Genomic DNA, 72,089 nt, shown 5'->3' with positions numbered 1-72,089 from the left:
GCAGGAGAGGATTGCCCTGTGGAACAAGCTCATCCACAGGTTAAATGATGTTGGCCTGCACAGCCAAAATTATGAGCAGGTGTGGCATCGTTGCACTGACCTAATCTGCCATGCCCATCAGCGTGCTGCTGCTGTTAGGAGGGACAAGCTAGCCACAGGTGGGGTTCATGCCATCCAGCCCCCACTGACACATGCTGATGAGCTTCTTGCCAGCCTTAGGGCACCCGCCCACCAAACAAGCCAGCAGGCTGAAGACAGCATTGTGGAGGTGGGTGCCACCCAACAATGGACAAGGAGCATGCAGGTAAGGCCACAGGACACATTACTAGACCACTGTTGCTTATCCATTTTTAACTGTAAAGTATCTACATGCATATGTCAGATAAGATAGTCTGTTGCTGGAGTGTAGTAATGAACATATGTGCATAATCCTTAGTATTGTGGGTTTGTACTGTCGATGTGCTGAAATGCTGCTTTCACTCTTTACCAATGCCACAGGTGTGGCTGTTGACATTACTTCTCTCACACACCCATTTAGGTCCCTTCAGTATAAAACTGGGGAAGTAGCTTGTAGCTGGTGAGTATGAAGTTTTTTTGAACAGGTTTGGCAATACACCGGCCATGTTATGACCCTGCTAGTTGCCGTGCACAAATTTAACACACATACTCATAATGCATGCTGTACATGTTCATTTTTGTTGGTATTAACTGTACTGCATTACAGTGGTCACCAGGGTGGCATATCTGAAAGGTATATAAGATTCCTGCAGTATACCTAACAGCATGTCAGTGCAAGATGTGTGGACAGAGATGAACATAATGGTGGGACAAATGGCCTACAGTAGGGACATGTTTGAAACATTACCCTTATACAGTGGATGCAACAGTGTATACACCACTATGGCAATGGCAACTGTTCCTGATATGAACAACGGCAGACCACAATAGCACATTCCACACCTTTTACAACCTGTAATTTGATCCTAACATGAGCAATGAATGTGTAATATGGAATACTATGTTAGGGCAACAAATATGGGGAATACAAACCTTACCAAACACTGGAAGCATATGTATGCACACACTCCAAATAACATATTGTGGAAGCAGCTTGTGATGTACTGACAGCATTCACTCTTCTTGAGTACACACCTGCCATCAAGTACAGGACCTCAATGTCACACCAAGAAATGGTCTGCTTTCCAAGAAGTATGTTCATGAGATTTGCCCACTTATCTGCAACAGAGGCAGCCATGGCTTGCACACATTTTACAAACCATAAAATGGATCCCATATCTGAAAGGTAGCACTCAGAACTGGGAAAAGTAGCCTTACCTCACCATTGCATATACCATGGCAAACAGTGCAGACAGTCATCTATGTGTGTATGAACTATGAGACAACATTGATTTAGAAAATAAACAGATGCCCATCCAAAACAGATGACAAAACATGTTGCATACTGGTCATGGAGGCTTCCCAGAAATATGCAGCAACACTGAGGGACCTGCAGGAATGTCTAGCAAGTACTGCCTGTGCAGTACCTGTGTCGACAATCGCCTGGATTCTGCATAAGTGTAGCCTATGGGTTAGGGTAATAAGATGGAAGAATTGTCCCACATTTAACATTGTCCAGGACTCTGTACAGGTAGCATAAGCTTAACATCGAGTCTCCCAAAGGCATGTGTTGCAATGTGTAATGGTGTCATGAGACCAAGGCTAAAACCTACAGACAGTATTCATAAAGATACATGGGGTGCACAAGCAACACCTCACTCCACCTCAGGATCACCATCCCCAATTTTTAGCTTGCTGGTGCCAGTGTACACCTTTAGAGTTGCTGTTCATTAGCTGTAACTAGGCCAACAGACATGATGTTTGGAATTTGGAACACTGCAAAATAACAATCATGTGTGACCCATAGCTGTCAGATATCTGTAATAAGGCTGAGGATGGGGAAGGGTGTCAGCTTGAAACACAACAGTGAGCTGAAGCATACATCCAAAGCTTGCTAAGAATGGCTGTATATGAACCCAGTCAAGGTTATGAATTGTACCAGACATAACCTAGACTCTACAGCAATAGTGAAGCCACTGTGGGATCTCCAAGGGCTGTGCACATGAGCTGACCTTGCAATCTGGCAGAGTTGCGAGACCTTTGTAGGGCAGATTGACCAAATAATGGCAAGTGAAGATGGGTCATGCTAGTATACCCCTTCCAGGAATAGTGACTGCTATAGTTCACTTAACAGGTGCTTCAACAAACCATCATGTTACACTTATGCAACCAACACATTGTATGCATCTCATTCAGCATCTCCGCAACTAACACATTTGTTTGATAATACATTGGATTGCACAGGTCATATGTCACATAGCAGGTGTGTGTAATGTTAACAGGTGCAGTATTGTGGCCCCATTGCATATCATAGAAGAGGCTGGCATGTCAACAATGGTGTGTGCACTCCTCATATCCATGTTAAGCTTTGAAGGTTGTCAGTGTAACCTGATTTTATTGCACACACATGCACTGCTGATGATGAGATCTGCAAATCAAAGGTCAGGCATTAATTATTGACGTCAGCCCTCATATCATCCCAGGTATGTGTCAGACAAACACATAGGGGATGTGAGCAACAGAGCAAACATAACTGCCACACACATATACACATTCAGCAATAGTCTGTGCACTTGTAAGGTATGGTGCACAGTACATGTCAGTGTGCTGTACAGGTGCACAGCAATACTGTGCACATGGGTGCAGTGTGTTCCAGGGGAAGGGAAATTGCCTACTAACATGAATCATGCATCACACAGATGTATAATGTTGGTAACAAGGCTTGAGTATGCCTGCAGTGCATGCTAAGTGCCATATGTCATGCATGTTGACTGTTGGGTAATGAGAGGTCTGTGTAATATCTTTGTGCCACATCACCTGTAAGTGTGCGTGTGTGTGTGTGTGTGTGTGTGTGTGTGTGTGTGTGTGTGTGTGTGTGTGTGTGTGTGTGTGTGTAGAAGTAAACCATAATGTACAGGTCTTAATTTACATTTCTTGCCCACCCCTCATAAGTGGCGAGGTGGGGCACGGTCCCTCCTGCAGCAAACTGATGTTACTGTCCATACAGACTCTGACAAGGATGATAGGCATAGTGAGGCACAGACAGGGTTGTCAGGGGCTGAATCTTTGCCATTGGTTATCATCCCACTTTTTATCCACCCCATCCCTGCACACAGTCACAATGCCCATACATAGCCCGTCACCAGTGGCCATAGAAGAGGGACAGTTGGCGGGTGGTGGCATGGGACAGGAAAGTGTGGTGACCATGGCAAGTGCATCTGTACACAGCAGCCATAGCCAGATGACCGGCAAGGTCCCACACAGGCAGATATACAGGGGTGCTCATAGGAGGGCTGCTGGCCATCATGCCTCTGGCAGAAGTGCCAAAACAGGTGTCACCAGATGCATGTTTTGAGCCATCATGGAGGCACAGGCACCTTTGGAACATTACACCAGAGATAGTCTGAGGCTGCAGAGGGCTACTCTTCCTGCTGTATGTGACTACATCCATGATTTTGCAGATGCCCACCATTATTTTGCAGAGGTCATGGATAGACAGTTGGGTGAGATGGTGGGAACCCTCAACTGTGTGATGCTTGTGGTAGAGTATGTGGTGGGAGTAGGGCATCGGACATGTGGATGTAGGTCAGCGACACCAACAGGTGGAGGTCTACATGGACATACAACATCTCACGGCCACTCCCGTAGTGGCAGTACCAGCACCAGCACTGCAGGAGGGGGTTGCTATCCACACCATAATGCAGCAGGCCATGTTCATGTGGTCCTGGCCAGTCCCAACAGGGAAGCAGATCCAGGGGACAATTGTCATTGTCAGGGAAGAGTATCATATCTTAGCTTCTGCCTGGTGGTGCCCATGCAACCCCTGGATGGTGCAGTTTCCGTATTTGTGGCCGGACATGGTGAACTGTACACCCTGCCATGTATGGTCTGCAGCTGTCCAACATACACCTGTATAGGGCAGCCACATGGCAGAACTGTGTGCATACATACATACACACATCACCAACACAGCTAGAGCACCTCCATACCTACACAGAGCATGTCTGCACAGGCCATTTAATAAAGAACCCCCAACCCACACACATGATGTCAACCAAACAGCTCAACCTAGTCCTTTAGCAAACCCACATCACACCCTGTGCATATGATGATACCTGAGCCACATCCCTGTCATCCATACCATCACTGCAGGGACATGCTAATATGGTTCTGATGCACAGGGTGAACGTACTAAAGCTTAGCAATGTAATGCTGTTCAACGTGTTGTCAGCTGGAATGTTTAATGCTTACATGTCAGGGTGTGTAGCTGTCCAGCCATGATGCATTACAGCTGTTATTAACACTGACTGATTGTGGTCTCCATAATGTATTCTGTTTGTGTTCTAGGTGTCTATATGTCAGGAGGATGTTGGTCTGCTGTCCTTTCCTACAAAGGCTGTGGCACTGTGGTGACACATTGACTGTGTCATATCCTGGGTACAGCTGAACACAAGTAACAGGTCTGTATAACAGTTACTGCATGTGCCACATGGCTGATAGATCTGAGGGGTGTATACAGGTGAGTGCATGGTGGCTGATGCAAGCAGTTCTTTTACAGTGGACAATGGTAAGTGTATTGGGTGGCGCACACCAAATGTTTGTGAATAACACACACACACATACACACACAGGTTTTTGTGTTGATGCAATACACAGAGAATACTGTTCACATGGATGTACTTCATTTTGCAGATAACTCATTTTGTCCTATGTAATTCCACGAAGACCAAATTGCCAAAACATCACATCAGTAAATAATCAGTCCGCCAATTTAATGTCATTGAAAATGGTACTGGCAGGGTATATGTCCTTTTCCCCAATGTAGTGCAATCTTGGAGTTGGTAAACATAGGTGTGCTGGTGTGGGGGGCACAGCCCCAATTTTGAGGGTTTGGGGTGGTGTAGAACCACACATAGTCTGATTAACAACTGCTTAACCTCTTAACATAAACTGTACAGTATAACAGCACATTAAGTGGGGGGATACACACAACAATGACCTCAATGTGGGTGGCGGTGCCCACAACAACCACACCCAACTATATATACCAACTCCAGTATCACTGTACAGCTGTACCGTGGGGAAGAGGGAATTTACACATCCACTACTAGTTTTGATGGAATGAATTTCCACAAGATGATTGCTTTGAAATGTTACCTTTTGCCAGTTAGTTTTCGGACAAATGATCTCCTGGGAAATATATTTTCTGCAAATTGAAGTAGATCCCTTCATATACACACACACACTTACTTGGCAACGCTGAGAGTAGAACCCCTACCAAGGTACTTATTGCTACTAATGTGTTTGGCCTTAATTGTACACACCACAGAGCTTGTAGGGTGAGGTGTGTCCCAAGCTTCCTGTAAAGTGAACAACATCACCAGGCCTTGTACAGTATGGTAATGCGGGATGTACTGGGTGTTGATGGACAATGCATAGTATAACATACTTTCATATACACATTGACAAACACATACAGTCATAGACACATGAGACAGACCTGGATTTAGCAGTGCTGACTATGTTGTCAGTGATTCCATACTGTTATAGAGTTTTTGTACACAGCACATGCATCTTTGGGCTGGATAGTGTCATCCATTACCTGTATGGTTGATGGTGACAGCGGTCCTCATACAGTGGACCTTGGGACATATACTGGGGGTACCATGGTGTGATGATGGTATACCCAGCACCCCCATCCCACATTTGATATTGTACACACTGAAACCCATGATAATGCTCTGACATACACACAATCACACATTGACCAGGACTGCAATACAAACCCTTGTCTATCTAATTATTGCTACTACAGGGATATGCATTTATTGCACATGGCACAGGGATAGTAGGGTGAGGGCTTTGTCATGGCTCTCTTAATGTCAGCAACATCACCATCCCTTATAATGTAACGCAAGGTTTAGTGTATTTGGAGAATGTGGCCTCAGAATGCTGTCTCCTACAAATATGAACACTCACACACAATTGCATACACACATACACACACACATACTTACATTTGCCAGGACTCAGAGGGTAACACACGCCTATCTACCAATTTGTAGAACAGTGTTATGCTGGTACTGCAAGCTGCAGATAGCCCATAGGGTGAAGAGTGTCATGAGGTACATTTAATATGAATTACAGCAGCAGCCGCCCTTTCTAAGTATAGCAATGGGGGGTGTAGTGGGTGAGAAGGCCCTCAGAGTATTTTCAATTACAAATTTACAAACACACAGACACTGTTATACTCAGTAATGCACACATGCACATTTGTCAGTACTGAGGTCCATAGGTGCAGGTGTTCATAGGTGTGTAACAGGCTAATGTCCATGGAGAGATGAGAAGAGTCGGGCATGTGAGTGCACTGATATCATGCTACCTGACATCTGTCAGCAGGCCATCTATCAACTGATGTCACTTGAGTGATCCCCATGGTGACAGTTAAATTCAACATCCACTCAACTGGTTTTCTCTTGAATAGGGCCAGTGAAGTGTTCCAATTGACATGTATGCAACATATATTGCATAACATGGCCAGTGTCTGTGTTAAGGACCTGTACCCAAACATTTTCTGTTGACTGTGGTACTCTGGTTGAGGTATCCATGGCATGTGGTGCATACAGAGTGGGGTTTCCTAGCTGTGGCATTCATAACTCAGCTGGGCAGATATGTCAGTGTCAGTCAATCAGAGATTTTCTGTAAGCAGCCAAGATGAATACCTGACATCTACACATCTGTACAGAGGACACACAGAAAGTAGCTAGCCAATGAGTTATACATTAGGATTAATGTTTTGACAGACAGATGTTTGAAACTGATAGGTATGCCATTACTATGACAGCAGTCCTCAATGACATGTCCTAAAACATAGTAGTCTACAGATAATATCAACATATCAGATCAATATCCATTAGGAGATATATAAAAACATACAGCTGAAACACCAAGAACATGATAGTCAGTTCTCAGAGTCCAGCTTTGCATCCATGATTGTATGATTCGAGTACTACAATCTGCAATCTACTCTTACTTGGAAAAGCACTGCTAAAAGTAGTAATGTAATGATATAATACATGCAAGTGTGACTGCATATAACCTGAGTTACTACCCAAGTATGAAACATATACAAAAAGAAAAGATTGTGGTACTACCCATGTATACTCGTGTCCCATACAGTATACTCAAACACTTGCTACTGTAATGACAGCACATAGAAGCATGTTATGTACATGGAATAAAATGCACTTATTAAAGATGTCACTACCCTGCTATTTTATCAGACTGAAATGTGATCAGTGGTTACCAGGGCTGAGCTATGTTTAGCAGGTGTAAGCATTGCTTAAATGTAAATGCTAAGCAGATTTGTGCACTGGTAAGCAAAGCCTACATGGTGTAATCAAGTAGTCATTTAACCATACGTTAGCACCACTTACAATCATGCAAACATGTTTAAAGCTGCTTAAAACTGCCTTAGCCACTTTGTATCCAACAGTCCTTGTTCTGCCTAGCAACAAAATAAACAGCCCTTGCAAGTCTTGAGCCCAAGCCCTTCTAGACTATAGTCACAGCACTTAACCACTAAACCATCTGAGCTGTAAATATGTCTGTTGCTTTTTCAAATAAATCATTCAGTATATGTACTGAATAGTAGTGAACAACTGCTTTGACTACTATAATTGTTTACTACTTGTTAGTGAAAATGGTGTTGAATCAGTCATGTTTTTATATTTAAATATACACATATCAGATAAATATGGTGGGATACATCTGAGAAGGTATATACAACACTGATGGTTACACATAAGGATATGGATATGTATATATATACATATGTAGATATATATATATATATATATATATATATATATATATATATGTGTGTGTATATATATATATATATATATATATATATATATATATATATATATATATAGACCCCCCCCACACACACACACACATATATATATATAGATAGATATAGATATAGATATATATATAGATATAGATATAGATATATATGTATGTGTATATATATATATATATATATATATATATATATATATATATATATATATATATATATATATATATATATATATCTATATCTATATATATATATATATATTTATGAAACATATGCCCATAACATGTAGTGGAGTCATACCTCAGCACCATAACTCTCAAATTCTTAGTGCAAAGGAACGTAATCGAAGTATTGCAGTTATAAATGTAGAATATTGCTACAGTGACAGGGTTTGTGTCAACATACATGTTGTGAAGGAAGGCTTTTCTGAAAATGAAATGTATGCCATCAGTTACTGACAGACGTCATAAAATCATCATAGTGAAGTACCACACAAATCACAGTAATGATCCTGTGGAATACAGCAGAAATATGAGCAATAAACGTACACAGTCTGAAACAATCTGGTCAGTCAAGAGGTATACACAGAACTTCTTAGTGCAAGAAATGTGGACCAAGCCTGACAAAGGAGATGTGTAAAGCCATGAAAATGGGTATATATCACAAGTACTGGAGTAAATAAGCTCACACAGTTGATGCATTCACAACCTCCTAACACATATTAACTGAAGGAGCAGAGGTCCCAAGCCCACACACTTCCCACTAGTTAGTGACATACATCTTCACAGCATCCCACTGCTTTGTCAGAAATACACAACAGTATGGTGGCCAGGCAACAGTACAGCTGACAAATATCTGGACATAACATCACACTAGGGTAACTACAATGAGCTGCTAGGCATGTCACCAAGCACTGTCTTAACTATAGGCAGACTGCCAGAACACTAACCCAATTTTCCTATGGGGAATACACATGTAATTGCAAATATAGCAGGCACTACAGGCATGTAGCAGGATGAAGTAAGAGACACCAATGTGAATGTGCATACCGACAACCAATCTCAACACAGCTACAGTAACATTATGGTAAGCCTAATTAATAGTACAGTATATGGACTGTGTGAACAAAACCCATTATCGTATTTGCCACACACACACTAACCCTACATATACTGGACCAATTCACAGTGTAGTCTGATGCCTGACTGTGGTAGGGAAATGTCTCAGTCTGGCCCTACAAACATATAAGCTGAAAGGGTACCAGAAACTGGAGCAGCATGCAACGTCAGATAGAACAGGACCAGGAACACTGAAATCTACCCCAGTCTGTACACAGGCCAAATAAAATATACACAATACACTGCTACACAATACTGACACTCTGTCAACAATCACCATAAGTACAAAGACCTCACTACTGTGCAGACTACAACAGAATGTCCAGGTTTTGTCCTCAAATATAAGGCCTCCTGTACATAACATGTCTGGCAGTCTGATATATCACTGGCTTGATATCAGGAATGATGTCAGTAAATAATGATATACTGTACATATCCACCTCTTACTGCATGACATATGGACAAAGGGTGACAGACTTTGGGGACAGAGGCACAAACACAGGGCTAATATTGACATATTGCTGTTGTAAACTGAGAAAATTGCTGGTATAACAAGGTTTGTTGTGACATATCGCTTTTGAGGGATATGACACCAGTAACACACATGGATGTTACTATTTACTGACTGCAATCATCAGAGTATGCTACCACATTTATAAAGACAGAAAATGTGTGAGTAACACACCACATCTAAGACTCCAAACTCTGGCCAGTCTGCAGATAGCCCTACAGGTGAGAGTCTTCTCAACCACGTAACACTGTCATGCCAGATTTTAAATCATGCAGAACAGCCATATCCACACAAACCCTGTTAAACCAACATTACTTCAAATGTAGAACAGCAATACTTACATTCTGTCCCCATGCCTGGAACATCCCCATCCTGCTTGTTGGCCTGTCGCCACAGTGTTTGTTGTAAGAGGTATTTCCAACTACCCTCTGTGATGCTGTTTGCCAGATATCCACATGAAGTCCTTCTTGCAATGAAGGAAAAGGGCCAACACCCACAAGAAGTGCTTAGTTATATGAGTGTGTTTCCATGCAACTGGCTATAGGAATGATACCACAGCTGTTCCACATCCAATTAGCAGGTGGGTGACTCCAATTCTTGCATAGGCCATCAGCTGATCATGAGCATTACCTACAAGAGTCAAGCTGCTGCCTATGCAAAACAGATGTATTTTTCAACATCTACCAGAGAGGGAGAGAGAGAGAGAGAAAGACAGAGAGAAAGAAAGAAAGAAAGAAAGAAAGAAAGAAAGGAAGATAGAAAGAGCCAAGCATGTTTGTGTATGACCAAGGCTCTTGCCACCCCCATAGTGCCTTTTTTAGGCAAGGCTCAAAAGACAAACCCACTGCCGTAAATAGCGCAAGTAACAAAAAACTGAGGGTAATGCTACTCAGTGCCAGAAGTCTAAACCTCAAAATGCATGCACTCGAGGCACTCCTCAGTATGAAGAAAATCGATATATGTGCAGTAACAGAAACCTGGTTTAAGACTCCAGAGAGCACCCCAGCACTACCAGGCTACAACTCATACCATACATTTCGGCTGCAAAACCTGGACCGAAATACAAAAGGCGGGGGAGTATCCATATTCATCAAGGATACCCACACATCCAGGTTAGTGGCACAGCACGATGCTTCAGAGATCATCCACGTGCAACTAACAATGGTCAAAACTGCTATTCAAATTATACCTTGCTACAAATCACCCACCATGTCCCGGGACCCCAACTCCGCATTCCAGGAAACACTGGGAAACATAAACGTCCTACCAAACACCCTGATATTGGGTGATTTCAATTACCCAAACATTAACTGGGAGACCTACTCAAGTACAAACTCACTTGCCCAACATTTCCTAGAATTTATAAACTCAAACGCCCTGGATCAACTGGTCAACATCCCCACCAGAGGTGACATCATATTGGACCTGGTTATCACCAACATGGGTGACCGGTGTTCCACACCAGAGGTCAACCCCTCACTGATTAGATCTGACCATAAACTAATCACTCTGGATATCCACATTCCGCATCCACCCCCGGTCAAGGAAATCACTGTGAAAAACTTTTCAAAAGCAAAGTTCACATTACTTAAGACCGAGGTGGGAAGTTTCAAAGCCCCCATGCTAAAGGATAATGCTGTCCAAGCTGCAAAATTCTTTACTAATGCACTCTAAGGGCACCTACAAGAATGCATGGATCATGCTATCCCGAACAAAACCAAGACTCACTCCTGCAAGGAAAGGAAACCAGTCTGGTGGACCCCTGCCATAAACAAGCTATACAATAGAAAGAGGAAACTAGTACAGAAAATAGTAAAATCCCAAGAAGGGAAGACATCCCTGATCAGTATCAGCAATAATCTATGTTCTCTCATAAAATCATCCAAGGCTAGCTTCGAAAGAAAAAATTGCCATGGGCACCAAAGATAACCACAAGGCATTCTTTAGCTATGTCAAGAATCTAAGTGGCAAGTCTCAGATCTGCTCAGAGTTAGTGCAGAATGGCACAAAATACACTGAACCGACTGATATAGCCAACATCCTGGCAGACAGGTTCAGTGCAAACTTCACCCCCTCTCACCCCCAAAAGAGCCCATAACTATACCAGAAGAATATAGTGCCCCTGAAATCACAGACATTCAGGTTAAAACAGCCCTCTCCAAAGCCAAAATCACAGCATCAATGGGACCGGATAGTGTCCCAGGCTGTGTCTTACATGCGCTCAAAGATGAACTAACCCATCACCTAAACACACTGTTTAAACTCAGCCTCTCCACAGGCTACGTACCCACAGAGTGGCACACAGCAATGGTTATTCCACTCCACAAAGGTGGAGCCCAATGTACCCTGGGAACTATTGCCCTATAAGAATGACTAGCTTGGTCTGCAAAGCTATGGAGGGCATCATCATGGATCTCATTAACAGTGACATTGGAAACCTCCAAACACTGGACCCTACTCAGTTCAGCTTTGTTAAGGGCAGATCATGCCTCCTAAACCTGGTAGACTTCTTTGAGACAGTTACCAAGGCTATAGATGAAGGAAAGGTGGTCCACACAGCTTACCTAGACCTCACAAAGGCCATGGACACCATTCCCTACTCAGATATTATAGACAAGCTCACCAGCTTAAACATAAACCCCCACGTCATGAGATGGGTTGCCAACTGGCTCATGGACAGAACCCACATGGTAAGAGTTGCGGGAGCTAGGTCTGACTCTAAACCGGTTAAAAGTGGCATTCTTCAGGGCTCAGTCCTAGGACCCCTCCTGTTCGGCATATATTTCTCAGAGGTACAGGCAAGCACAGGAGGACTATGGCTGACCAGGATCACAGACGACTGTAAACTAGGGGCTATAATTGACTCTTCAGCTGACGCAGACATCCTCCAAAAGGGTCTTACTGAGACAGATACCTGGTGTCAAAACCAGGGCCTCAAGCTAAATGCCAAAAAGTGCATAGTCATCCTCTTTGGAAAAAACAAAGTACCCACAAATTATGACATAGGTGGTAGCCTCCTAAATATGGAAGACGTAATAAGGGATCTGGGGACCCAAGTAGATAGTAATGTCTCCTTTGATAATCACATTGCCAAAGCAGTTAGAAAATCCATCTATGTGGCCCACCTAATCACAAAAGGGTTTGCATCCAGATCAAAAGAGGTCATTGGGCCCCTCTATGCATCACTCATCAGACCCATCATAGAGTACAATGCGCCATTTGGGATGTGCCTTATAAGACACCTGCCACAACTGGAAAGACCACAGAAGTACCTCACCAAAAGGATCACTGGCCTCAAGCAGATGCCCTATGCAGCTCGACTGAAGAAACTCCAGCTGTACTCAGTTGCATACCATCTACTCAGAGGTGATCTCTGCCTGACATACAAAGCCATGTCCAACCCAGAATTGATGGACATGCTCAACCTAAAGAAAACCATATCCCCTCGAGCCACACATTCCAGGGATCTAAACCTCACCACAACAATAAATAGGACGTGCTGGAGGCATAGATTCCTGTCCCAGGGAATTCCCATGCTCTGGAACAAGAGCCCAATCTACATTAGGCAGAGCTCCTCGCTAACCCTCTTCAAGAGAAACCTTGACGAGTGGATGGGAAACAGAAAGATTACCCCAGGGATCACTTCAATGGCTCTGCTGGACAGAGGTACAGAGAACTAATCTAAGGGGGCGGTGAAAGCCAACACATTCTGGCTAGGCTTATAAATGCCTTCAGGCAGATAGCCTAGTACCTACCTATGAACCTATGAACCTATGATCCGTGGGTGGAGAGTGGTCTCTGGGTATTATAATGGTTGCCTATATTATTCACTAATCCATACTGTCATTGCACATTGCAGTAGACATTTATGGCTGTGGATTGTCTACAACAACCTCTACAGTGTTTGACAACTGTTGGCCTTGTAATGTGGACACTGGGACATATAGGTCCTCAATATAATAATGTAGCAAAACCTGCACCGCAATGAAGCCTGTTATTACACAACCACCACAACAGGATACTGATGACACACATGCAAACACACTCACACACCCTTGCCAACACTGAGTTTTGAACCCCTACCTAGTTATCTATTGCTATTAAAGGGTTACACATTTATCATACACATCACAGAGCTTACATGTTGAAGAGCTGTCCAAAGGTATCTTTGAAGGTGAGTGACATCAGCAGGAGTGCTAAAGGAGGGGTAAGGGAAGTGTAGTAAGTGTGAATGTCCACAAAAGTAGGTGTTAACAAAGACACACACACTCTCTCTCACACAAACACACACATTATCACTGTTGCCAGGATCAGGATTAGAACTCCTACTATTACACAGTTATCATAAGCACCATGGAGCTTACATGTTGGAGAGTTGTCCAAACGTAACTTTGATGGTGAGTGAATGCTAAAAGAGGGGTAAGAGAAGTGTAGTAAGTGTAAGTGTCCACAAAATCAGGGGTCAACAAAGACACAGACACTCTCTAACACAAACACATTATCAAAGTTGCCAGAGCCAGGATTAGAACTCCTACCTAACTAGTTTACTACAGTATGATATTAGACAGCTATCACAAGTGCCATGGAGCTTATATGTTGGAGAGCTGTCCAAAGGTATCTTTGAAGGTGAGTGATATCAGCAGCAGTGCTAAAGGAGGGGTAAGGGAAGTGTAGTAAGTGTGAATGTCCACAAAATAAAGTGTCAACAAAGAAACACACACTCTCTCACACAAATACACACATTATCACAGTTGTCAGGATCAGGATTAGAACTTCTACCTAACTAGTTTGCTACACTACAGTATTATACAGTTATCACAAGTACCAGAGAGCTTATATATTGGAGAGCTGTCCAAATGTATCTTTGAAGGTGAATGACATCAGCAGCAGTGCTAAAAAAGGGGTAAGGGAAGTGTAGTAAGTGTAAATGCCCACAAAATCAGGCGTCAACAAAGACACACACATGCTCTCACACAAATGCACGCATTATTACAGTTACCAGGACCAGGATTAGAATTTCTACGTAACTAGTTTTCTACACTACAGTATTACACAGTTATCGCAAGCCTCACATAGCTGAGACTTTGACAAAGGTGACTGACATCAGCAGAGGTGCTAAAGTAGGGCAATGGGACACACACACACACACACACACACACACACACACACACACACACACACACACACACACACACACACAGTTCAACAGTTGCCAAGTCAGGGATTGAAACTCCTACCTAACTAGTTTGCTACACTACAGTATTACACAGTTATCGCGACCACCATGGGACATATAGCGCTGAGATTTGGCCGATGGTTTATTTCAGGGTGACTGACATCAGCAGAAGTGCTAACATGGGCAATGCAAAGGGCAGTGTGTGTGAATGGGCCATAAATCATTCCTCTGGAAAAACACACACACACACACACACACACACACACACACACACACACACACACACACACACACACACACACACTCAGTCACACGCAAGTTTACATTTGACAGGACTGACTATACAAATGCTACATGAATACTGATTTGTACTATTGTGTTACACAGTTATCACAAGCACCACAGACACTATAGGGCTGAGGGCTATCAAAAGGAATGTCTACAGTGATTGACATCAGCACATCATGTGATATCGGCCAATTGGATGTGTAGTGGGTGGGTCATGCCTCATAATGGAAATTTCTCTTTCACTGCCTGTCTCTCTCTTCCTCACATCTCCGTGTGTGTATGTTTGACACACTATAGTGTGTTGGTCTTGGATATGTATGAGTATTCCTAATCAATGTGTGTGTGAAGCATAAATGGTGTACAATTTCATGTGTGTGCACAGACATTTGAGAATGACAGTTATGTATAGTCCACTGTGTTGTCAGCCATGGGCTTCATTTCTCCAAGTGTAGGAGTATGCCCAGTATGACCTTCTGCACTGAGTGTGTCAATCCATTCCAGGGAGGGTTGTACTCCAGTCCAAGGTTTGGTGCTTTACACCTACAGCTAGCAACCTGTTTCTGCAGGATATCTGTAGCTAGGTTGACAATAAGGAGTCACAATGGGTGACAGATAGGGGGATACTGCAACTATTGCTTTATGTGCTGCTTGTGTTACATGGCTGGTGTTAGCAGAGATATTCAGACATATGTACTGTTTTACACTGTGATGTATTATGTCATCAACTACTGACAGATATAATTATTTGCTCATAGTTATTTACTGGGAAATACAAGATGAATGAAGCTGAGTGCAGTGTTGTGGTTCACAGCCTACTCATTCCTGCACATGCCTGCCATTCTGGAGGGTTAACTACAGACACTTGCTGAGGGGTCTGTGTAAATGGTCCAGCAAATTGATACTATGGTGGATGAGGATCCCCTTCTTGTACATATATTGACTTAATGAATGGCCATATCCTGCTGTGGCCATACCTCTCAGCTGTACAAATTCACCCAGGATACCCAGAGGCAGGGCTCATATATCTGGTCAGTTCCCCTTCACACTGTGATTTGTGAGTAGGTTTGTAGCCCCCCATTACTGGGTTTGCAGGCAGGGGTAGTATGGGCACACATCAGAGTTTCAGACTTCACACACTCCATGACGTCCATGCTTCTACACCCCTCCACTCTGTTATTCTATCCTCTTCCTAACATTATGCGAGCAATATCTGAGATGTATCCCTATAGTTGGCCCTTCATCCCAGTGGTATTTATGGATTGGTCCACAGTTCATGCAGTAGGACATGGGGGCATGCTACTGGGAATTGTCAACATGACCTTGCATTTGTGCTCTGTTGACTGTGTTATTTGTTAGTTGAAACCCCATTAAATACCATACATTGGCACTACAGGTGAGGCACAGGCCTTTGACAGAGGACTGTAGGCCATTTGGTAGTGATACAGGCCATCTGTAGCAGGCCAGTGCATTCTGTTACTCCTACATTCCCAGGCTAGTGGATTCCCTTGTTGGGGTGACTGCGTAAGTGTGCGAGGTATTAATGGCAATAGTTCCTGTCCATATTGATCCATTGGTTTGGATGCAGGCAGGGTGCTGCTTAAAGCTAGGGACACACCTGCATTCTTCAGCATGCTGCATTCTGTGGGTATTCCCATACAGAAGTGGGGTCATACTGTACTCATTCCCACAGCAAGGATATGGCCTGTGATAAACCTGTGACTGATGGTGGGGTGAGCTGAGTGCATGTGTGATATGGAAGCTACTTGCAGCTGACTCACAGATATATCTGGGACATTCCCCTTATGTTGCCTTGTGCGGGGACATAGGCAGTCTCTCATTACTTCATACCTGTGCCTTTTGTGGTCTGCCAGTGATTGGCCAGACTACATCAGTATTCCATGCTACATGGACAACTGATGTGCTGCTAACCTGTATGTACAGTTGTGTGCAGTTGACAGTTGCATTTTATGCACTCTGTCTAGGGTACTTCCACCTGTGTACTGTGTCTCTGTAGGGCCCACGTTCATGGCATGTCCATCTTTCATTCAGTGACAGATACTGACATCTGGACAGTGAGTATGGATGACTGCTGACATGGGTATTGCTGACAAGCATTGTGGCTGGCACTGCAGTTGTCAGAACATGGCCCTATCAACTACAGTACTGCCCAAAGGCCACCACGATGCAACTCTCCATGCCTACATGCTGACCACTTTCAGACAATATTGAACACATAATAACCTAACACACAGACCCCTGCATATTGTACACATGCAACAATCTATCCTGTAGACTGGGCCAGCTCAGATAATCTGTGCTCCATTGATATTACTCCTCAAACTTACATGTTACTGTATTTCTACAGGATTGTAGGGGGGCAAACTTGACAACTTTAAACATATGACTGTACTGGTATTTCAGGTACTGTGTTTGCTTCTGTTTCATATTGTATTCTGACCTATCATGCAGACTGGAGATATATCAGTAGAGCACAGATCTTAGGTTTTATTGACCTACATTTCAGTTTCGGACTACTTACCTTTCAGAACTAACATTCAAATGCCAGACCTATTGCAGTCTGTCTGTCTAGGTCTGGAGGGGGGGCTGTTCACCATTGCCATCAATTGGAGGAGTTAGCCCAGCCTTTCTTTATTGTTATCTACACCTGTCCTGCTGGCTGAGGCTGGAGGTGGGTATTTGAGCCTCACTGACATGCATGTGTGTGTCCTGTGGACACACCACCACATGTACTGGAGTGGGATTTGTCACCTTGTCTAGTACTGCCTAGTATGTTGACACCAGTATTTGTTATAGATTTCATGCTGCCCTTAAAGGTGTCCACTATTTGCTGTCATCCCATTCAGCCACCCGATTCCCTTGCATGCTCGTATCCATACCATAGATACATATATCAGAACATACTACTCCATTCAGTAATTGATAGGAAGAGTGACTTACCTTGTGGCTGGGCCAGTATTGAGGATGGTGCTGGAGGGCTGACTTTGTCAGATGCACATAGTACACTCCCTATACATGGTAAAGCACAGGTAGTGTCATGTTTGGCATCCCTTTTACCGTATGTGAGGGTCAGAGAGGGGTGTCATTCCCTGGGTCCCTACCATGTCAGTGTATGTGCTATGCATTACCTCTTTGCTAAGGCCTGGGCATACTAGGCATGCCTCCTTCTGCCTACATGGGCAGGCTCAGGTAGTTCCTCCTCTGAGTCACTCTGTGCCTGTGATGGCCTTGGCAATGGTGTGGAGTTATGTGGCCTTGCTCCGTGCTGTTACTGCTGCAGCCTTTTCCGCAGGATCATATTGTATAGCATGGCACATACTATGAACACTTGTGTACATGTAGCTGGAGAGTACTGCAAGGCTCCACTGGATATGTCCAGGTAGCGGAACCATGACTTGAGCATCCCAAACACATGCTCTATTATGATTCTGGTTTGTGCGTGTGCCTCATTATGGAGTTCTTGTTCATGTGCGTGTGCATTTCTGAGGGGTGTCATCAGCCATGGCTCCAATGTGTAGCCAGCATCCCCACTAGGTGGCCATATGTGATGTCCCCACTGGCAAATGACTGGTACAGCTGTGTCTATAGCACTCACTACCTCAGTGTATTCTGCTATTTGGTGGAAGAGACACATATTGCTGGTCAATGCCTCACGGGTGTTGAGGAAATATATGTGCTCACCGGCATGTGCTGACATGGCATCCAGGAACTGGTGAAGTAACCTGGATGCTAATGCCTGTGAGATCCCCATGATATCCCCAGTTGCATTTTGGAAGGTACCTGTGGTTAGTATTCTTAAACCTACACATACCTTGGTATCCAGTAGGATGGGTTCCCCTATGCTGGCTCTGTGTGTGAGGTGGGACCGGCAAATCTCAACAATTTGCTGTAGAATTTCCCTGTCCACACTATTTCCAGCTTGTGTAGCCCCTGGTAGGTTACCCTGGGTCTGTACAGTCTTCTCCACCTCCTCACTATTGGATGGTCGTCAGCATTCACATCCTCACCACCCTCAGCCTCTTGAACATATCGATGTATGAGAGTGAAAGCAGCCCCTGACATTTTGTTAGTTTAGTCAGGTAAAATTTCCCCATCTGTGTACACCGATGGTGTAGAGATTTTGTGAAAAAACAGACTGACGGGTGTTTGCATAGTTTATAGTAGTGTGCTGGGCTGCTGCTTGTGTAATTGGCTGATTCTGATACATTTCACCTACCATCTATGCTAGTTTTCCTTGATTGCCTTCCTACTGCTGTTTTTCCTTCCCATTGCCTTCCTATTTAAGCGCCGAGGCGTGCCATGCATACCCAGTGCTCAGATGTGAACAGCTCTGCTATTTGCTGTTTTTTTTCCCCGTTTAAGCAGGGAAAACAATGCTCAAAAATGTAAGACACATTCTCTTCCTTAGCTTTGCTTAGCTAAGGGCAATCATGGGCCACAGAGCTCCAATAAGTTGACAGCATTCATGACACACCCCTTATGAGGTCACCCGTCTCTTATACTTATATAATGGTGTTGCTGCACCTACATGGTTGGGTGCATGCTAACACTGAAAGAAAATCTGTGATTCAGTATCAATCCCCTTATTTACATAAACCAGAATGCTAATTCATAGTTACCACACTCACACTGAGCTTTGCCCCATAGCAACCACTACTCCCTGGTATTGTTGTCTTATGCATGCCATTGACTATTATGGCAGTATGCTGATTTGGTATAAAAGCTTATTTCCCCCCTTTTTTTCTTATTTTTGTGTTGATCCCATTTTCGCACCACTGCCCTATGCTTAAACGGCCAACATCACTCAAAAAAAAAATTGTTTTTTATAAAATTGCAACTATTTTTCATGCGAATGACCGTATGTTTGGCCATTGGCATGCCTACTACATTGAATACATTCTGATACATTTTAAATAAATAAATAAAAATAAATACATGCTTTCTTTTGAGCTGTCATGCCTCCGTTTTGTAATTTGCAGAAATGTATTCGGTTAGTAATCAAATACATTTCTGCAGGTTACACTATTCCTGCACAAATGCCTGCCTGCTTCCTGGATCTCTAATTCACCACATTTGCAGGGTTTTCACCAGCAAATGAGGTAATTAGCATATAGCAGTTGTGTCCGTGTAGGAATAGTGTAGGAGTGCTCTTGCATGTCCTGGGAGCTCGTTCCTGGATTGCTCGTCGGCCATATTGCATGCAGCAGCTCATGCACTATTACTGCACTCCATGCAGAGCTTGCTAAATCCAGGGGTTTCTTTTAATAGGTTTAACTTGTGTGATGTTTGCTCATTATTTGGACTCATTCAAAGAATTAGAGATGCTGTTTTTTTTTTTTTTTTTTTTGTTATGGTAACGTTCTTTTTTAGTCCATTTTCTCACCTAGTGTTAGTTAAATTGCTTTAGAATGTTTTTCCACACACCTCAAGCTGTTTTCCTACTTATAATGGTCTAGATTCTATGTTCAAGCTGCCTGTGCCGAAGGAAATCCATTTTGAACTTTAACCCTCATTTACAGGAAATAAACTTTTAGAATGTTAAAACGAGCAGCAGAAACACAAAAGTAGAACATTTAAAATTAATGTAGTTAATTTTAACACATATCCATGTAATTTGTAAGCTCATTATCTTTTAAAAATGGAATAATACAAAGAAGAAAAGGAAGAAGAATGCAGTGGGAAGAAGAAAAAGAAGACATCTGCAGACTTAAAGACACCTGGTACTAATCTCTGTTTAGTGACATGTTGTGGTCATCGTGATTATAGTTCAGTGAAAGCTGTATCCTTTATATAAATACAGTGTAAATATAATATGCTCATGCACCAAATCATGACAGTACAGTGGAATATGTCATTTATACTGATGAAAACGCTTGTTTAAAACAATATTATTGGTTTATTGTGTCATGAAAGAAGCTGAGAAAACTAATATAACTTTAATAATAATGAATTAGACAGTTTCTGCTGTGCAGAATACTACTGATAAACAAAGAAGTACCTATTACAGTAATTGAATTTCCTCCACAGTTTCTATGGTTCTGTAACATGCCACCTGTTATATTGCACACACAAATATTTATCCTATGTCAGACTGGATTTTTTTATTATTCAGTATAAGCATTTCAAGGCTTGGCATTGTGAGTCCTGACATTTTAAAAGGTTGCTTTCCTTAGCTGATCCCTTATTGTCACTGACCTAATATGTTTCATATCCCCATTTCATTTATCAATGCACAAACTTTTAACTTCTTTACTAACTATGTCTTATATTTCTGACATTTTCTAATTTTTGCAGTGTTCATGGGCTATCTGGTATTTTCTTCCTGGACTCCCCTGGAATACAGATTCTTCACAAGAACTTGATAGTTTTATTAAATGCAATCTACTAAGTGAAATACCTGATCTGCTTCTTCCAACAGAGAGTAGCACACCTAAAGGTTTAATCTCATAAAAAATGTAACAAACACATAGACCATGGGTGATCCACAGATAATGGATGACATGAGATATGATGCAAACAGGTAGTTAAGCAGCAAGACTGTTGGTGGAATACATAATACTTACAAATGGATAGCATGAATGAAACTGATAAGACAGTAAACAGAGAATGGCATATGCCATACATAACATCTGGCAGTATAGTAAAATATTGTTATAGAGATATATTAATCATCTGAAAATTGGTAAGATACAAACTAAGCAGCCATACTTAAGTAAATGATGCTACATTACAATTCTATATACAGAAGGACATCCACATGCAAAAACACTTTAAAACTGAAATACATATTTACATGGGTCAAAATTAAGTGATTTACTTGATAAATTTTAATGATTTAGAGTTTCATGTTTGATTTTGTTGTGGAGATCTGTAAATAATGTTTTTATTTATCTTTAAATAATTGTGTATAATCTTTGTTTTTAAATTAATAAAAAGTTGTTTAAATAAATAAATAAATAAGGATGAAAGCTCACAAGAGCAAATGTCAAAAGACTGAAACAGTAACACTGAAAACACAAAAGGTGAAAAAAAAACAATATCTGCGTTTTTACAGGGGAGTGCCACTGCTAATTATATATACATACTCCAAGACTGCATTACTGTGGGGAAAGGAGCAAAACCCCAATCCTCACCATACCACGATCCTGCACAATCAAGGACTTTGTTGTTTGAACTTCCATGTTTTTGATGTTTCTTGTTCAGTCTTTGGATTTTCACTCTTGTGGGTTTGCAACCTTGTGATAGGAACAATACACATATTTTATATATTCTCTCTTTATTTATTCTTCACCCGAAGTCCTGAAACTTACCCAGTAAGCTTTAGCTCCACCGAAATATGGATGGCTAACAACCACCTTGCTTTAAATCCTAAGAAAACCAAATTAATACTATTTACCCCTAAGACGTCCACTACCATTAACAAAGACTCTTTTACTGTTCTCTCCCAAGAAAACAATGCCATCAAAGTAGTCAAACATATTAAACTCCTAGGGGTCACTATAGATGAACACTTAACCTTCGACTTGCACATTCATGGCAATATTAAAAAAACACACCAGAAACTAGGTATGCTATACCACCACAAAACTTTCCTAAATTACTCCTCAAAACTATCCATTGCCTCTTCCTTCTTGCTCTCATCACTTTTCTATGAGTCTCCTGTCTTCACCAACATATAGGCCAGTCTTAAATCCAAACTCGTCTCATGCTACAATAAAATTGCCAAGTTCATCACAAATAGACAGCACTCCTCTCACCACTGCTCCTCTCTGTGACTACTAAACTGGCCGGAACTACCTCATCATCTTACATAGATACAATTAACAACTGCCCACAAACTAATATTCAAGCTATCTACCTGTTTTTCCCTTTCTTCCCTATTTACCTTGTACCACCCTAACAGACCACTCCACTCTGAAAATCAAATGCTTTTACAAGTAAAAAACCTAACCTTTCAGCTAGTCAAATGCTCCACTCCATTTCAACTGCTATGGAACTGTCTCCCTCCCTAGCTCAGATCCACTAGTAACACCTCCCTCTTCAAAAAATCTTTGAGATATCATCTCTCCTCCAAATGGATTTGCTCTTGGGCTAGCTCCTCTCAACCCATAACCTGAACTCATCTCTCTCCTGCCACTCCATCCCTCAGTAGAAAGGTGCTAAAACAAAATACTGTGATACTTGTTGTTATAGTACCATACTCTGTTACTGTTTACTATTTAAATGTGTGCATTATTATTTATTTTTTAATTATTGTTCTTAATGTTTTTCTATTGTATGCATGTATTATTCATTGTGGAGCTTTTCTCCCCAGGTCTCCACTGAAAAAGGGTACCTTTGAGCCAGTGGACCTTCCCGGTAAACAAATGTAAATACATAAATAATAAAAAAATATATATATACTTCTAAAAACAGGAAAAAAAAAAAACAGAAAAAAACTCCCACAAACAAAGGTGGCTAGCTTCATTGCACCCATGCAAATGGAGATCAGTTGCATGACCGCCGAATCATACACCAATGCACTGTACGAACACGTACACAAATGCATGGATCTCGCCATACCCAATAGAACCAAGACACTCTCCTCCAAAAAAGGAAGCCAATCTGGTGGTCCCCTGCCATAAACAAACTCTACAACAGAAGGAGGAAACTGATGCGGAATAAGGTGAAGTCCCAAGACTGGAAAAACTCCCTTATCAACCTCAACAAAAAGTTGAGATCCTTCATCAAATCCTCTAAAGCTAGCTATGAAAACAGAATTGCAGCAGATAGTAAAGACAACGACGAGGTCTTCTATAGTTAGTTATATAAAGAATCTCCACGGCAATACCCAGATTTGCTCTGAGCTACTGCACAATGGTACCTCCTATACCGAGCCAACAGATATTGCCAATATACTGGCCGACAGATTCAGTGCCAACTTTACCCCTCTCTCCCCCCCTAAGGGACCAGTCACAATACCAGTAGATTGCCAGGCACCCAATATTACTGCTGCACAGGTTATAACAGCACTGTCCAAGGCAAAGAATACAGCTTCAATGGGACCTGACAATATCCCTGACTGTGTTCTACATGAACTACAGAGTGAACTGGTACCTCACCTGTGTGCTTTGTTCAATCACACTGTCACCTCAGGCTTTGTCTCTACTGAATGGCACACTGCTACAGTCATCCCTCTAAACAAAGGAGGAGCAACTACAGACAGTGGGAACTATCGCCCTATTAGCCTGATGAGTCTGATATGCAAAGCTATGGAACGCATCATCATGGACCTAATAAACAAGGATATAGGGTATCTCCAAACTCTGGATCCCCCACAGTTTGGTTTTGTGAAGGGTAGATCATACCTGCTGAACTTGGTGAACTTCTCTGAGTCAGTTACCAGAGTTGTGGATGAAGGCAAGGTGGTTCATACAGCCTACCTTGATCTGGCCAAGGTCTTTGATACCATTCCCCAATCAGGAATCATAGAAAAATGCAGTAAGCTAGGCATCAAACCCTATATCAATAGGTGGGTTGCAAACTGGCTCACAGGTAGAACCCACAGTGCGAAAGTAGCTGACTCCAAGTCAGACTGCCTGCCAGTCACGAGTGGAGTCCCACAGCGTTTGGTCCTGGGTCCTCTCCTGTTTGGTATCTACTTCTCTGAAGTCCAGGCCAACAGAAAGGGACTCTGGCTGACAAATTTCACAGACGATTGCAAGTTGGGAGCTATTATTAACTCCCCAAGTGATGTTGACCTCCTACAGAAAGGCCTCACTGAGACCAACGACTGATATCAGAACGATGACCTTAAGCTCAATGCCAAAAAATGTGTCATCATCCCCTTTGGGAAAAACCCAGTTCCCATGAATTATCACACTGATGGTAGTCCACTGAACACAGAAGGCATTATAAGAGATCTGGGAACACAGGTTGACAGCAACCTCTCTTTTGACCACCACATTGCCACTGTGGTCAGAAAGTCCTTCTATGTTGCACATCTCATTACTAAGGGTTTTGCATCCAGAAAGAAAGACCTCATTGTCTCCCACTACTCTTCTCTCATTAGGCCAATCATTGAGTACAATGCCCCATTTGGCATGTACCTCACTAAACACCTGCAACAACTGGAGAGGCAGCAAAAATACCTCACAAAGAGGATCCTGGGCCTTAAACATTTGTCCTATATGGACAGACTAAAAAACTCCAACTATTCTCTGTCTCATATCACCTACTTTGAGGCGATCTCTGTTTTACTTACAAAGCCATGTCTGACCCAGCTCTGTTAAAAATGCTACATCTGTAGAAATCCCAATCCCTCTGCACCACAAGCTCCAGAGACCTCAGCCTCATTACCACAATCAATAGAACATGCTGGAGGGACAGGTTCATAACCCAGAGACTGCCCATGCTATGGAATAGACTTTTCATACATGTCAATCAGAGCACCTCACTGGCCCTCTTCAAGACAAATCTTAATGAGTGGATGGGAAATAGAAAATTCACCCCAGGGATCACTCCAATGGCTTTACTCAACAAATGCACTTTGAACTAAGGTCGGTAGGCACAATGCCAGTGTAATCCTATGGGCTAGGCTTGTAATGGCTCCAGGGCCATTAGCCTAGTACATACCTATGAACCTATGGACCTATATATCTATATATATATCTATATATATCTATATATATATCTATATATATATATATATATATATATATATATATATATATATATATATATATATACGTGTGTGTGTATCTAGATATAGATGTAGATAGATATATAGATATAGATATAGCTATAGATATAGATATAGATACAGATGCAGATATAGATATATCTGTGTGTGCAAATATATTTTTTTATCATACTATCATAGGAGGTTACTAGGTTATTGGCCCTAAGGCCTCTATAAGCCTAGTCTTATGGACCAAGATATATAGTCTTTATAGTCTATATAGTTTATGTTTGAATGTGAATCTAAGATCAGCACTGGCTGACTCTGTCTAAGAGGGATATAGGTGAAACCCCAGTGTAAATGTATGGCCTCCCATCCAATTGTCTAGGTTATGATTAAATAGGATCATTGAGGAGCTCTGTTTTACATGAATTGGGAATTTGTTCCAAAGGAGTCGCAACCTCTGGGAGACATATCTGTCTCTCCAGCATGTCCTGTTAATATTGTAGGCTAAGTTATGATCCTTAGAGTGAATTAATATTGTCCCATTGGATTTGCAGATGTGTAGCAGCTTCATCAAGGCAGGGTCTGAGACTGCTCTGTAGGCCAGGCAAAAGTCGCCTCTAAGCAGTTTATATGATATTGAATAAAGTGATAGGGCTTTTGGTCTGTTTGAGTAGGTCATGTGTTGTAGGCCCTGAATTTCATGGTGAGAAACCTGTGAGGTCTCTCCAGTTGTTGCAGATGTCTGATGATGTACATAAAAAAGGGAGCATTGTACTCTATTATTGGTCTGATGAGAGGTAAGTACAAGGGAGTTATAATCTCCATAGCTTTGGATGCTATACCCTTGCTTATGAGGTGTGCAATGTAGAAGGCCTTCCTTACTACAGTGGATACCTGATGATCAAAATTAAGGCTGCTATCAACCTGCATTCCTAAGTCTTTCACCACTGGTTTTGAACTTAGGGTGATATTATTAATGTAATTATCAAGGGTTTCTTCTATGCCAAAGGGGATGATAACTCATTTTTTTGTGTTTAGTTTTAAGTCCTTGGCTTTGACACCAATCATTTGTCTGTGTAAGGCCATTTTGTAATATATAGTTTTACACAGTATATGTATACCAGTATCTAGGGAATGCGTACTACTGTAATTCCCATGGCATAATGGACTCCAGCAGATTGCTGACACATTTGCTGCTTATACTTATTCTACCATGTAGATACATATGTAACAGAGAGTCACTTATTTAACTTTCAGAGTTTTAAGGCATTGAATTTATGATATCATTTAACTGATTAACATATCTGTATTGTACTTGTTTGACAAAAATATATACAAGCTTACTCTAACTAGCCTGCTATTGTACCTTAGTAAAGACATATGACATTAATTTAGTTTGTCATATCATAGTCATCAGATGGGGGAAAAGTCACATACCCTAATTAAGGATTGAGCCACCACTTGCTTATTTTAAACAGGACTAAATAATATATGCATTCTCAATGAGTCAGGTAAATATATGTAAAATAACTATACATTTAAAATATCTGCACATATTTGCAAATACATATTTTTCATGATAATGTTATATTACCCTACAGATATTTATTTAAATACTTAACTGCACATGCAGAAAGAATATATATTTGCTAAGCTAATACTCTCACCATGTAATGGATTGCTGGGGAATGCTGACTCATCTGCAGCCTAAATGCAATTAGCCAGTCACACACAAAGAGACACACACACACACACACACACACACACACACACACACACACACACACACACACACACACACACACACAAAATACATTTCTGTGCATGTTATATACTGTAGCTGCACATACAGGAGTAATGAAAGTCAGCCCCGTGTTAGCCTTACCTAGTCTACACAGTTGTCATCCACAGACTCCTATTCTCATACATTTTGGGTATGCTGCAGTAATATTGTACAGTTCTCATCCAAAAGTAATATATGTACATTACTATGCCTACTATTACATCTCAGTAATAATAAAGCAGCATCAAAAAATCTGTCAATCAATTTTCAGTAAAAGGTAAACCAACATACTTTCCAGCTTTTGAGCCCACTACAATAATGTTTAATAGACCCCAGGACCATAACCCTACCTGTTGATCCAAACCAGCCCAAAACAGACACAATTCAGAACATAGTCAAGAATATGGTGAAATGCCATTGTATTTACTGCCTACATTTGAATTATTCAAGTATATAAAACATGTTATCGTACTTCTGTGTGGACAGGTGCTACATTCAAATTTTTAGGGATAATGACAGTCATTAATATGATATGTCAGGTTCTGACACTTAAAGTTATGCAGGGTTCACATATGTATAGTGATATTTGACCAGGCCCACTGATCCACCTTAGTCCTGTACACACAATCTGGTAATACAATTGTTATTGTACAAATACAGTGATGTGAGTGTTATTTTGGTTTTAAATGTGGAATCCATTTATTTCAGTACAAAACTGAGAATACAGTCATAAAATACCTCAAATACTAAGCTTATACATATTTTGAGAAGGTGTTAAGGTGTGGAAAATCATTCTTACTATAGGCTTCTGGAACTATATAACAAACTTCAGCAATCCAGTCTTGAAACTGCTGCAACATCCTCCGGTACAAGTCATCATACTGATGGCAGGCCCAGATGTCTGTCTTATGGATCACCATTCATTCATGGAGCTCCCTGGTGATAATGTTCTACACATCAATCGTCACAAAAGTCTGATGGTGGGCTAATAATATTCTCCCTAACTGGACAATGTATACATGAAACAGAAAGAGGGTCTCCTAATCAGTCCAGGCAGTGCTCAGATGCACCTATATAATTTTTTCAACATTTTCCATGGAATGCAGTAGATAACATATTATAGTCAAAAAAATCTTTCTGTGGTGCTATTGAATTAACAGGTAAAGGTAAAATGCACTAGAACATTCATAGAATCCCTTTTTAAATTTGGCACAGTGGAGGTGAGTTAAGTGTTCGACAGCTAAACAGAGATCAATAGTTATCCCTCATACATGCAGAACCATAGGCACTTACACTGAGATCACCTTGTTTCCACCAGTGTATGCCAGTGCAACTCAGAAACATTCTTTGCAAATGTAACTTATTAATTATGTTGGGTGTAAGTTGTACTTAAAGAAACTGTTGACAGTATCCCTTCTTAGGGTATCATTTAAAATTGTGAACATTCCAGATGTTTGGTCTAAATGATTGCACTGTACATGCAGATGTGATGCACATATTCATAATGTTCATAAATAATGTGGATTGCTTTGGGTTCTGTCTGTATCTACAGTTTTGTTAGAATTTACAGAGGTATAGTGCATTTACGATCTTCCTCCTTATAATATAAATCATGATATATTGCAACTGATAGTGAAGAATTAATGCCTTTTGAGTAGTATATATAAATATATGATAAGGGCTCCTACTCTGGTGTACTGCTGTTTTACATAGTTTCCATATACTGAAATTAATGATATATACACATTGTTATGATAATGCATTTTGGTAGCAAAGTAGTAAGAATGTGTAGTATACTGTACTAAACTGCTGGTCTTGGTCTGCTGCTATTCTGGTGACCTGATATGGTTCAGTCAAACCTGTGGACATTTTCATTTTACCCACATATGTACAATGGCATTCTGTGAAATTCTAAAATATTCACTATATTTGCAGATAGTATGTGGGTATCATGATTTTATATTTACAGATGGTGTGCATAACTAGTGTGTGTACATAATATTTTGTTATTCATTAATCATACCTTTAATGTGTACTGTTTGCAATATCTTTAATTGTTGTATAACATAAGGACAATTGTCTAACTTGAATCAGTCATCTTTGACACAGACAGAGGTTCCTAATAAAACTTTTGCAGCATTACAGGGGTGCTGATGCAGTATGTATTATTTCACTGTGTGGAACTTGACACCCACGTCTGTGACTTCTATGTTCATAGAATCATAGGTAGGTACTAGGCTATCTGCCCAAGGGCCTAAGTAAGCCTAGCCAACAAGGTTCCCTGGCCTATGCCACCCAAGAAAGTTAATTTCCTGTGCCCCTGTTGAGCAGAGCCACAAATGTGATCCCCGGGGTGTATTTCCTATTTCCCACCCACTCATCAAGATTTTTATTGAAGAATGCTAATGAGGAACTTTGCTTGACATAGATGGGTAGCTTGTTTCAAAGTATAATAAGTCTCTGGGACAGGAATCTATACCTCCAGCATGTCCTGTTTATTGTGGTGACAAGGTTTGGGTCCCTAGAGCATGTAGCTCAGAGGGATTGGAATTTCTTTAGGTGTAGCATGTCCAACAGCTCTGGGTTTAACATAGCATTATATATTAAGTAGAGATCTCCTCAGAGTAGGCGATATGCTACAGAGTAAAGCTGGAGCTTTTTGGAATGGTCAGTATAGGGCATCTGTTTGAAGCCAGTAATCCTCTTTGTGGGGTATCTCTGTGGCTTTTCCAGCTGCTGCAGATGTCTTGTGAGGTACATTCCAAAAGGGGCATTGTACTCTATAATGGGTCTAACGAGTATAGGGGAACAATGACCTCTTTTTTCCCTCGATGAGAACTCTTTTCTGATGAGGTGTGCCACATAGAAGGATTTCCTAACTACTATGGCGACGTGATTATCAAAGGAGAGAATACTATCCACCTGGGTCCCAAGGTCTCTTATCACACATTTGGCATTAAGTAGACTGTCGTTTATGTGGTAGTTCATGGGTACAGAGTTTTTACCAAAGGGGATGACAATGCACTTTTTGGCATTGAGCTTGAGGCCATGCCTCTGACACCAGGCATCTGTCTCAGTCTTCTGTAGGATTTCCACATCATTTGGGGACTTGACTATGGCTCCTAGTTTGCAGCCATCTGCAAACTTCATTACCCAGAGGTCTTCTGTGTTAGCCTGTACTTCAGAGAGTAGATAGCAAACAGGAAAGGTCCCAGATCTGAACCTGTGGCACTCCACTTGTCACTGATTTGAAGTCAGATTTGGAGTCAGCAACCTTTACAGTGTGGGTTCTGTGAGTGAGCCAGTTGGCAACCCATCTTGTGATGTAGGGATTTATACCTAGTTTAGTGAGTTTAGCTATAATTCCAGAATGAGGGATGGTGTGGAAAGCCTCAGTGAGGTCAAGGTAGGCTGTGTGAACCGCCTTACCCTTGTCTATGGCTTTGGTGACTGACTCAAAGAAGGTGATCAGGTTTAGAAGGCATGATCTACCTTTCACAAACCCAAACTGGGTGGGGTCCAGAGTTTGGAGCTTACCAATGTCTTTGTTTATGAGTTCCATGATGATCCATGGCCTTGCAGACCAGGCTCGTCAGGCTAATAGGGCGATAGTTCCCAAGATCAGTAGTGGCTCCCCCTTTGTGGAGGAAGATAACTGTTGCTGTGCATCATTTAGTGGCCACAAAGCCTGATGTGACACTATGATTGAACATGGTGCTTAGGTGGGGAGCCAGTTCGTTCTAAAGTTCGTGTAAAATGCAGCCTGGGATGTTGTCCAGTCCCAGGGATGCTGTGTTTTTGGTTTTAGAGAGTGCAGATTTTACCTGCATAGATGTGATTACAGGGATTCTGCATTCTTCCTGTATAGATATGGGCCCTTTAGGGGTTGAGAGGGGGGTAAAGTTAGCACTGAACCTATCTGCTAGGATGTTGGAAATATCAATTAGTTCTGTAATTTTCATTCCATTGTGCAGTAACTCAAAGCAGATCTGGGTGTTGCCATTAAGATTCTTGACATAGCTATAGAATGCTTTGTGGCTGCCCTTAGAATCAGTGGTGATTTTGTTTTTGCAGCTTGCTTTGGAGGATCTTATAAGGGATATCAGCTTCTTACTGAGGCTGACCAGGGAGCTCCGCCACTCATGGGATTTTACTCTCTTTTACAACAGTTTTTTTCCTTCTGTTGTAGAGTTTGTTTATGGCAGGGGACCACCAGATTGGCTTCTTTTTTTGGAGGATAGCATCTTGGTTCTGTTTGGGATAGCACGATCTATGCACCCATGTAAGTGCTTACAGAGTGCATTTGTGTAGGATTCAGCAGTCATAACTGTATTGTCCATCTGCATGGGTGTCATGAAGTTCGCCACTTCTGTCTTAAGAAGCATGAAGTTGGCTTTGGAGAAATTGTTTACCATGGTTTCCTTAATGGTGGGTGGGGGCGGGATGTGGATATCTAGGGTGATTAGCTTATGGTCAGATTTGACCAATGAGGAGTTGACTTCCGGTATGAAACACCGGTCACTCATGTTGGTAATGACTCGGTCTAGGATATTGTTGCCCCTGGTAGGGGTGTGGATAAGTTGATCCAGGGCATTGGAATTTATGAATTCTAGAAAGTGTTGAGCAAAGGAGTTGGTACATGAGTAGTTTTCCAAGTTAATGGTGGGGTAGTTGAAATTGTCTATTATTAGGGTGTTTGGTTGAACCCTAATATTTTCCAGTATATCAAGAAAAGAGGAATGGGAATCCTGGGGCATGGTAGGGGATCTGTAGCAAGCTACAATTTGGATTGGAGTTTTGCCCAGAGTTAGTTGCACTTGGATAACCTTTGATGCATTATGCTGTGCACCCAGCCTGGAGGTGTGGATATCCTTAATGAATATGGGCACGCCTCCACCTTTGTTGTTCTGGTTCAGGTTAGATTGCTGAAAAGTGTGGTATGAGTTATAGCCTGGTAATGCAGGGGTGCTCTCTAGATCCTTGAACCAGGTCTCAGTCACTGCACAGATATCGAGGTTCTCCATTTTAAGGAGTGCCTCGAGTGAATGCATTTTGAGATTTAGACTTCTAGCATTGAGTAGCATTACCCTCAGTTTTTGCTTGCCTGTTCCTGTTATGGTGGTGAATTTGTCATTTGAATCTTGCCTAAAAAAGGCACTTTAGGGATGGCAAGACCCTTAGCCAGTATCTGGAATCCCAGGGTCACCAGGTGCAGGTCATCTCTGATAAAGCATCATGGTCTGTTGACCATGTCATCCCAGGCAGACAGATACTGTATCCCCTTAGAATGGCACCAGAAGCTTAGCCAATTGTTGAAGTCAATCATTTCATCCTTGTACTGCAGTATCATTCTAGGCGATGTCAGGATGCAACTCAGGGGTAGGGTCATACCTGCCTGGGCTACAAGATCAGAGAGCTCTTCATGTCTCTTTTCATGTAGTCTAAGGAGGTACATCTCAGGTCATTCACACCAACATGGACAATGACAGAGTCATATTTGTACTTGTTGTGGAGTAACCTGAGTGCGTGGGTTATGTGGCTGTTCCTGGCACCTGACAGGCAGCTGACAGTAACCTTCTCCTTGGTTAGCCTGGTGAGTGGGACATCAGTGTTCCTGACTATAGAGTCATCTATGACTACTGAGTTGGGTACGTTGTTTTGCCTTATGGGCTGTGGTTTATTGGCACACTGAGTCTGTGGGTTATGTGTCATTTGGGTTGTGTTGGGGGGTGGAGGTTTCTTGCGTTTCTGCTTTGGAGATCTCTGTTGCTTGATCAGATTATTAATGAGAGCCTCTGCAAATGTTTTTGTGTTTCTATGCGTGGATTTTGGTGGTGTAGGTTTAGTGGGACTATGTGATGAGTGTCGTGTGGTGCAAGTGTTTACGTTCTCCTCTTGACTTTTAAGTTCAATCTAGGTTGGAGAGAGAGTTTGGTTAGATAAGTGCATCTCTCACAGGTTGTGGTGTTGGGTGGTAGCTATATTGCCCCAAGATGCCCAATTTCATCAGACAGAAGGAGAGAACACTGGAAGCTGATCCTTGGACATGCCTGAATAAAAAACTACTTTCCTCTAGACAAGTGACGAAAGTGAGTATAAGAGATGTTTTTCTCTAAGCAAGTGAGGAATGTAAGTACAAAAACTGTTTTTCTCTAGGTAAAGAGAAAGGTTGAGTGCTGAAGTAATTTGTAGCTTATTTAGTGCTAATAACAAGTTCTGAACAAGTACTGAGCATGAATAAGCAAATTCAAGTGCTAAAACTACGACTCTGTACCTGGATCTTGTGGTAAATAGGCTATCTAGTGCTTTCCACTCCCACTGCTAAGCTAGAATCCTTCCCTCCAACACAGAAAGGCTTGAGGGGCTCAGAAGCTTACAAGCAGTCCTGGATACAGCAAATATGTATCTGGAATAGACTAGTTACAAGAAAGGCAGGAAACAAGCTTAGAATTTTTTTTTTGGAAAGTGGAAAGGGAGAAAGGAGAAACAGAAGATAATTCAAAATTAAGGACCTAAGTGGCTTGCCCTTTACAAATGTTCTCATTGTTTTACGTAGAATGAGCTAGTGACACTAGACTGGAATAGAGCTGAGATAGAGCTGAACAGATGGGACTGGTAGGAGTCCCTGAAGTCAAAATATGATTTCACTGCACTCAGATGAGTGAGCAAATGAGATAGACCCAGGAGGAGTGTTCAAACAGAAATTTACAGAAGGGGCAGGCAATTCCAAAGCCACCAAGATTAATACCAGAACAAGAACAGTGAGAGTGGGTGGGAAACTAACTGCAGAGACAGAGAGAGACCACAGTATTCTATGAAACAATTAAATTGAAAAATAAATAACTACAGAGAGACACAGATCACAATATTCAATTAAACAATTAAATAGATTGAAAAATAAATGCAGTACAATCTTTAACACTGCAAGTTTGTTCTTAACTCAGCTAGTAATACAGTTGATTGTAGGTATGTAGCCAAAGCCAGACAGTAATACAGTCAAAGATATGTGACTAACACTTATAAATACAGAGAAACCGTCTAGGCTAACAGTTTGACACTGAATATCAATGAAGTGAAACACAATAGCCCACACTTACTGCAGAGACAGAGAAAGCTCACAGTATTCTATGAGGCAATAAAATAGAAAAATAAATAATTACAGAGAGACACAGACCACAATATTCAATGAAACAATTAAATAGATAGAAAAATAAAATGCAGTACAATCTTACTGCAAGTTTGTACTTAAATCAGCTAGTAATGCAGTTGATTGTTAGTGATTTACTCAAGCATATCCATGCAATTTTGCATGTGTATGTGTTTTTGCAAAGTATTTATCATTCCATATATTTTTCAATGCAGATACATTTCAGTCACAATGCTACATTCTTACCTTTCCGTTACAGTGCAGCACATGGTGTATATTGCCATGAAGTGACACATAGCAATCATTATCCTGTGCATAGCTATTTTATGTTATCCTAAAAACAAATACTGCATGGCTAAATAGCCCATGGTGTCCATACTCCTGACACACACATTTTTGGGAATCCTGAATGAGTACAGGATGCTCCATGACAGAAGCAATGCCCTATGACAGCCTGGCAGAAATCTCTTTGTAAGGGCATTGATATGGTCTGGAGGAAGCAGGTGTGCAATAATACTGCCAGTATAATCTATGCTAGGTGTAGCCATAAAATGAATTCAAGAGAATGTTGCTGTTGGTGAAGCTACATAGTCCTTCATGCTGCAAACTGTGTCAGTTGCTGCATATAACAGTGTGATGCCATGCAGGGGCCTACAATGCCTGCATCAACTGAGACATGGTTGTTTCTGATATCCCACCACCATATCTATCAGAGTGGATGTATGCCCATGTGGTGGAATTAAGTCTGACCAACTTAGACCCATGGAATGTAATTTATTAAGCTACCTAGTGTATTACACTTTACATATGTGTCACACATTAACAGCGGTTTTACACTCTGTCTTCTGCAGAACTTTTAGGACTAGCATTGTCTCATTTGATGATGACCTGCCAGATACCATTGTCCCTATCTGTCATATCTTTTTACCTTTATAGGTTCATAGGTTCATAGATTAGTAGTAGGCTGACTGCCACTGTGGGCCATTTTAAGCCTAGTCAATTACCCCATGTAAGAATCATACCCTGCACTTTGTGTCTGTAAGGTAAATACCTTAAAACTTATGCCAGCCTCCCACCCAAATGGACACCTCTGCCAACTTTTGAACCTGAGCCCCACTCACCTACAGGCCACTGCATTAACCCACCACACCACACAGATCTCTAGCATCACTGCACTGTTTTCCAGCTCACATGTCCTGTGCTATGGGACCATCAACGCTTCATAGCTACAGCCAAGACAAGGTATGTGTTCCCTTACCCTGCTGTACACTGGAGGGGTTTATGTGATGGTTAATCATCTAAGTAACATCAAATGAATGTGATCATATGTGTCCCATTTTAGCAGTAGTTTTATGTTACTTCATCCAGAACATTCTACACCACTAAGAGTCATGTTGTCTTTTCTGATAATGATATTCCTGGTAAGTGTGCCCACTCTGTCATATCATTATACATTTACTATTCCTGTGCTGCAGGCCAGTTCACATTATGTCCTGTGTTACAGGGCCATCACATACTGCACAGCCACAAGTTATGTGGTATCTTATCTTCCTGTACATTGGAGTGGTACATGTGGTGGTTAGTCAGGTTATTGATATTATACAAATAAGGTTATATATATCAAACCTTAACAACAGTTATAGGTGTTATGTGCTTCATAGCATTATACAAATAAGGTCATGTGTGTCACACATTGACAGCAGTTATAGGGGTTATGTGCTGTGTTACTAGCCAGTATGTGTATAGTTCATCATGACCCAGTTTAGATATGTGTATGGTATGCATGATATTCCACATGCCAAATGCACACATGAAGTACCAAGGCATTCATTTCTTCATATATTGGAATTTGTTTACTGGGGTAGAGCACTGGTCTTCTTGGACCTTTTTCAGTTTCATTCCAGGAGCAGTGTCTCATTAAGTGACTTACTCACAGACACACAGTTATGCAATGGAAACTAAAGGAACTAAACCCTGGACCACCAAACCACAAGAATCAGTTCATTAACATCACCTTAATCCTCTGAGCCAACTGCCAGACAAAAGCCTTCCGTAATGGGAGCACAACACTTGTTGCTCTATGTACGTATGATGTCTGGCATGTCATGATTCCAATATCTGAACCAGACATTGCTGTGGTGCCTGAGCCAGCATATACAGCAGCAACCTTCATCTCCCATGCCTGGATGTTCTGTTCCTTGTGTCATCCTTATCATATTCTGTAGCATGTGATAGTTCCTCCTCAGATATTTGTGGTTCATGGGAAAGATTACCTTGACCTAGTACTTACAAGCCACAGTGCTTTAATGTAATAATATTTTGCAAGATGGCACAGGCATTGACCGTTTCTGTACCCTTTTGTGGTATGTACTGGAGTGCATGCGATAATGTGTCCAGATATCTGAATCATAACTTCAGCACACCAAACAATTGCTCAGTGGTATTTTGCGTCATGATGTGTGATCTGCTGAATGTAAACTCAGCTGGCATGGGCTTCTGAATTATGTCATTAGCCAAGGCTTCAGTGGATAACTACAGTAACCAGTTGATGTAAATCTACAAAACATTAGCATGAGTGCATCACAGTCCAGTATAGGAGCAGAGAACATATTTCTCACCAGAAGGTACTGTACTTACCAACTAGTAGATCCCCAGGGATCTCATCCTCTTGGAAAGATGCCCTAAGGGCACTCTATTTCCATATATCTACATCCTATGTACTACTAGGGTGTGTTGTCACCAGATTAATGATGAGGCCATCTGCTGAGCACATTACCTGGTAATTGAATAAAGGCCACCCCTTTCTTTTGAAGTAACATTTTACAACACCTCCAGAAAGGGTTTTGATTGGCATGCTAGTGTAACCTATCACATCTAGGACACAGGGGGAAACTGGCTATAGCATAGGATCATTGTGTAGCAGCCTGCCACTCATGTGGTGTTAATGAGAAGTAGGTGAACTCATGTACTTTGCTGACATGTCTGTCAGGAACTGTCCAATTATGAAATTAACAGGTGTCTGGGACACCTCTCTGGTATCAGCCAGGTGCTGCTGAAATGTTACAGAGCACAGTAAACTTGAGGTGAGTTACTCTTTATTTCTAATAGGACTTGGATACCCCACAGGCCGCATGAAGACATGTGAAGTGCATACATCACCACATAGCTTGAACCAATTCTCCATCTAAAGCATAACCATCTATTATTTCTTAATCAGAGACCTGGCTTAACTCTAGCCTGATTGCAGATACAGGCTTGAATTTGTACATCATCCTCTTACATCATCTACAAAGTCATGGTCTGCTGTAGTGTGTGGAGGAAAACAGAAAAGCTGAAAGGTGAGGGTTTAAGTAATCTTATTAGCTGAAAAAACATCTGTATTTGGCTACTTTACAGAGATGAATCTTAAATTTTAAAACAAAATTCTGTGCAAGATTTTATAGCTTCTGAATTAGCACTGAATGAAACACTCTCTTCAGTCTATTTGCGGTTGACTATAGTATCATGAAGGGCCTTATTAATTCCAGATCGGTGTTCACTATAAACAAGGCTTTAGGTATTCAAAACATGTTTTCTATGTTTTTACATTCAGGCTAAAGGCTATATTTTACATCTTTAAGTTGTTATATGTGACTATGCTGCCACTTATAAATGTACAGCAGTGCATGGATTACAAGTTGCAGACTGATATAATTAAAAAGTTCAGTGCAGCACCGAAGGAACATTAAAATTGTCAGTAAAATTGAAATGGATATCTCATTCAGAAGATTAGAATTATTTATTTCATTCTCAGGCTCAGTTAGTTTGTATGTGCATGTGTGTGTGCGTGTGCATTTTGTGTGTGTGTGTGTGTGTGTGTGTGTGTGTGTGTGTGTGTGTGTGTGTGTGTGTGTGTGTGTGTGTGTGTGTGTGTGCATTTGTGTCTGTTTTTCTTTGAGTGAAGTGCATGTGTGTGTTTATTGTATATATGTGTGTGCATGTGCATGTGTGTGCATGTGTGTGTCTGTGTTGCATGCACACATATATAAATGTGCCTCCAAACATTTCCCTATTACCTAATGGTATGCAGCTGATCCACAATACTTGGTTATAAACTCTGAGAAATGAAAACTCAGACTGGATTTCTGACATGATATTAACAGTTGGTAACTCTAAAATAATAAATATAGTAAAATAGTAAATGTGGTTTCTGAAATACAATAGATTTTAGTATTACGCAGAGTGTTTGCAACCTTAAATACATATTCTGTTTATTAAAATCACAGACTGTTACTAATGGAAGAATACAAGCACAAAATTTACTGGCTCTCATTTCAATCATTTTAGGCTTCACAAGCTGTCTCAGCTGGTACCTCACAAGAAGTTTACTTTGCTGCTATAAATTATTCAAACCTTGAGCTAATTTGACAGATGACTCTCCCAAAGAGTCCTGCAATTACCAGCATCATTAGGCCATAATATGCGTGATAAGCATGGGCCATTCAGCAAATGTCCCTTGTTTTTCTTATCCCAAAAGAGCAGTGTTCTGAGCAATCAGCTAATGAAGCATTACGCATTTGTCCTTTTCAAAGTGTTTTTCTTTTTTTTTTTACATTACATCCATGAAATTTATGTTGTTTTTTATTCTGTGGCATACAAAATCCATCAGCTCTTTAAAAAATCCCTACAAGAAAAAGGTGAAGATGAGTTACGAAGCAAATTCTAGTGTAAAACATCAGTTGTATCCTATTAGCAGAAGCTCACACATCAAAACTATAGGGTAGCTGGACAAATGCAAAGCTTTACAGAGAGAAGTAGGGAGTGTTCTGGTGAGAGTGCATAGTAGTATCTCATCATTATTTAAGTAAGCTACAATTAAAAGGTTTGCTAGTCAAATAATTCAGCTTTTTTCTGTTATATTCCATCTGCTTAGGTAATGAATATTCAAAGACAATACATATTTATCTTTGATATAACACCAAAAGAATGAATACTGTTCTTAGAAGTAAATGCAGTTTTTTGTGTGTGTGTGTGTGTGTGTGTGTGTGTCCATATATATATATATATATATATATATATATATATATATATATATATATATATATATACACACTATATATAGCTGTACGCGCACACACACACACACACACACACACACACACAAATATATATTTGTGATTATGCAAATTCACATTTGAAATCTGTTAAACCAGACTGATTGCATAAAATATACTTATTTATTTTCCTCTTGCAAAATATTCCTATGAAAAAGAATAGGTCTCATTAATTACATAATCTGAAAAAGAATGTCGGATTCACAGGCAGTCAGTAATTGTCAATACAGGCAAGCGAAAATGCATCAATTAAACTTATTTGAAGTGCATGTTTTGAACACAAAAATAAAATATTGGCGATTACAGCAATGCTAAACATAGATTGCTTATAGGACTTAATAGATTAGGAGCTAAACTAACAGCTAAAAGCTTCTCAAAGGAACTACTGGCTATAAATAGGGATTGGCACAGCACATCATAAACTTTCAAGTATTGTATTTAAACAACACAATTATTAAACTAACACCAAGCGCGTTCTTTCTTTTTTTAAATTGTTTTCATTATTTTTCACCTAGTGAAGGAAGTCAGTATCTTTAGAATTAGAAATACTATGGAAGAGAAAAACATTTAGGGATGTAGGCAGAGGAAAGTTTTTAGGAATGTAGCAAAGTATGCCAACTGAAAAACTTGTTAAGCTATACATTATATTACTTACCTCACATAAATAAATAAATAGAGAAAGAAATAAAAAAATAAATACGTTTTATATTTCTCTTTTACACACATCAATAAAATGAACATTTTATTGCATATAGGTCTTACCTCAGCCCTATGCCAGTTCACAATTTAAACTGTATTGATATTCTAGCTTTCATTATTTTCTGCCTGGAAACATGAAGCATAAAGTACCATACTGAAACCTTACACAGGAAAACACCTCCACTTAGTTTAATTTAGCCTGTTTAACTACAAAGTATGAGTTCATACTTTCTAAAGTTGGTGCAATAAGTTGTATCTGGTTGGTAGTTCTCTCACACTGAAAAACAGACCCAATGAAAGTAGTTTATAAATAAGCAAACCAGTAGAGGTTTCTGTCTGTTTTGGTATACAGCAACATGGAAAGACTATGATAAGTGACTTGGAAAGCTAACCTATGGATGCAGTAGGCTACATTATAAAAGGTGAGTGCAAAATGAAGCCACAGTATTTAATATGAGGGAGGACTAGTTGGCAGCCTCTTCTGAGAAAACAGGGAATTCTTCATTAAATATTGTTCTTAGTTATAAGTTGACTATTATCAAACATCCTGAAGGTGATACGTTGACTATTATCAAACATCCTGAAGGTGATGACAAAAACAAAAGAGCATCAATCCTCCTCTATGTTGTGTGCATGCCAGCTCCTAACTTCAAATACCTACTACTATATATCACCATCCAAGCAGTGATACATTTTCAACTAAATAAGCATACTTGTTTAAGTAATAGTGCTCCGAGCAGGCTACCTATAATTGTTTTCAGCCAAAGAACTATAGAACCGAGTCCTAATTCTACTGTCTCGTACTACATATCCCCATCCAAGCAGTGATATGATTCCAACTAAATAAGCATACTTATTCAAGCGATAGTGCTTGGACCAGACTACCTGTAATTTTTGCAGCCAGAGACCTGCAGAACAGACTCCTAACTCATATTTGCACTATATATATCCCCATCCAAGTGATGATATGTTTCCAACTTGAGTATGAGAATTAACTTTAATCAAATAATCTTGTATATTATTGCTTTGTTGTAAAAGAAATACACTCTGTAGTGGTGTACACACCAGTGGAGGCACTCAGCTTGCCTCCAGTCTTTCTACTTATGCTCCCCTCCCCAGCAACCCATCTAGATATAGCATTCAACTGTCTTGTCCCTGGTGATGAATTTATTATATAGTCTAAGTACCTAGACATAGGAATGACCTGATTTAATGGAAAATCAGAGTTATGTTTATTTCTTCGGATGCGCTCTTGCTCTAGATCTGGTCATAGCTAATAAAACATGCACTACAATGTCAGAAATTAGTGTTGCTTTCACTTGCTTCACTGGCTAATTTCGTAAACTAAAAGCAGTAGTAAATTAAATAATGAATCCTAATTACTAGTGCAAAGAACCACAAGGAGCTGTATGTGCTTAGTAACATAGCCATCAGCCATATTAAAATAAAAAATATAAATAATATTTATATGAAAGTAACAGCTAAAGTGTTTGTCATACCTCCAAAAAAGTCTCCCAAAGCATACAGTGACCTTACTTAGTTATTCACCTTAAGTACTACAAAATCAGGCTATCCTAAAAGCATATAACAACTCTGCCATTAAATTAACTTTAAATTAAGAAGATAAGAAGAACCTCTAAAACAGATAGTTTTTCTTGTTCAAAATTCCTCTGCTGCCATGGCTTTACCTGTTCCATTTGCCCTCACTCAGCTCAGGCTCACTCTGCTCCACTATACTACCCCCAAATCTCACCCACCCCTACTACATGTAATCTTATAGTTAACCAGTAGGCACACCTTTTAAATAAATTATCCAATCACCACATTTAACCCAACCAATCACTAATTATCAGATACTGTAACAGGCAACCCCTCCAACAACCCAACCCACCCACTCATACACTTCTCCCTCAACAATAAACACACAATAATAATTATACTCATCCACACATTACTTCTCAGCCTACTCACTACCACCTACCTTTTTATCTCCTTTCAAAACCAGTATGTCACATATATCTACTCTCCCACTAACACAGTTACCACCTCACCCAATACTACTCTGAAAAAGCATTACCATATCACCACACCTCTACAATAGCTCCAACACTGAACTCCTATCATTTAGATATGCTCACCCACAGCTATCACCATATTTAATCTGCAGATATGCAGATATGCTAGACTAGTATCCATATGCTCACACCTATTTTGGTTAAGCCAATTCAACTTCAACTAAATGGAGACATACATCCAAACTCAGGTTCTCATCAACAACAAACACACCATTTACCAGACAGCACATCCCCTCACATCACTAACCTTCTCCATAATAGCGCAGACCTTCTAATCATAAACATGAATATAAGGAGCATCTTAAATAAAATTCATGAACTTCATGCAACCCTCTCCCTATACACTCCAGATATAAGCATCCTAACAGAAACGTGGCTAAACCCCACATACATGATAGTGAAATCTTAACCCATGGATACAATATCCACAAACTCGACAGAACATGCAAAAGTGGTGGTAGCATTCCCATAATATGCAAAAATCAACTCCAACTGGAGGTTATTGAAATTAACCCCCAGGCCTCATGAATTTTAAAAAATTAATCTCTTACCCCCAACTAAACTCTAACAAACATATTATTATTATACTGTAGCTATCTACATTCCCTCAGGAAACAACCCCTCTATTATTGAAAACATTCTCCACTCGTCCTCCTTCAGCTTTAAACAGATAACAATAACAATGGGGGATTTTAACATAGATTGGTCCACCTGCACATCAGACAACCCCTTCAACTTTATTAAGCTTTATGGCTTCAGTCATATAATTCAACCCCCAATCCAAATTAATAAACATAGCAACAAACAATCAATCTTAGACTGGACTCTAATAGGCCATCCCTCTGTCTTCAAACTGTCTGCCTCCCAGACAGCCTAAGTGATCACCTATGCACCTATCTGATTAGGAACCACACATGCCTTACAAAGAACATAGGATATAAATAAGTCTGCAACAAAATAAACTTCTCCTCCGAAATCTTTAACCATACTGAAGCAATGGAATTGGACCTGAGTAAAACATGTTTACTTAGATTCTGCTGTACAATAGTTCAATAACAAGTTCCTAGATATTTTAAATAGTCTAGCACTCGTTAAGAAAACATGTGTTAAATCAAAACATGTGCCATGACTTACCAAAACCTCCATATAGCTCCTCAAGCAGAGAAATAGAGCCCGGTCACAATAACAACATACCAAAAATCAGGCTTCTCTTCTAACCTATCGACAACTAAGAAAAAAAATCAAGCTTGATAAAAAGTTATACTATACAAACATTCAACAAAAGCACCAAAACAATCCACAAATATTTTAGACAGCTATTAAGCTACTCCTTAAACGTGGCCAGTCCAAGACTCTAGCTCCCACCACCACAAATACCACAGATAGCATTCCTCCCAAATGAACTCACACCTCATCAAATCTATTCTATCCCTAATAAAAAATGACAGCAATACTCCTTATTAGTTCCTACATTCTCATAAGCAAACCTCCATTCTTTCTCAATCAAACTAGTACAAACGAGTTCCATTAAAATATCTTCTTGATAAGCTTAAGCCCACATCTCTCACTGCTGACCAACTCCCAAATAAATTTCTCAAATTAGCAGCTGATTTCATATCCTCACATATCAGCCTTTCCATTTCTGAACAATATATCCCAAAGCTATGGAAAATGTCTTATATTATTATCTTGTACAAAGGTGGGACTTCAACTGATTTCTCAAACTACAGACAAATTGCTATACTTCTGCCCCTAGCCAAGATTCTTGAAAAATGCATTCACAAGCAGTACATCATCTATTTACTAAAAACATAAACTTCTATCCAATTCCCAACATGGTTTTAGACCCAAACACAGCTCTACAACTGCTCATGTCAGCTTTACTAATACAATCAGTCAACTCAGAAATAATGGCCAACTCTTATCATCCATCTTTCTTTATATGTCTAAGGTTTTCAACACAGCATCCCATCAAAAACTACTGCATGAACTAGCATCCTTAAACCTCAGACATCTTGCCCTTTCCTGGTTGTATAGCTACTTACCTGACCACCAACAAGCAGTTAAGTGGAAAAACAAACTCACTACTCTCATAATTGTCTCAGTAGGTGTGCCAAAAGGCTCAAGAGTCAGTCCACTGATTTTTATCATTTTTTCAAACAAATTCTGCACTGCAACTCACCTAGCAACCATTGCTCACTACACAGACAACTCCTCCCTCATATTTTCTGCAGCCTCACTACCTGAACTCCTTGAGATCACCCAAAAATCTTTATTAGACATCACAAAATTCCTCTCTGACTACCAGCTTATACTAAATCCAAACAAAACAAAGCTCATGCTCTTCTCAAATAATAAATCAAATGATCACCTACCCCCTTTCACTATCTATTCCTCCAATAATACTAAAATTGAGCTTGTTGTCCACACCAAACTACTTGGTGTCACAGTTGACAACTGCCTACAATCTGCAAACAGTTAGCTCAAACCATCAAAAAGGTCCACATTAAACTGGGCTCACAATCAAGCTATATCTGACAAGTACCATCAGACAATCAATGGCCAGAACACACCTATTATTAACCCTACTATACGCCTCTCCAATTTTCACAAATCTCAGAAAAGCTGACTTAAACAAATCAGAGTCCTGTTATAAAAAAATTGCCATATTCTAAACCAACCAGCCACATAGATCTCACCACTGCTCTGCTCTTCACCAACTAAAATGACTGAACTAACAAATCTACTATTCCTCAACCAACTAGTTTTGGCACAAGCCATAACTCGCCATCCTAACAATTGTCCTACAGTTAGGAACCTAGTGCAACCCTACTCAAATAGCAGATCCCTGAAATCCTCCGACAAACTCCTACTAAAAGTCACTAAGTGAAACAGCAGTTTTGGGGACTCTGTTCTCTAACCAAATAACCAAGTACTAGAGTACCATCCCTCAGAGCATACTAAAAACTACTAACAGAACCAAATTTAAACATCTCCTCAGTGAACACCTATCCAACAACTGGCTTTGCTCATACGCTAATCCAGGCAGAAGACACTATGCTATGTCACTTATTTCTTTCTGCTTCCTTCATCCTTTGCCTAATTCACTGTACTCTACTCCTATTTCATTGAATGTACTTAAATACAATGCAAAGACAATAGCAATCTATACTTTTAATATGATATATTTAGATACATGTACATTGAATATTGTATCACACTGATTTCTACTGTCTCTCTAGATAGTGTCTCTCTAAAAGACAAACACTTGTGTTATTTATGAACTCTTTATTAACGTTGGCTAGTTCTGATATGTAAATTATTGTATTGATTCTAATATTGTTATCTTGTGTTACTTTGCAAATATGTTTACTGTATAAGTTTGCCACATGTGTGGAGCTTTTCTCCCCGGGCCTCTGCTGAAAGTGGGCTCTTGGCCTAGTCAGACATTCCCAGCAAACAAGTGTAAAATAAATAAATTAATAGTTTAATAATTCAGTCTGATCATATAAATCAAGTGTTGCACTGATACAAGTCCTATGAGTATTTTTATTTATTTATTTCATTTATTAATTGACTATACTCACTAAACACTTGCATCTCTTTTCAGAAGAGGACTTAGGTGACAATATTTAAATGTTTTGCTTAGAGTAGGCTAAGCCTGAAATAAAACTTGAGGAATCAGATGCTGGGCTTCAGTAAAATGATTGCTAGCAGTTTTTACACTGACCGCCTATGTTAAATTGCCAAAAAAAAACTGAAGTAAATCTCAGTCAAGATTTAACTAAATCATTCTTCATTCTAACCATAAAGCATATTTTGTTTGACATCATATCCTCTCCTTCTATACTCCGAAACCCTCTGTCTGGAGCTCTGACCAACTTCTCTTGGAAATCTATAAGCCGAAAAGAACTATAGGCCAACATCTTTATATCTGCTCTGTTGCCCTAGCATGGAATAGGAAGCCAAATATACATAAAAATGCCCATATTCAATCAAAGGTGTAAAAATGCCAATGAAATATGTGAAACATAATTAATAAAATATATAATTATTTACTGACTGAATTTCAGTTTAGTTCTTAATTAAGTCCAAATGGAATAACCCCATTATATTGTAAAATGAAACACGTCTCTTTATATCTAAATATTTGTTTCATACTACCTTCTATCCTTTCAGTATCTGCATATTGATAAATCACCCCTGCCTTCATCTTGTCATATTGTGAATTTTGGCATTCATAAAAATGCTAATGGACTTTAAAAATTCTTATTTTAATATTTCTGCAATGTGCCTTTAATCATTCTGAAAACATTCTTTTGGTCTCAAAAAATATATTTTCTTACAAAAACATTGTATTACATACAACAAATTATTGCTATCACAATAATGTTGATATGTTAAACTGACTTTATAATTTCCAGTCTGTATCGCTATTGGATCTTCATATGTTAATCTGATTTTATAATTTCCCAACTGTATCACTATTGGATCTTCAAATGTTAATCTGATTTTATAATTTCCATTCTGTATCATTACTGGATCTTCATATGTTAATCTGACTTTATAATTTCCAGTCTGTATTAATTTTGGATCTTCTCTCCATCCACAACCACTACAGCAGCCACAAATGTGGAACCACCTATGGACATATGGTAAAAGTACATAAAATATAGATGCTACAGGATGTGTGACGTGACTCTGGATCAATATGTCCGGTATGTCTGTAACTCTAGAATAGGATATCACAAATTTTCTTGGAATAGCAGCTTGTATCAGATGCATATCTCTACTTATTAATGTCCAGTTGTCTTTAACACACTTGTATAACTTCTCATTACATGTATTTTATTCCAGCACAAAGTATAAGGAACCATTATTTTTATTTGTATTATGGTCATTACTTGAAAATTGATTCTCGCAAAATAGAATATTTATCAATAAATTCATCTTGACTCATATGGCATGTTTTCAAATAAGCCTCTTGAATATGACTGCAGTGGTGGTGCTGCGGTAGCGTTGTCGCCTCACACTATAATGCTGTCATGTTCGATTCTCAGCTAAAGCGTCTTCTGTGTGGAGATATGCGTGAATGGGCGTACCTTCATTGAAGGTTATGCGTCAGAGCTGGCAACTCGGTACGTAAAAATCTACTGCCAATCATTAGCAGACCGGAGTTCCGCTGTGGAGACCCCTAACCGGGAAAAGCCAAAAGAAACAACAACATTATAACCTGTCTTTAAAAATAAACATTTAAAATGTTTAGCCTCATCTTTAAAGTCCTTCCGCTCAACCACAGTTATGTCTTGCTCTTATAAATTCCCTGTAAGATAATGGCATTATTAAATCTCCTGGATGAAGACTCTTACCATGCAAGAACATTACGGCATTAGTATCATTGTGATGCATTTGTGTTGAATTATTATGAATATGCTGTTTATTAATATGTGTGCAAAATCTAAACTAAATGTGTTACTTTAGTTAATTAATAAAACATATAACATGCAGGTACTTGTCCCTTGTAAACAAAAAGCAAATCATCTGTGTAATGTAGATGCAAGACTGCATATTTAACAAAAAAAAAATAGTGTTATACATGTATCTTACTTTAACAGCCGCTTCACCAAGTTAGCATAAGCTGCTGGATAACCAGCACCACTGTAGTTCAGATTTCTCTCTATAAATTTGTCCATCAAATGAAAGAATATATATTGCTTAAACTAACCCAAGGTAATACACAGGCACATGCATCCGTAGGATTAAATCTCAAGAACTAATCCAAAGCTGCCAGTCCAATGTTATTTTTAATATTTGTATATAAAGCATTTATATGTATAGTAATCCAATAATAATCCTGTTGCCTTGCAATCCAATTAAAACTGTGCAGTGCATCAATTGTGCCTTACACAAAGACTTTTAACATACTTCATTAAAAAAATCATTGATAGGGATTCAGAAATACCATGTCCATGACTGCTGCCAAATTTACCATGTGTGAGGAGCCCTAAGTCTCATTAGGAATGTGAGTGGTCATTTCAGTTTGCATGATGACCAGCTGCTTGTAACAGCCATAGTAGGAACCCATGGGAAGCTAATGTTAGACCAACCCTCAGCCAGAGTAACTTGCAGGTAGCTCTTGTAAACACTGATCGTGCATGAGCATCTAGTGTAGTAGTCATGCAACCATGCACACGGATGAATATTAACGTGTTGCAATATTGTTGTGACTCAGGGTGAATGATATGCAGAAGAATGCCTAACAAACCAAAGTTAGGCTGTGATTTGTAAGGGTTGAGTGTAGAGGCAATACAAACAACGGAAACTGACAGAGGACTGGAAAGGAAGCTGGTGAATATAGGAAGGATGCACAATACAGTGGAGAAGGGGGTATGGCACATACACAGATATCCATCAAAAATACCCGAACATAGACAAATGTGAAATTCAGACAGAATAGGAGATTACAATAAAGTTAAATGATGTACCAACCTACATCAATCCTGACAACATCATATTTTTATTTCATAAGTGTACCTATACTATACTGCGGTGGTGGCCCTGCGGTAGCGTTGTCGCCTCACAGTATGATGTTGTCCTGTTCGATTCTCAGCTAGAGCGTCTTCTGTGTGGAGACATGCATGAATGGGCGTAACTTCGTTGAAGGTTGTGCGTCAGAGTTGGCAACTTGGCACGTAAAAATCTACTGCCAATCATTAGAGGACCGGAGTTCTGCTGTGGCGACCCCTAACTGGGAAAAGCCGAAAGACACAACAAGTGTACCTATACTAAAATGGTAAATGTAATTAGAAACAAAATTGTTAGCATAAAATAATTTGAATCCTTTAACCTGTTCAGTGCTACTCATGTGCACACAGCATTATTGAGATAAAAGTTTACAGGAATCTTCCTGATGGGGTCAGGGAAAGACTTATCTAATTAACATGGGGAAATTTGCAATTTTTACCCACTATAGTGTGATCTCAGAGTTAATATATTTAGGGGGGTGTGGCATTAAGCCCCCCCATTTGGGTGGGTTTGACATTCTTTGGTGTGTTTGTTTTTTAATGTTGGTCTTTCCTGGAATCAAATTCCAGTGATGTTCCTGTTCCTTAATATAAGGTTTCAGTGTTGTCATCTCAGCAAAGTAACATTCAATTAAATGGAATTTTGGTCTACTCAAGTAAATCCACACACAGACACACACACAGACACACACACACACACACACACACACACACACGCATATATATATATATATATATATATATATATATATATATATATGTGTGTGTGTGTGTGTGTGTGTGTGTGTGTCTATATATATATATATATATATATATATATATATATATATATATATATATATATATATATATATGTATATATATATATATGTATATGGATCCCCTTCACTACACCGACACGCCACAAAGCTGACACCCAAAACCCCGACACCAAAAGACCGACAACACACAATACCGACAACGCACAAAACCGAACACCATAACACCAACACCCAAAACACCGACACACAAAACGTAAACTACACATTACACACAGCTATACATGCACTAACCTTAACCTAAACCCTAACCCTAAGGTCCAACACAACCGCACACTTACCCTACCCGCATCCTAACCCTAACTCACTTAACCCACCCCTAAACCTACAGTCCATCACTATCGCACACATACCCTACCTGCACCCTAACCCTAACTCACTTAACCCACCCCTAAACATATAGTCCGTCACTATCACACACTCACCCTACCCGCACCCTAACCCTAACTCACTTAACCCACCCCTAAACCTACAGTCCGTCACTATCGCACACATAACCTACCTGCACCCTAACCCTAACTCACTTAACCCACCCCTAAACATATAGTCCGTCACTATCGCACACTCACCCTACCCGCACCCTAACCCTAACTCACTTAACCCACCCCTAAACCTACAGTCCGTCACTATCGCACACATACTCTACCTGCACCCTAACCCTAACTCACTTAACCCACCCTTAAACATATAGTCCCTCACTATCGTACAATTACCTGTCCACTCCCTAACACTAAATCCCTTACTCTATCGCACACTTACAGAGTCGCGCTCACACCTTCCCATGTCGGTGTTTCATCCGTCGGGATCTCACCTTGTCGATCATCTGCGTCGTCGGTGTTCTCGTCTCCTTCTGTAGAGTGTCAGCCTTCTGGCATGTCTGTGTACTAAAGGGGACCCATATATGTACATGTATAGGTATATATAGGTATATATATATATATATATGTGTGTGTGTGTGTGTGTGTGTGTGTGTGTGTGTGTGTGTGTGTGTGTGTGTGTGTGTGTGTGTGTAGATATAGATATATATATATATATGTATAGATATATATATATATATATATACATATATATATATATATATATATATATATATATATATATATATATATATATATTCATAACAATTTCCACCACAGCAATCCAAGGATGCAGGAACACCAAACAGGAAGATTTAGATTTAATTCTTTTATTCCACAACGACAACCACAGACTAAGCGCTTTCACCAGCCAAGCTGGTATCATCAGAGTCTGTTTTACAACAATTCATTCACACTTAAATACACATCCATACACCCTAACTCACACAATCAATCAATTATCCAATAAATTCCTTAAAGGAATATCCTTCACAATAGTAAAAATGAAGTTATTGTTAAAAATATACAGTTTTTGTCAACCCATCTATACATGAAAAAACAGTTAAACATGAATTGACCATAATGCCAATCCCACAAGGTCTGAAGTTTGAATTTAAAAATCAAAACTACATTTTGTGTTCATACTACATAAATGAACCATTTATAAAAATAATTATAGTTTGTCAACAATACACTTACTCTATAATATTTAATGTATGACACACACCTTAAGCATTTTATATTGCACTGGCTCTCAGCTTTAAATGAGGTTTTAAAGAAATGTGATCATTTAACCCTGGAAATCTGGTGGCATTCAATCTCATCTGCCACTCAGATTCCAGCACTGCCACCCTGTTACTGATGTCACCAAAAGAAAAGGGCATCACCCTATCTATAATGAAGAACAAAAATCTAATGAAGTTACCACATACCCTGCTATGCAAATATAAAGCATTGTGTACATCCTTGTTTCTTATACATCTGTTGTGTTCACAAATTCTATCCCGTAACTTATGGGTAGTCATACCAATATAGTATGCATCACAGGTAGCACACGATGCTAAGTAAACACAATTCCTTGTGTTACAGTTGCACAGACCAGGGCATGCTAGTGTACGTCTGTAACTCGCTACACAAATGTAACTCCCTTCAGCTATGTATCGACAGCCACTACAGTTGCCACATCTGCTCATCCGGGATCTAAAATATCTCTTATCCTCCCTTTCCAAAATATTCTTAATATTATTCCCCTTACTGAAAACAATTTTGGGACTTCCACCCAGCAAGTTCCTAGTTTGTGTGTTAATACAATGATCCCAATTGGTCCTAATACTATCACAGAACTCATTAGCCTTATCATTGAATCTTAAAACAAAGACAAGGCTGTCCTTCTTTAAACTAGTCACTTCATTGTTTGTTCCTTGTGCTAATGCTATGGCGTCCATGTCCTTAAGTATGGGAATATACAGGGTTTTCCTTTTCCTATAAATCTCTTTTTTAATTTTCAATAATAATTTCAATGGGTATCCTCTCTCCATGAATAAACCTATCAAGGAATACATCTCTTTCTTAAACAGTTCATCACTGCTAACCAACCTTGATAGTCGGACCATCTGTCCTTTAATCACCCCTTTCCTTTGATGGAAGAGGTGACAACTTTTAAAGTGTAGCATAGAATTGGAGAAACTTGGTTTTCTAAATATATTACTCACAAGTTTCCCTTCTTGCTTGAAAATGAAAATAATCCAAATAGTTGGTGGACATCTTATTCCATGTATATGTGAATCTAAAAAATCTGTAGTATGATTAATGTAAGCCATGAAATCAATAACTTCACTTTCACCACCCTTCCAAAGGATCAAAATGTCATCCAGGAACCTGTTGTACATTAAAATATGTTCCTTAAAACCTGATGACAAAATTTGACATTTCTCCTATGACAGAAGGACTAGGTTGGCGTACACCGGGGCACAACGGGCCCCCATCGCCACACCTTTTATCTGCTGATAGGTTTCTCCCTCAAATAACAAATAGTTGTTACTCAATATGAATTTCATAAATTCAACACATATGTTTAGCCTTTCCAAATCAAAACTTACACTATTCAATAAACTATCCTGAAATAATTCTAACCCTTCGTTGTGGGGGATATTTGAAAAAAGATTCACCACATCTATGGTTAAAAAACCATGGGATTCGACATCCACCTCACTTATTGCTCTAAGTCTCTCCAAGCAATGCCAGGAATCTTTTATAATATGAGGTGTATCCGAAAGTGCCTTCTTACATAACTGGTCCACAAAGGCTGCCATAGGTTCTGTCTTGGACCCCCTTGCCGAAACAATGGGTCTAAATGGTAAATGGTCAGTACCTTTGTGGACCTTGGGAATTCCAAATAACTTTGGTATTTTCGGAAATTTTACACTTAGGTAATCATACTCATCCTCATTGATGGCCCCTTGATACATTGCATCCAATAAATATAAATCAATTTTACTGTATGCTCTGTTGATTTCATGTCTTGACACCCTACTGTAAGTATCTCCGTCACCTAACATTTTCATCATGATCCCATTGTAATCCATTTTACTCATAATGACCATCCCACCCCCTTTGTCGGGGCGCATACATCTGTACTCATTGGTCACAGTTAACTCGTGAATAACCTCTCTTTCTTTGACAGATAAATTATCTTGTACCTGCTTTTGTTGAGCACATATTCTCCTGAAATCACGTTCAACCATTTGTTCAAATACATTTATTTCAACATTTGTGGGGGGCATAAAAGTACTCTTCCTTTTCATAACTATTGTATCAGCTTTGGAATCCAAGATTCCTGCCCTCAAACCTGTAGATGAAAAATATAAGTGGAGGTTTAATTTCCTCGTATATAACTTTAAATTGACTAAAACCTGTGTGATGTCTAGTCTGTAACTCAGAACAAAGCTGATACCTTTGCAAAATAATTCAAAATGAGCTTCACTAATGTTCATGTCAGTATAGTTATATATCGTAAAACCCCCACTCTTTAACACTTCATGTCTCATTGCACATCCCTCTTCCCCTTTAGTGAAGTGTACCATATTGAACCCCTCACTTCCACTGTCCACATTGACACCACCAAATGCATTGTTGTTGCTTTTTGAATTCTCATCGGGGGAAGTAGGCGGGTCACACCTGAAAAGCTCATCATTTTCAAAATCCAATGAACCTGTAGCAACTTCAAACCTCTGTTTTTCATGTCTATCTCTGTTAAAGAAACTAAAATTTGTTTCACCACTTTGATTGTTTGTCATAAGTTCCTCATTCACACACCTTTCAACCACACTCTCATTCAAAAGTTGAGGTACAACAAAACCTAAATCAAAACAAACGTTAAAATCAGCATATGTTTCATAATTACAACATTTGTCCATTAATATCGTTGGTTCACTCTCCTCAATGGAAAATTGTCCGAGGCCACCCTCGATTGAGGCCCCCTGCTGAGGAGCCTCTTGGACCTGCGTGGATAATTCTCGGCCTCTAAAAAAACAACATCCTCCTCCTCAGGTATAGATGCTACTTTGAAAGTGTGTGCATCTTCCGAGGCTGCTACAACCAAACTACCAGTTCGCACGTTTGTCTCTTTTCTAACTGGTGGATATGCCAACCTCTTTTTATATTCGTTGGTATCCCTGATTAGTTTCTTATGTTTGGTAGCCCTGCTTTTACTCACAAACATTTCCGTATTCCTAATCACTTTGTCAAAATTGCTCTTATGTTCAAAGAATAATAAGTCTGTTGTAATACTTGTGTGCAACACATTAATCTCTTCCCGTAGTTTAAGCAATTTAGTACTGTTGTTACGTATGATGATATCAAGCAGTTCCATACCTGTTTTGTCAAATAGGGCGACCAATTCGTTGAAACAGTCCGAGTCAATATCCACCCCCATAGGTAACTTCCAGACCCGTAGTCCTCTTGGGACCTGATTCAATTCCTTAGATTTAGACAGAAAAGAATTGTCTAACTGCATAGCCCTGTATTTTCTATAGAGCTTCTCGTACTTGTGAATTTGTTCACGCAAGGTTAACGGATACTGCTCCTTTCCACTACCATGGTTACGAAAGGTTTCCGGCACATCCTGATTATTGTCGAAATTCGGCGCCTCAAACCAAGAGTTCAACTCATGGGTGCAAATTGCACCAATCAATGATGTTGATCGCTCAGGTCCTATCGGACTTCCATGCCTTGTATTAACCTCGTTACTGTTAGTCAAAGCTCCGCTGTAAGAGTTAGGGTTGCTAGAATTGATTACCCTCTGTCCAGGGTTAATGCCATCAGTTGAGTGTAAAGTAAACAAACGTACCTCCGAGTCTGTTGGACTAACTTCGACAATGTCTTTTTGAGTCCGAGTTTCCCCATACACTTTAACTAATTTCCCAATCACGTTAGTCAGTTCTTTTAGAATTTCCTCCATACCTGATGTACCGAGCCTCCAAGAATAGTGCTGGATAGAATATGCACACACACAAGAGAGAACCAGGAAACCAAAGTCAGGATCCACAACCTTAATTCGTAACAATTTCCACCACAGCAATCCAAGGATGCAGGAACACCAAACAGGAAGATTTAATTCTTTTATTCCACAACGACAACCACAGACTAAGCGCTTTCACCAGCCAAGCTGGTATCATCAGAGTCTGTTTTACAACAATTCATTCACACTTAAATACACATCCATACACCCTAACTCACACAATCAATCAATTATCCAATAAATTCCTTAAAGGAATATCCTTCACAATAGTAAAAATGAAATTATTGTTAAAAATATACAGTTTTTGTTAACCCATCTATACATGAAATATATACACACACACACACACACACACACACACATATATATATATATATATATATATATATATATATATATATAAAATAATAGAAACAAAGTCACCACTTCGTGAGTACCTCTTCCTGTAAAAATCTGAATGATAAAATACGAAGCAAATATCGGGAAGGCGTAATGGCAGATAACAGTCTCTTGCATAAGCTATTCAAGTACTAGAAATGTCCAAAGGTTCTTATTTCTTATTTTAAAATATAGCTCTCTTTCCAAAAGCCATTCGGCACAACAGATGCAATAATCCACAAGCAGTTTTCACTTCACAGGGGATATTTAGAAAAAACACCTGCTCTGTTCTAAAAAGAGCTTTATTGAAATGTAAAACAGGCTAGCGCTTTCACCCAAAGGCTTCCTCAGGCCATTAAAATATAACAAAATTAAGTACCTTTATATACGTTTCTCTTATAGCTAACATTGATGTCACTTCCTGCCTTTGCGTTAATTAGTACTAGCAATTCATACAAATCAGCTTACTTGATATAACATAATCACTCTATCCTTTCATACCATAAACATTACAGATATAAAAAGTTTTTCATAAAAAGTTTTCCATAAAAACAATATTATAATATATTATATTGCACAATTTATTTATATCTTGTTAACCTCATATGTTTCTTGTGCAATAAGTCACATAATATTTAAAAATTATAAAGTGCAGAAAATAAGATATAAGAATTTTTTCTATATATGTAAAAATTCATTTCATCTAATGTTGATCATAAATCAATTATTATAAACTCCATTCCAAAGCTGATACAAATTGTATGCACACATACTTTTGCATGGAATAAAACAGCAATGTACGTTACTCAACGTTTTCCATATCTTACACTCAATTATCATACTGTTACAAATTGTGTGCGCACATACTTTTGCATAAAATTAAACAGCTGATGTACGTTACTCAACATTTTACACTCAGTTATCATAAATGAATACAAATTTATTAATTCACAATTTCCTGGCCTTTAATGCGGGCTTGATAGGAATCCTATCATTTAGCACCGGTGGGTGATCTGATCTCATTCTAATAATCCATTTCATTTCATTTTGCTCGGTCCTATTTATTACATCACCACGTCTAATAGTTACATGGTTATTCTGTATCATCATAAACTTAAATATATGATCCATGGATGTCTCTAATATATGTTTAGATAGGGCATTATTATGTGATTTTATTTTTATATTATATAGATGTTCTCTAATACGGTCCCTTAGTCGTCTGTCCGTTTTGCCAACGTAGAATGCAGGACATTTTCTGCAAATAGCTAGATAGACAACATGGGCCGTATTACATGTAGCTTGTGCTGAAAATGTATAACACTGTTGGCTAATAGGATGTGTAAACCTTGCTGTTTCATCAATAGATGTACAATATCTACATTTCTGGCAAGGCTTAGTTATACCAATTAACCTATTCTGATGTCCGTATTCTACCCTATTTGGGCCACATAACATTCTATATAGATTCATCTTATTTTTACACAAAAAATTTGGATCAGCACCTACTACTTCTAATATTCTGGGGTCTACTGTCAATATTCCCCAGTATTTTTGATATACTTCTCGTATATTTGTCACATCCTGTGTGTGATATATTAATGCCCTGACCTCTCCAGGTTTATCATTTCTATTGTTTATTTATTTTCCATTTACAGTGTCTACAAATTGAGTTTTTACACCCCATTAGCAAAATATGGGTACGCTACATTTTCTCTCATTTCTTCTACTTTACGAAATTCTTCATTTACTTCCCCTAGCTTATATGATCTATCCAGTAATTTTTGCTTCAAATTTCCTAATTCATTCTTATATCCTGTATCTGTAGAGTTCAAGCGTGATACTCTCATTGCTTGTCCTCTAATTATGTTTTTAAAAATAAATCCTGGATGCATACTATTTCTATGCAATACTGAGTTCCTATAACAATTTTTTCTGTATACTCCAGTGTTAAGGAGCCCACTAGGTAACTTTTCCACGTATACATCCAAGTATGGGATATAATTCTCTGATGCTGCCATGGTAAATTTTAGGTACTGTGTAAATGAATTTACCTTTCCCAAAAATTCATTTAGTTTTGCTTCTTCTGAGTTCCAAACAAGGAAAAGATCATCTACAAAGCGTGTATAAAATTCTACATTTTCTTTAAACTCATTCATTTCAAACAGATACCTCTCCTCTCAGTCTGCCATAACAAGATTGTCGTAGCTGTTGGCACAAGAAGTGCCCATAGCTACTCCATCTTTTTGTATGTATGCTTGACTATTGAATGTAAAGACATTATTAGACAAGACTAAATCCAATAAATCACGTATCACATCAATATAGCTTGTGTATGTGATTGATCTGCATGTAGGCACCTATGAATACATTCAATCCCCTCCTTGTTAGGAATGGTTGTAAATAATGATTGAACATCTAGTGTGACTAACCAGTTAATTCTTTCACTAGGAATCTTTGACATACAATCATATAACATAATTAAGAACTGTTTAGTGTCTCTCAATATATAAGGATGTTTATTAACTACTGGTCTAAGTATAGATTCAAGATATAAAGATATAGGTTCAGTGACCCACCCTCTCCCTGTGACAATAGGTCGCATGGGTGGGTCTAGTGGATGTTTATGAATCTTGGGAACCCCTTGTATGCATGGTAAAGTGGGGTTATTAACCAGACAGTAGTTAAACAAGTTCTCATTAATCTTTCCTTGATTGTGCAACACATTTAATGTTATAGATACTTGTTCAATAATTCTATCTACCTTGTTATGTCCAATCCTACTATAGTATTGCTCATTATTCAGCATACTATGCATGCTCATAATATATTGTTCCATATCCATTATAACAATAGGTCTGCCTTTATCGGCGGGCCTTATCATTATATTCTGACCATCAATCAATGCTTTCAATGCCTTCCGCTGTTTAAATTTCAAGTTTCCAAACCATCTTCTATCCCTATTCCTCCTTTCATTTTCATATAACTCCTGTTCTACCAGTTTAGAGTATGCATCTATTAATGGATGCAGATTAGGAATATAAGTACTGGGTTTTCTAAAAGGATATCTCTCACTTTCATTCTTACCAAAGTCTAATTTTAGTTGTATATTTCATGTAAATAACTTCAAATCAATTATAGTCTCTGTTATGTCACTTTTAGTAGATGGAATAAATGTAAGGCCTTTCTCCAAGACTATACATTCATCCATGGTAAGTTCCCTTTTAGATATGTTCCAGATCAGGGATTTTTGGTCCCTTGCCATATCTTCTTTAGAGTTGGTCCTGCATACTCTTGATCAGCTGCTCTCTTTTTCTGCCGTCCCCTGCTCATAGAACGGTCCCTTCCCCCTCTCCATTGATCTACTATAGGGAAAGGGGTCTTATTATTAAAACTAGCAGGTCCCATGTGATCTTGATTAATTTTAGATGCCTTCTTTCTCACTGATACTTCATTTATATCTTGTTCTATTATTTCTGTTATGACATCAAATTCTTTTACTGATGTCAACTCTTTGTCATTGAAGTTGTTATCTTTTAATTCGGGTGTTAATAGGGATATTTCGTTCTCAACATTTTCATTATGTACTATTGTTGTAGTAACCATTACTTTCCCTTTTTTATTTGTATTATTACCCACTTTGCTAGTTTCTATACCATTTTTCACAATATTATCATTAGCAATACTTCCAGACAAAGTATTGCTTCTAATCTTATTATCTGTAACATGTGTTTCACCCTTTGCATCTTCTATTACAGTTTTCGCTTGGCTAATTTTAGCATTAACCTTCGGCCAAGTGAAGACCTGCCCTCTAGTAAAATCTTGTATATCCCTTTTAATTTTATTCTGTTTCTGTTCTAATAACTTTTTTTCATATAGATAGACGTTATCCAACAATTTTTCAAACATACTATCTAATACTTTACAAGGATACAATTCATATAAATGCAGTTGCTGTTCCTTCACATGCTCTCTTAGAGCTATTTCTTGTGGTAAAAAATAGACATTTAAAAGTTCCATATATCGTATACTTGTCTCTATATTTATCTATTGCCACATATACAATAAGTCTGGGTAAAGAGTACCTGTGGTCGGCATTTTGAATACACGCAATCCTCGTGGAATAATTTTCCAATTTATGCAGACCTCAAAATGCTGCCGTTGCATTTGAAGTCATTTTAGTTTAATAAAGTCAAGTTCCATTTGGTTTAAAAGTGCTGATAGGCCCTTATAGTCTTTTTCAACAGTACCATCGTCCGTTGAGCTGGAAATGACCTCATACGCTAACAGAGGATTCACTTCTCCTGCGACTGCATTCTCAAAAATGGTTTTACTGTTCCGGTTGTCTTCCAGTTTATATGGCAGTTCAATAGATACTGTAGGTAATTCTGCCATCCTCACGATGTAGTAACAAAAAACAATGAATATATAAAATAATAGAAACAAAGTCACCACTTCGTGAGTACCTCTCCTTGTAAAAATCTGAACGATAAAATATGAAGCAAATATTGGGAAGGCATAATGGCAGATAACAGTCTCTTGCATAAGCTATTCAAGTACTAGAAATGTCCAAAGGTTCTTATTTCTTATTTTAAAATATAGCTCTCTTTCCAAAAGCCGTTTGGCACAATAGATGCAATAATCCACAAGCAGTTTTCACTTCACAGGGGATATTTAGAAAAAACTCCTGCTCTGTTCTAAAAAGAGCTTTATTGAAATGTAAAACAGGCTAGCTCTTTCACCCAAAGGCTTCCTCAGGCCATTAAAATATAACAAAATTAAGTACCTTTATATACGTTTCTCTTATAGCTAACATTGATGTCACTTCCTGCCTTTGCGTTAATTAGTACTAGCAATTCATACAAATCAGCTTACTTGATATAACATAATCACTCTATCCTTTCATACCATAAACATTACAGATATAAAAAGTTTTTCATAAAAAGTGAAATTAAATGGATTATTAGAATGAGAGCAGATCACCCACCGGGGCTAAATGATAGGATTCCTATCAAGCCCGCATTAAAGGCCAGGAAATTGTAAATTAATAAATTTGTATTCATTTATGATAACTGAGTGTAAAATGTTGAGTAACGTACATCAGCTGTTTAATTTTATGCAAAAGTATGTGCGCACACAATTTGTATCAGTACGATAATTGAGTGTAAGATATGGAAAATGTTGAGTAACGTACATTGCTGTTTTATTCCATGCAAAAGTATGTGTGCATATAATTTGTATCAGATTTGGAATGGAGTGTATAATAATCGATTTATGATCAACATTAGATGAAATGAATTTTTATATACATAGAAAAATTTCTTATATCTTATTTTCTACACTTTATAATTTTTAAATATTATGTGACTTATTGCACAAGAAACATATGAGGTTAACAAGATATAAATAAATTGTGCAATATAATATATTATAATATTGTTTTTATGGAAAACTTTTTATGAAAAACATTTTATATCTGTAATGTTTATGGTATGAAAGGATAGAGTGATTATGTTATATCAAGTAAGCTGATTTGTATGAATTGCTAGTACTAATTAACGCAAAGGCAGGAAGTGACATCAATGTTAGCTATAAGAGAAATGTATATAAAGGTACTCAATTTTGTTATATTTTAATGGCCTGAGAAAGCCTTTGGGTGAAAGCGCTAGCCTGTTTTACATTTCAGTAAAGCTCTTTTTAGAACAGAGCAGGAGTTTTTTCTAAATATCCCCTGTGAAGTGAAAACTGCTTGTGGATTATTGCATCTGTCGTGCCGAATGGCTTTTGGAAAGAGAGCTATATTTTAAAATAAGAAATAAGAACCTTTGGACATTTCTAGTACTTGAATAGCTTATGCAAGAGACTGTTATCTGCCATTATGCCTTCCCGATATTTGCTTCATATATATATATATATATATATATATTTATATATATATATATATATATATATATATATATATATATATATATTTATAAATATATATATATATATATATATATATATATATATGTATTCTTCTTTTTCTTCTTTCGGCTGCTCCTGTTAGGGATTGCCACAACGGATCAACTGTTTCCATTTCTTCCTGTCCTCTGCATAGATATATATTATGTTATATAGATAGATATAGACAGGCTGACATACAGTATTACAGATTGGAGATAAATGTCTGCACAATTTAAGCAGGCCAACATGTTCCTGTGGACAGAGATGCATATTAATGTTCGAGAATACTGCAGAAATAGAAAATAATCATGTTACACAAGTGGACATATTTCACTCACAAGCAATTGGCAAAGTGCAGCCGATCCCTATTGTAATTTCTGAAATATCCAGCAAACCAATAATAATGATCTTGCATATATGGAACATGTACTGCTGCAGTGATACCTGGTAAGGAAGATATTAATGCAATAATTGTTATGAACACCACAGTATGTGTGGAGGTGGAAACTGAGCCTACTGACATCCTCAGCTATGTGAGAACACAGACACTTAACAGGAAGATTTACATGTGCACTTATACTGGAAAAGGTATATAGAAACATTTCTAACATTGTATATCCATGCCAGCACTTTGGAGCTATTGCACTACTGACAGGTGTGGCTTTGGTATATGACAGTCATACATTAATATTTAATGCCTACTACTGTTATTGTTAAAAGCCATGCATTTTTAAGACAGCATGTATACTCACCCTGGCTCTTTTAGGCATTCCAATTTGATTCTGTGCATTTGCCTATTCCTTTCAATCTCTTCAGATGTTTGAACCAGGCTCTGCTGAGGTGCATCATCTCTGGTACGTTTTAGCAAAATTCCTGAGGCTCCAATGCCAATCTAAGTTATTTTTCATTCATTTTCATTTATTGTATTGCATTTGCACTTGTCTATCACTTTTATCAGTGCTATTTAGCTAATTTATCACATTTGCACTGTTTTAAAGCAATTTACTGTTTAACTGCATTTCCTTACTGTTTAACTGTATTTTATCATACCGTGAGGTCTGGTTTTGTCTGTAAGTGGTTAATCTGTGCTTTTCTGTGAATTTTACTGTGTTCTTAAGCCTTAAATTGAGTGCCATAGTCTGTATACAAGTTTGCTGCATCCAGAGCTGTTTGTTTTTGCCTTTTGTGTTTCTGGCAGCCATCTTTTGTTTGCCTTCTATGTTTCTGGCAGCCATCTTGTGTTGGTAGGTGCCTATCTTATCTGCTACTGAGAGTAGCAGGGTTGCCTGGACCTTGTCTGATACAAGCTTATTTGTAAAGAAAGCAGGAGCTAGCAGGACTGGCTAAATTTCTGTGTTATGGTAAAGAAATAAGGGGCTAGAAGGATTGGGTAAATTTCTGTGTTACTAGCATCTTCTATTTTTTGTGGTATTTAAACCCCACATTGGAGTTGGTCTGGGCTTGTTTGGGCACTGCACACTACAGCTGCACTGTTTGTAACTGATTGTGAGGAATTCCAGCTACAAATTTTCCCTTAGTAGCACTTGTGTGATCACATAGTAGTACTCATCTTAGACCTTCCACCCCTTACCCCCTTAGCTTTCTCAGGCCTCTCTCCCTCAGATTCCGACAAATATGGATGGACAATTTCCTACGGTTCCTCCTGCCAGTCTGTTTGGTATGGGCATCCTGAGACAGTATAGCAACTGCCTCATATACATGGACAACCCTTTACTACTATCATATAGGAACACAATTTGTGAGAGATGCAATTACATTAAGAACCTAGAGTCTATGCTCTCTCTCTCTCACATGCCATATCTGTCACTGAGAAGGTTGTCAGCACATACACCACACCTCAAACACCACCCACACCAACACAACACACACCAACATTTGCGGAGGTCTGAGCAAAAACATACCCAAACAAGAGAGATCTCCGAGGGAAAAACACACTCAATCTCCACAGCCCACCACATCACACACCACACATAGTCCACACACCTGTGTTTCTCAGCCAGTAAGGCCTAATCACAAACCTAACATATTAGTCATAGGAGACTCCATTGTGAGGCACACAGATGTGCCCCTCACTAGGCTGGATAAGGAGAAAGTCACAGTTAATTGTTTGTCAGGTGCCAGATTCCACCATATCACATATGCACTCAAGTCTCTCAACAACAGGTACTGTTATGACTCTGTCATAGTCCATGTTGGCATGAATGACTTGAGCCATACCTCCCTGAACTATATGAAGAGAGACTTGATTGAGGTCACTGAATATGTGTCCCAGGCAGGTATATCCCTAGCCTTAAGCAGCATTCTAATGTCACCTAGAATGATGCCTCAATACAAACAGAAAATGATTGACTTTAACAATTGGCTTAGTTTCTGGTGTCATTCCAAGGAGATCTGACAGCCTTTAGAGACATGACTGATAGACCACGATGCTTTTTACCAGAGATGGCCTGCATCTGTCTCCCATGGGCTTCAGGCTTCTGACAAAGGCTCTTGCCTCCCCAATAGTGCCTTTTTTAGGCAATGCCATGAGGTTAAAACTACCAGCACAAAAATTTCATCAAAACACAAATTAAAGGTCATACTACTAAATGCTATGAGTCTAAACATGAAACTGCACTCATTGCAAGCATTCTTAACTGTGGAAGATGTTGACATTTGTGCAGTCACAGAAACCTGGTTCCAAGCTGTAGAGAGCACCCCTGCAATACCAGATTACTCATCCTATCATACATTTAGACCCCAAACCATGGGCAGCAAAGCAAAAGGAGGTGGAGTTTCACTATATATTGACATACATACCTCCAGACTGGTCAAAGAGTGTGGTGCACAGGAGACACTCCAGGTGCAGTTAACTGTTGGCAAGACCCTATTCAAATCATAGCTAGCTACAGGCCCCTAACTTTGACTCAAGATACCCACTCCACCTATCTGGACCTCTTGAATCTATCAAGATTCAACCCTTTACCCTGATCCTGGGCGACTTTTAACTATCCAACCATAGATTGGAAGAACTACTCATGTGAAAACACAAATGCCCAGAGATTCCTTGATTTCTTCAATGCAAATGCCTTGGATTAGCTGGTTGACAGCCCCACAAGAGGTGATAATATCTTGGACTTGGTATTAACCAACATGAGTAACCACTGCAGCATCTCTACTGTGTCATCCTCCCTAGAAAGATTCGACCACAAAGAGGTCACTTTTAAAGTCACCATCTCCCCCGAACCCCCCCCCCCACTAGAGTCAAACAAAACTTCTACAAAGCTGATTATAACCTCTTGAGGGAAGGTATAAACAGCTTCACAGCCCCCTCCCCCTCTGTAGGAACTGGCACAAATGTTCAAACCTACAACAAAGTACTATATGAGCATTTACATAGCTGCATGGAATCAGGTACACCCGACAGGACAAAATCCTCCTCCTCATGGAAGAGTGAACCAGTCTGGTGGACATCTGTAATAAATAAAATCTGTAATAAAAGGAAAAATTGCTGTCCAGGACCAAGAAGGAGCAGGTGCCTAAATGGAAGCAACCTCACCTTAGTTTGAACAAGCAAATAAGTGCACTAGTGAAATCCTCCAAAGCAAACTTTGAGTCCAAACTGGCCACATCTACTAAAGACAGTCATAAGGCCTTCTTCATATATGTCTGTAATCTCAAAGTAAGCACTCACTTCTGCTCAGAACTGGTGGTCAAGGACACCACATATACAAATGCTGTAGATATAGCCAACCTGCTGGCAGACAGGTTCAGTGAAAACGTCATTCCTCTGTCCCCCCGAAAGTCAGGACATCCCCAGCACCTGCTCCCATTCCCTTATCTCTAGGGAACAAGTCATCACTGCCCTTCAAAGGCAAAAAAATACAGCCTCCATGAGACCCGATAACATCCCAGGCTGCATCCTACATGAACTCAGGCAGGAAATTGCAGCACTATTTGCATCCAATTCAACCAAAGCCCGATTACCGGCTTCATCCCAGCCGAGTGGATGACAGCCACTGTCACCCCTTTACACAAAGCTGGAGCATCCACAGATCCAGGAAATTACAGACCCATCAGCCTAACCTGATCTGCAAGGCCATGGAATGGATTATCACTGACCTCACTAACAAGGACATTGGCAACCTTGAAGCACTCAATCCCACACAGTTTGGTTTGTCAAGGAGAGGTCATGCCTGTTAAACTTAGTCACCTTTTTTGAGACAGTCACCAAAGCCATAGACAAGAGGAAGACAGTGCACACTGCTACCTTGAGCTAGCCAAAGCCTTCGATACTATTCCCCAATTGGGTATAATAGATAAACTCTCTCAACTAGGCTTCAATCCATATGTTACCAGATGGGTAGCATACTGGCTCACTGACCGAACCCATCTAGTCAAAATAGGGGAAGTCACCTCAAGCAGTAGACCTGTAACGAGCGGCATACCCAGGGATTGGTCTTGGGGCCTCTGCTGTTTGAGATATACTTTTCTGAGGTGTAGGCCAAAACCAGTGGGCTATAGATGACCAAGTTTGCATATGGCTGCACGTTGGGCATTGTCATCAATTACCGTAGTGATGTGAACATCTTCCAAGAGGGTCTCACCCAAACAGATGACTGGTGCCAAAAACAGGGCCTCAAACTCAATGCCAAAAAGTGCATCATCATCTCCTTTGGGGATATTGACATCCCCACAAATCATCACATTAATAACAAGGTCCTAAGCACACAATCAGCTGTGAGTAGCGTGGACACCCAGATTGATAACAACCTAACTTTTGGCCACCATATTACCTCCATTGTATGGAAGGCTTTCTTCATGGCCCACCTCAATAGGAATACTATCTCATCCAGGATCAAGGAGGTCATAACATCCCTGTAGTCTTCCCTTAAAAGACCCATTATTGAGTACAGTGCCCTTTTGGCATGTACCTCACAAAGCACATGCAGCAGCTGGAGAGACCACAGAGATTCCTCATCAGGAGAATCCAGGGCCTAAAACATCTACCCTACATAGATAGGCTAAAAGCCCTGTCCCTCTACTCAGTCTCATACAGTCTTCTTAGAAGTGACCTCTGTCTAGCATACAAAGCAATTTCAGACCCTGCCTTGATTGGACTGCTGCATATCCACAAGTCAAGCTTCACTCGAGTAACCCACACACGCAACATCATCCTGGTCTGTAACATCAATAGGACTTCTTGGCAGGATAGATTTGTGGCCCAGAGACTCCCCCCATCTGTGGAATATACTCCGTCTCCACATCAAGCAGAGTACCTCATTATCCCTTTTTAAGTGCAACCTGGATAACTGGATGGGGAACAGAAAATATACCCCTGGGATTCCACCTGTGTCCCTGCTGGACAGGGACATCAGGTGCTGACTTGTCGGAACATGGGCTAAATTCTTAGCTTGGCTTGTAAGGGCCTCATGGCCAATAGCCTAGTAACTTCCTATTATCCTTTGATCCTATGAAAAGGGGCAAAATGAAACATTTGATGGTGGTGCACAATGACAGTGTATTTGTGTAGTTAAAAGGTAATGGTGATTGTGCCCTAACTTCTTCCTCTCATCAGTAAAGGAGGTCAAGATTGCAACCCCTCATGTCACTGTAATGGTGATGGAACTGTCCCCCCATGCATGTGATGCCATTAGCATGGATGACAGCCTTATACAACCTTTTCCAAGTATCAGCCTTATACTGTCACCCAGTATAGCCCTGCTATATGAGTCTCCAACTATACTCCTTATAATGGATGTATAGAAAAATCTTGGACTCCTCCTGTCATCACCGTTATGCTCTAAAAGTATCACTAACCCCTCCTTCTCAGTGGTGTCTCACGTTGAGGAATCTCTGGGAAAAAATGTCAGATGATCAGTGTCCCTAACAGTCCTGGTTTGTCCCAAAATCTGTGCAATGATGAGCATCAATGGGCAGTTCATTTATGAGATCGGTGGCAAAATCCAAAACTATAGATACTGTATTACTGGTTTCAGTGGCACTTTAAAATGTGAAACATGGCAGCACTCCATTACTGATTATGCTATTGGAAATGCATACTCTGTAGCAAGTCCATCAGTGGGTATTTAAATATAGAAAGACAATCTAATCTCTAAAATAATTGGCAGCCTGCATGTGCATAGAGATACCTGTAGGTGCTCACTGAGTGTGCATGACATCATGTATAAATCTCCACAATGTTTTTTAGCTTTGCTCGATGCACAAATTGAATGATCTGCAAACAGTGATGAGATGAGCCATAATTAACATACTCATCCTGCCCAGAGGGGAGAATCCACATGATCTAATCATGAGGAGAAATAAAGAGAATCATCCTGCCACAGAGAAAAACAATGAAAATTAGTTTAAAGCTTGAGTCCTGTTAAGGGTATATTTAAAAACATCTCAAGAAAATAACTGCTTAATTATGATAAGTGCTACTTTTCACACATGCATCTTTGTATAATGGTAGCTATATGGCTGCTGTTTACTCTAAGGCCTGTAAGAGATGTAAGTGTGTCAATACTTGTACATGTATTGTCCAAAAGTGTGGTGATGCTTACACTGGAAGTGCTCTGATTACAGTAGCATGCAGGATTTTTATGGTAGATGGTAGGCACACCCTGAGCTCATATTTAGAGTAATGATCAACAGTAGTATCACTAATATAACTATTGAGTCTGATAGTGCTTTGTCATCCTTCCGCATACACACGTTTAGAAACACTGTGAAAGAGGTGGTACTAGAGACCCCACATTTCTATGAGTGATGGCATTTTGTTGTCCTTTACACTGACTGGTCCTTCCATAACCAAGTCAGGACTGAAACTGTAAGCAATGTTAATGCTATTGGTAGTCAGGACACTGGCTATGGAATGACATCCACCAAATGATCCATGCTGCCACCCACAGAGCAGAAACCCTGGCATGGGGAAATAGTACAGCAGGTCATGGGCCATCAACTCAACTACCCCTTATGGAGATGGAGATGGTGGACTTCTTGGCCTTGCTTAAAGGTGGTGCAACCTCCACAAAGCCCCATAGTGCAGTGCTGGATGTGTTGGGATGGAGCTAGACAAGCCCCAGGGACTTTCAACTGCAAATGCCCCAGTTATGTTGTCCTAGTTCATAGTATCAATAGCTGCAATTCCTCATTACCTGTAATCTCTCTACACTTCATTAAATCTGTCTGACTTGTGATGTAAAGGTATATTGGGACTCTAGGCTGTCTGCACAATGTATAGTCTAGGGTATAATTTTTTCTCATGTTTATAGTTGTAATGATAGCAAGTTGCATGTGTAGTTGTGGTACTGAGTTATACTTAATGCTGAATATTGTTTTCCTTTGTTGTATTCACTTGTGAATCATTATCTGGTACCAGCACTGTGGAATTGCCCTTATCTGATATTGCGGGATTCATAGCCTATGATAATGATGGTAGATATGAGCTGGCATAGTCAGACCATCCAGGGCATGTGTTTGACATAAGAAGTGTGACCACAGATCCTCTACACAAATCATGGACACAGTCTCTCTGCCTGTAGATACCCAAGACATGAAAACATCAGAGAGAGAGGACAGGTTGATGGAGTTTGTATAGATCAGGAAAATGTGCTGGTATCCAGTAGATAGATGTCTGAATCAACTCTTAACACTTTTGGGAAGGGAAGTACACAAGATGCATTTGTATTGGTGATCATTGAATATGTGGTTATTCTCCTCCTCCTGAGGTTGCTGTATCAGTGTCTACAACCAAAATATATGCAGGGTCATCATGAAAGCACAGGCTAGTTTCAATACAGCCATAGCTGATCCAGGCTGTTAATGCTGACCAACAGAATTGTATGTCCTGTACGTTTGATTCCTTGGATGTACTGAATCGCACATTAACTATGCATTGACTTCAGTGGATCATCTGGCAGGGTCAAAGTCCATCCTCACAGTTGGTTATCTGCTACATCCACAGATGTTAGCCAATATGACTGTGAAGGAGTAAGATCTCACTCTAGCAGTGCTATAACTTCCACAGCAACATTAATTGTGGAGGTATTTACATCCAGAATAGTGTTTCCCCATGGTTGTGGCCATCATCATCCTGACACATCTTCCTCCAGACATTGGATAAGGTCATGTAGCACACCAACATCTAGCCAAGATTGTGATGCAGCCAGTACAACTCCTGGCAGGGCCAGCAGTCATGGGTAAGAGTATGCATAAGAAGCTGAACCCTCTTTTATGAATGCTTTGGACAAATCTGGTAGGCCGAGCTACAATGTAGCAACAAGTACTGAGGAGGTGTCCCTGCATACACACATACAAGCTACTACAGCCAGTGCACATCCCATATATCTATTGAACCTGGTCCTTCTCAGCATTAAACCTCCAAAAGAGATCTCCCACTACCTATAAAAACAGTTTTTTTGCTGCAACAGCACTCATACTCACATACTTCTCTTTGTAAGACATGCACCCCTGTACTCTCTTGTCTACTTGAGCAAATATGGTAACTGTGCTCTAACTATTGTGTATTATTACTTGGGTTGCGTATGTCTGATGCACAGTGTGGACAACCTATGCATAGGTAAGCACAGTCTGGTATTTTTTCATGCATCACTTTTACTGTAGTAGATCTGCTTAACTCTTGTATGTTGTAAAGCTATGTACCATGGTATACTGTGCCCACTTCCATCTGGCATGGTGACACCCTTCTGCTGGCTACTCCTCTGACTCTTCATCTGTTTCAGCTTCCACAGCCTGTGGTGCTAGGAACTGCTGGCACTGCAAGAGACCACCATGCTGAAACTGCTGCCTAGATATAATAGAGTGCAACATAGAACTCGTGGTCAATATTTTGGCGCACATGGTTGGGTCATACTACAGATCACCACTGTATGTATCCAACAGCAAAAGCATGCCTTTAACAGCTCAAACACGTGCTCTATAACATTTATGGTTTGCAATAATGTATGACTGCACCTCTGGTCAGTTTGATTGTGTGGATTTGTGATGAGCATCATGAACCAGGAATTTAGAGCATACCCAGCATTATCAAAAAGATGCCCTTGTTGAAAGACATCCTTTGCAAATTGTTGATACAGATCATATGGGTGTCATATGTGTGAGACATGAAAACTGCCTGGGTAGCTTGCTCATAATAAGTAGGTGATACCTAGTACATTACAGACTACCTGGCACATGATGGAGTGATACCACTTGCAGTTTATGAGCCTCCTTCCTAGTTAACCAAGTGGGCCCTTTATTTCAATGTAGGCACAGTATATTGCCAAAGAACCTCATGGAAATGAGATACATTAGAGATGTCCCACACCATGCTAGCTCTTTCCTCTGAGGTGTGTGGGAACCACATATCCTCTACCACATGCTGAAGCATGGCATCAGGGAACTGACTGAGTATTTTCAAGAAAGATGTCTGAGATACACTCAATGTGTCCCCAGTAGGTCACATAATTGTCCCTGTAGGTGATATACATAGAACCACAGATACTTTATTATCCACTGGGATAGGTACTAGATGATTCACATGGGGCTGCACATGAGGCCAACACATTTGTATGACTTCTTTCATGTTGTCTCTGTCCACATAGCACCAGTCCACTATGGTGGTGTTGTGGAAGCCATGAAAGGTTAAGCATGATCAGATGACCCTACACTTCTAGGGTGATGCCATGCACCCTCTGGAAAAGCAGCTGCAATGAGGACTTGCTGCAGATACACATTTACAATATATGATATACTCTTTCTGAGCACAGACATAATGATACATTTAAATCTAAAGCGGGTGCACCTTTGCTGGGTGATATCTGAATCATTCTTAAATATTGTTTTGTCTCGTTATCATATTCATCACTTCATTATGCAGTCATTAGCATAACATAGCTGAACACATTATTTGGCCTAGCTGAGTTTTCTGAATCATGCTCACCTTGTAGGTGTTCTCTCATCACTCAAGTTCGTTTAGTAAGATGTAGCAAAGGTTTCTGATTCCAGCTCATTAATTATCTCACCTTTTCTCAAAATCCTTGACAGTGACTAACAACTGATCTGCCATATGGGGTTTTATAAATTCTTGTGTGCTTTTCAAAGACAGTCCCTGGGATTCATGAAGCTTGTGCCAGGTGCAGGCATAGCGTAGGCAGAATAACACCAAATATGGCCGTGGAGCGATTCAGGTACGATCCAATTCCACGTGCACTACCGGCGTACGCCAGAACTGCGCAGCCCTCGGCATAGGTATGCTAATCACCCCATGTGCAGTGTTGCACCATGCAAATCAAGGCAGATAGCGATTCATGAAGTGGTGCAGGCGTAGCGTAAGGCCACAGAAATGTAAACCAAAAAACACGGTTTACATTTTCCCAAACAGAACATCGGAGCTATGGAAGAGGACCAGACTCATGTATTACAAAGTTAACATATGCCAATGGCTAAATACACAGCCAATGGCATAAGAAAAGATGCACAACAC

Source organism: Protopterus annectens, chromosome 1.part1, assembly GCF_019279795.1.
Source record: "Protopterus annectens isolate FY-2018-M chromosome 1.part1, PAN1.0, whole genome shotgun sequence".
Lineage (NCBI taxonomy): Eukaryota > Metazoa > Chordata > Ceratodontiformes > Protopteridae > Protopterus > Protopterus annectens.
The sequence above is the reverse complement of the archived record's forward strand: the minus strand, read 5'-3'. Positions refer to the sequence as shown.